Genomic DNA, 72,089 nt, shown 5'->3' on the forward strand with positions numbered 1-72,089 from the left:
CTTGACTGCTACAAACACAATATCTTCATTTTCTTCATCTTCTGATTCCTCATCAGTGACACCTTCATCAACTACTACAAAATAGTTTCTCCGGTTTCCTCCTTTGAACTTCTTGAACCTCTCCGGTTTACCCTTGTTGTCACCATTAGGGTAGTCTAGAACAATGTGTCCTATCCAGTTACAAGAAAAGCATTTCAAAGGAAGCTTACCTCTGTATTTACTGGTTCCCTTAGTAAGTCTCTTGGCAAGAAGAGCTTCAAATTCCATCAGGATCTCCTCATCATCCATTTCTCTACTTTGTCTTGGTTCACCACTAGTACTAGCCTCTTTGCCTTTTCTAGATGGTGCAGCAGATGCTTTGAAGTCTAATTCAGTCTTCTGAATACTGCCATCATAATTATTTAGCTCATAAGCTTCTAACTTTGCAATGATGGAGTCCAGAGATACCTTTGTCTTGTCTATAGACCTCAACTCCTGAATAGCAGCAACCCTTATTGCATAGACCAATAATAAGGATCTCAAAACTTTTCTAACAGTGGAATCTTCCATTTTACCACTTGCACTCTTGATATCTCCAACAACAGTTTTGATTCTTATTTCATATTGTTGAATGGTCTCTCCTTCAACCATCCACATGTCTTCAAACTTTCCCCTAAGGCTTTCTTCCTTAGCTTGTTTCACATGCTCATCATCGCCATAGATATTCTCAAGGGCATCCCATACTTCTTTGGAATTCTCTTTGTCTTGAAAATCAATAAACTCAATGTCAGATAAATTGCTAATTAGGGCTTCCATGACTTGCCCATTCTCCGGAATCTCTCTCTTTTGATCATTGATGAGAGTACCAGTAGTGATAACATAAGCATTCTCAACATAGCTCCAATGTTGAGCACCCATGCTTCTGATGTATATCTTCATTCTGTCCTTCCATATTTTAAAGTTGTCTTTGTTGAACTTTGGACCTTCCCTCTTCATCATTAGACTAGGATCTTTACCTCAAGCAGTTAAGCTTACAACATAGAGGACCTGGAGGATGCTCTCATACCAATTGATGAATCAATGATGAACAGTTAGTACCAAAATGGTATTGAGAGGGGGGGTAAATCAGTACTGAGAAAAACACTTTTCCTTGTACCGGTTTGACTGAGAACATTGCACTTGACTAGCAAGCAATAACATCAGTCTAAACTAGATTACTACTGGTTAAACATAGTGAAAGACATAAACCGGTAACTCAGCTTTCCACACAATCTAACATCTTATTTCCACTTCACCCATATGTATACACTAGTAATACTTCAACAGAAATGTAAAGACTTACTGGTTCAACATGCTTTACCACTTAACAAAGAATAACAAAGCATCAAATGAAAAATATCACACATAACACACATATTTTTCACGTGGAAACCCAACTGGGAAAAACCACGGTGGGGATGAATACCCACAAGTTGTTCTTTGAACCCTTTTGAAGTCCACTCTATTAGGAGCCTAGTCCGGTTAAGGACTTTACAATAGGTTCTGTTAGGAGCCAATCCTGCTTGGGATCACCTAGTTAAGGGATGGCTAAAATACTCGATTAAGGGTTAAACCCTATTAAAGGTTACCTTGTTAGAGGATTTTAAGAACTCAATGATTTTGACTCACCCTGTTAAAGGATTTATAGCAAGCCGGTTAAAGCTACACTGTTAAGGGATTTTCCAACTGTTGAAGTGGTTAGAGGTCAACAGGTATTACAATGATCTGGTAACAACACTCAATGCCAATGCAGATCTGCTTTAGTTCCTTCCTTCTGCACTCACACTCTGCAGGTATCTATTCTCTTATCTGGTCTGGCAAGAATCACGTATCTTTGCACTTAGATACACACACAACATTTGCAAACAACCTCAACATGAAAAACAACATCGACCTTATAGGAAATAGATAGGTTGGTAGCATAAACCCTAAACCCTAGACATTTAGTTTAAGCAATTCAGTTAGTTCAATCCTAACCGTTGATCATATTGCATTGCTTACAACAGTCTTGAATAGATCTCAAGATGTTCTCCAACGTTCGTTCTTCACCGCTTCTTGGAGGCTGATAACCCATCACACATTCTCAACCATTTACAGAGACTTTGCACATTCCCAAGGTAGATAGGATCAATCTCCTTCATGCAAGATCCTTCACATGCACAAGGCTAACGTGGCAACACAATCTATTCTTCATTATAATGCTAACTCATCACACGATGTCATCGGTTGAATCACACAGAAATAGACCACTTCAACTGAAAACCCTAAAGCTAAGACTACCAATCGGTAGTCATACCATATGAAACCTTGATACAAAACATTCCATATACCGGTTCACATTCCAACATATCGGTTCACTTGGACAAACATACCGCTTCACTTTTTCACATATACCAGTTCACATTTCAACATACCGATTCACTTGGACAAACATACCGCTTCACTTTTTCACATATACCGGTTCACAACATCATACCGGTTCTCTTGCAAGTGCTTACTTCAATATACCGGTTCACTCTTCATCATATTGACATCAATGACAACATACAATATCATCATGCCAACATACTCTGCACATATGCCAACAGGTGTGAGCATGTGGATCTAGAGGCAGGGTGCCTACTATGAAAGTGCCTTGTAGGGCATATTCCCTAGAACCAGTGCCATTGATCTTGAGTTGGGAGAAGGAGGATGACTTCTCTTTTGTAGTAAAAAGTATGGAATTGGGGTCAACATATGAGAATGATGAGGGGGATTAAGAAGCCCCAATGTTGATACTTGGGCAATGATGGGAGTATGGCAAGGAAGCTTCAAGAGCATGATAGTACTCGAAAGGTTGGGCATCACCACAGATAGTGATTTCACGGCTTTGATAGGGGAATTTGAGACACTACTGGTAAGTGGAAGGGTCGGCCTGCATGGCATGTATCCATGGGTGACCAAGGAGGATATTGAATGGCAATTCAAGATTGACGATGTGGCACAATGTGCTCTATTTTATCGAGCCTATCTGTATTGGGAGATTGATCATCCCTACTAAGGTTCTCTTAGCATTGTCATATGCCTTGATTATAATGCATTGATTATGCATATACACAACAGTGTACCCCACTTGAGGAAAAAATTAATGTACAAAGGTTTAGGGCAGAACCATTATTGATCAGTACCCATTTTACCTTATAGCATTTGATAATAGCTTCAATGTTTAGCAGATGAATATGATTAGGCATAGGAACCATGGCATCAGATTGTGTAAAACTGAGGTGGTATGTGGAGGACAAGTGCACTACCATGACTTAGAATTGCATAGGATATATACTGCTATGAATACGAGCCTCTTGCAACGTTAGGTAAGGATCTCTTGATGAGTGGGTGAGGATTTTAGCAAATCTATGATGTAGATCTATCTGGGGATTTCCCTAGATGTTCAAGGATGTTGTACTACATAGACACATACACTATTGGGGTAGTGTTAGGCGTGATGGCCCCAAGTACTGACATGCAAGCTCTCCTAGTGGTTATTGCACATTGAGTGTCATACCCTTTGATGTGAATCATGTTGACATGATCCTCTACCTATGTGATATAATCTATCATACTACCATAATCAAATTCCATGTTATTGTAATTTATGTTGTTGGTTGTACGAGCTTGACTGACATTATATGTGATAGCTTACCCCTGATGTTTAGGGAGAGTGTTCTTATACATTCCAAGATTAGAATTTGGTGACTTTCCCATGATTGGGTCGACAACAATCTTACCCTAGTCAATGAGGTCCTGAACCAGGTGTTTGAGCTTCATGCACTTATTCATATCATGACCCTTAACACAATTATAGGCATAATATTTTTTATCCTTATACCAATTAGGTTTAGGCTTGGACTCATCAATACACAACCTTGTTATACTACGCCATGTGTTTGAAAATTATGTCTAATGGTTTCGCCATGGGCGTAAATTGGCACCTTGGGCCATTTTGACTGATTTGATGAGGAGGAGCTTGAGACATGATGATTGCATTCATCCTATTAGCTTGCACATTTTGTGTTTGTGCTTGTGGATGTTGGTAAGATGGAGGTGGTGAGTTGATATGAATGGTCAGGGAAGGATTGACATACAATTGTTGTGGGAGAATGGCATATGTTTGTGGTGGTGGTGGCTTTGCAGCCACAATCATTTTCACTATCTTGGAATTAGTGACCTCATTGCCTACAACATTCTTGTTCTTGTTCCAATACCTTTTCTTGTCATGACTAGGCTTATCAGAATACTCTTTGTAGAGATTGATGATTCCTTCATCGATCAAAGCTTATTTTGTTGATGACCTTTTAGACATGATGTCCTTGGAGGTGCTCGTACAATTTAATCATATGTGATATGCAATCTTTCGGTGGAGAATTCTAATAAAATTGGGACCAATTGAGTGTCCAACATGGTGCATGGGAGGCGGCCAACGAGAGCACTCCGTCTTTGAATATAGTCTACAAGGATTTCACCTCCTTTCTGCTTGGTTTGAAATAGGTCAAGCATAGAGATATCATTCTTTATATTGTAATGATAATGGGAAACAAAACACTTTGATAAGTCTACAAACATGGTGATAGTGCCGAATGGAAACTTAGAAAACCATTCTAAAGAAGGTCCACTAAGACTTTAGGAAACAATCGCAAAAGATAGTTGTCACACCATGACACCTCCTGACAAGCCATAAAGAACTCTTCGACATGATGGTGTGGGTCACCTTTCCCCTTGTATTTATCAAATCTTGGCCTCTCAAAGTGTTTGGGGAAAGGAATTTGTTGGAAATATGGATGGAGTAACTGAGAGGGGAGGGGTGAATCAGTTACCACAAAAATAAATCCACAAGTCCCTTAGATGTCTTAAATATAAACTGCTGAAACTCGGTAAATTAACTTATCAGTGTTTATTAAACATTAACATGCATAAAACAAGTAACATGAACACAAGTAACACCAGATATAACGTGGAAACCCAATTTTGGGAAAACCACCAATGTAACTAGTTACTGATTTTCACTCTTCTGAAGTGAGCCCTGTTAGGAGCCAACCCTGTTAAAGGTTACAAAACACACTGTTAGGTGTGACCCTGTTAGAGGATTTGATCACCCTGCTAGGAGTGGCCTTGTGAAAGGTCTTAAGAACAATTCAACCGAATTGTCACCTTGTCAGAGGATTTACAAAATGGTTGTTAGACCAACTCTGTTAAGAGATTTCGGTATCACTGCTACAATGGTTAGAAAGCAATAATGAAGTGATCTGAATTAAATACAACTTATCTTGCTGATACAGATCTCTGTTCTATGCCAACAGATCCTTACTGATCACATATATCTTTTCTGCACCTCAAGGATATCACTGATCCTTCATCAGAATTCACACATTTCTGCTCCTTCACATTTCCATACTTTTCATATTTTTCCACACTTCGAAATCGCAACTTGTTCTCTCATATATACCATTCAGGTTACCAAGTCGGCCCAATTACAAGTTAAGATGAATATTACATAGGTCGGCTACATATACAAATTTCAATAAATAAATATTGCTTCGGTCGGCTGCATAAACATTTCACTGATGCTCGGTGAACACTGCTGATTCTTCGGTAACCGACTGAACTCGGTAAGTACTGCGAACTCGGTATAGACTGACTTTCCTTCACATATTCTTCAAAGACCGACTTAACTCGGTAAAGACTGTGAACTCAGTATAGCATACTGGAGTGCTAGGTAGACTCTGTAACTTGCTTCTCTTACCGTCTGAACTCGGTAGACTCTGTCTAACTGCTTTGCCGAACATTCTGAACTCGGTAGACTCTGTCTAACTGCTTTGCCGAACATTCTGAACTCGGTAGACTCTGTCTAACTGCTTTGCCGAACATTCTGAACTTGGTAGACTGATATGACATTTGTGTAACATCAAAGACAATACACAATTAAACAATTGTATCCAACAGAATTGCCATTATGGACTTGTTGAATGGGTAAGGAGAAAGCTTGTCGAATTTGAAAAATCGTTCAAAGCTATTATCTTGTAAGGCTTTAAGTGCTACCTTCATTTCTTCCTATTCAGTATTGAACAGATAAGGATCAGGAGCCAACATAGGGAATTGATAATATTGTACTTGTACTTGATATGTCACTTGATGTGAATGAAGATAATTTGATTTTTGTGGTTGGTTTTTATAGATTGTCATGTTTTGATAGACAAGAATAGATTGTTGGGAAAGCGATTGTTGTTGATATTGGGGTGGTTGTGAGTACGTGACAACATTTTCTTATGGAGCAATAGGTTGCTACTGGTACTACACATTTGGGAATTCTTGGACCTGAGGAGTGCCACCTAGAAAATAATTGCTTCCAGAGTAGCTAGGGTGCACAGTGGATTAGGAATTGTATGGAAGGGGATTCAAATTAGTGCCACCCAATAATTGATGAATATTTGCTATGATGTAGGAGGAAGGTGGCCCTTGCAAGTAGCTGAATTATGGTTGTGAAGTCACTTGTAGTTGATATTGTGGGGCACTGATGACTTGTGAAATGAGATGCATGGGTTGGGGTACAGATGATGATGATGTCATTGTGTAACTCATGCCCCCAATCATAGTTTACATGACAAATGATGACAAATAGCCTGACATTCCTATGATCCAAGTTGATTCTTGTGTGGAAGATACATTTATAGGTTGAGTGACCAAATTAACGAATGGTGTAACATGAACCACACTAGAGGTCATGGGCATCTGAGTCATTAAGGGAAGTGATATGATAAGATGTGTGGATGGCGTATTAACCGATACATTGTAGATATTACCTCCTAAGAGTGGAGATGGCACAAGTGAAGACGAATTAGCATAGAATAGTTGATAGTGTTTTTCAAGAGTACCCAAGGGTGGTAATCTGATTGATGCAGGTTGGAAACTCTATGGTGTCAGCATTGCTGGTAATTGGGTTTGTTGTTGGATTGAAAATGATGACGGGGCTTGTTGTAAGGGCACTTGTTGTTGAGGAGATTCCTATGGACTAGCAGTCATAGGTGCATCAGGTGATGGGACTATTATGCCTTGGGTGACCATGTTAGAAAAGATAAGACTCTTATGAATCTCTATGATTTCGTCTACCATTTGGGCATTGTCTGAATTCAAAAGGAATTTGTCGACAAGATAGATTTGGGAGTCTGTCTCATCATGTTGATTGACCATAGTATCGTTAGGGACAATGGGATTAAGTGGATCATAGGTGATGGGAACATTCCTTAACATGATAGGGCTGACACTTGAATTGAGATTTGATTGTGGGTCTGAGAATCCTAATCCAAACTAGGAAGGTTGTTTCTCTATAGCTTGTCAAGATTGAGATCGGGTAGTGACGGGCATGAACTGTAGAATAAAATGAAGAGGTGACGAAAATGAAACTCTAACATCAAGAATTGGATTGATTGGTTGATTAGATCCAATTGATAAAAATAAGGAATGGGGATGGAAGCGATGATTGACTTGGAGACAAAATGACTAGAAGACCAACACTCAACTTGCAATTGGATGGTGTCTAAATGAAGTAATACGATATTGAAGTTACTCAAGAGGATGCACTCAAGTAACACGATAAATCAATGTGAGTCAGACCTCTAAGTTGAGGTGATAAGATCACAATGAAAGTAAAGATAACCTTTAGACATGATATAGTCAAACATGATAAATGAATGTCGCATAAAAGATGTAGACTATAGTGCAATTTGAGATAATTGGGACCGAAGGGATTGGATAGACTCGAACAGGTGAATCAAATGCGAAAATAAGTGAGAGATGAGAAAATTGATGATCAATGGGGTTTACGAAAATGGTGGATTGATGATGCAATTTGGCTGGAAAATATAGATTGATTTTGAGTAGAAAGGTTATCCTTGACTTTAGAGAGAATATGCAATGGTGATGAAATTTAAGTGACACATGATAAATGATGACAAGGGTGCCGATAATGATGTCACAAGATGCAGAATGATGATCAAGACAAAAATTGAGAGAAATTGGGTGATGAATTGACAAACCAACAAAGTCCAACCTAAAAAACTAGGAACAAACCCGATGGACTAGAGTTCAAACCTGCCATAAATAAATTTTGGCAGCATAACAAGGCAATAAGAGAGAAGCCACTAGAGGAATAGGTGAACCCGCCATAGTAAGGATCAAACTCTCTAGACTTAGGTGCAAACCCGCTATAGTTTTAGAAAACTGAAATGACAATTGACAAGAACAATGAACCTACTGGACCAGGGCATGAACCTGCTAGAGAAAGAGGCGAACCCACCATACTAGACAACTAAGACTAGGAAAGACACATCACAAACTTGCCAGAGTAAAGAGAAAACCCACAGATTCTGGAAGCAAACTTGTGAGAGTTGGAAAGACAATGACTATGCTAAGTATGTCAATCTAGCTCAAAAACATAGGCGTTCTTTCTATACTAGGGGGTGATCCCATAATACCGGGTTACACTGTTTGGCCAACTTTGACACTAAAATCAACATTTTGCATTAAATATTTACTTTCTAAAACCTATAGCAGCCAAATGAATAAGAATTTGAAGATGGAGTAAGCTACTAATTTGTGAGATTTTTCATATAGATTCTAAATATGTTTTTATAAAATAATTAGAAATTAATTGTCCATATTCTTATGTAACTTTTAATAACTCAATATTTATAGTAATCAACATTTTTCAGAGGTGACATTTATTTGGTAATGCATAACATTTTTTATAGCAAGAAGGAAATTCTAATTTTTGGAATATAGAATTGTCACACCAATATCTAGTGAATGGATATTTTTTCAGATTTTTTTAATTAATTTTTTAAGACAAATTAATTGTAATTTTGACAGAGGTGTATATCTAGTAATAAATTTTTTTATTTTTTTTTTCAATAAAAGTGGACAAGCCACTAAACTTTTTTATTATTATATATAATAATTTTTACAATGCGCTGAAAGGGCATACCGATAGGAAAGAACCCGCAAGAAAACCTCTGATTGTTGCCTAAAATAAACCAATCTATTCTACCCTTACAAGATAGCAATTACATAGCCAATTGTTCATATAACCCACCCAAACCCAATCTTTTGAAATATACAATGAGGTCCCATAGGAATTTTCAGGATATGGGAACATCATGATTATATCCATCAAAACATAAGCTCAACTGGCTACAAAATGAAGAGTAGGATGCCAAGAAAAATCTCCTCGTGAAAATCATGCCAAGACACCAAGAAGCCCACATGCTTTAACCAATACTTCAATCTCGCTCGACAAAAAGGAATGCAGAAACAAAATTACCCATACATATTTGAATGAATATCCCATAGCTGATACCAACCGAAGGAAATAAAAAGCATTCAAAGTAGCAGAAACCAAATATCATCCTCCTTCCTACAAAAGAATATCAAAAAATCTATGGAGAAAAAACACCAATATAACATTATACCAAATGCCAAGAGCTTGAGCTCTCCTCTGGAGGAATGCTTGTAACTACACAAGGAACAATAACCTGTAGTGGAGCTACAATAAGAGGAGGGGCAAACGTAACAAAACAAAAATTAAACAAAACATTTAATTCCTTTAGCACATCAAGAGCCCTATTCACAATCTGAGAAGGAACAAACACTCTCAACCTTTTCAAAGCCTTCAATGCATCATCAATGTTGTCACAAATTAAACCCATTCTAATTTCAAAGAAAAACTCCCCACACCACTCATTATCCAATAAATCTTGCCCAGAAAGAAAACCACCATAAGGGAAAGAACCCATATCAAACATGTAATTGTCCAAAGATGACTCAATAATATCCAAATTATGAAACACAGGAGCCAAGAATTTAGCTACCAGAAGGCAGAATAATGCTTTATCCAGTAACACATCAAAACATATAGTGAGAAATCTAGACACAACTTCAAAGAAAGAGATATAAGCATGAGAACACAACCAACAATTCCCCACCACCCTACAAATTTTAGACTCCAATTCCATAGAATGCAAAACAAAAACTCTAGCAAGTTTTTCAGAACAATACCCATAATCATCCACTACTTCTACTAATGGAGACACAAAACAAATGCGATACCTAGATAATGGAGAAGACATGAATAATAATTACCTTTGTTGCAGACCAGAACCTCAAAAAGACCCCACCGATGCAGATGAAAAGCTAAGAACAAATAAAAACTATAGTCAACAAAACTATAGACCCAGAATGCACCATAAATGAATATAAATAGCCACTTCCTAATAATCATGATAAAACCACCCTTCTAGAGCACTAAATAACCAGCTCGTGTAAAAATCTGAAAACTTTTAAAAGAAGGCACCTCAAACCATGATGTAAAACATAGAATGGTGGCTGATAAAAATAGAATATTGCTAATATCCAATGCTATAATGCCAACAACATACCAACCACTGATTAAAAGTACATCAAAAATAACCCAACATCATAGTAATAAAAAAAAATCCCAAATACATACAAAGGATCCTGACCTATCAAAAAATGATAGCTCCCATCACTTACCTCAAACCAAAGCAATAATACCAAGCGTGCGAGGCAAAAATGACAAGACAATCCCCAATGACTACGACACCAAGCCACCACCCCTAATCATTGCAGATACCCATCCATACTGCCTACGGCAGGTGCAAACTGTACATCATAAAAAATGGACAAAGGCACCATTTAACATGTACACTGAGCACCTCCACGTAGGTCAGTGAACATGACTACCTACAAAGAAAGGGGAAAGCAGGATAAAAACAATAAAAATCAAAATTCCAAGACCCCCGATGGAATTTATCAAAGAATGCCTCCTATAGATTAGCATTACTATTAATGGCTAGATTAGCCAAGAAATCCGCAACTTTATTCACCTCTCTATAACAGCGAGGAATAAAAAAGTAATAAAAAAAATCTAGCTTTTGTTAAATGAGATCAAGAATATACTATAATTGCCAACAATTCGATTTCTTCTTCATGACACATTGAATTATAACCATGGAATCTCCTTCTATTACTAAATCTTTAATTCCCAGAGATATTGCCAAATCCAATCCAAAAGATAAAGCATGAAACTCTACAAAATTATTAGTCTTAAAACCAATTGCATGGCACCGAGCCTGAATAAATCTTGAGTTATGATAAAAAAATCACCATACCTATCCCATGCTGACCAGGATTCTCACGAGAGGCTCCATCAAAATTCAATTTAAAATGACCTTGTGGAGGAGGTTTCCAACAAGCCAAATTTCTCTTACATGTAGCATAGTTTTTTCTCAAAATTGAACCATGCGTAGGTAAGACCGACAACATCTACCCTACTATCCCAATGCAAAAAAGAGGTAAGATTTTCTAGATTCTTGTAAATATAAGACGATGCAACTTTAGAAATAGAAGATTCAATTCTCAATAAAACCTCTTCCATAGGAGAGCTTGTTTTTTTTTAAAATCCTATTATTTCGTTCTAACCAAATATTCCAAATTACAATAGAAGGGGAAATAACCCAAAGACATGCATAAAAAGATGAAGCAAATAGGAGTGGCCAAGATTTGAAATGGGAGATAAGATCCTTACTAATAACAAAGGATAGATTTAACTTTCCAAACAACCAATGCCAACACTCATAAGCAAAGTCACAATGAAGAAACAAGTGCGAGGAAGATTCTAAATTTTTGTTACAAAGGACACAAGGGAATACTGCCATAATACCATGCCTATCCAATCTCATGCCAGTAAGGATCCTATCCTAAATAGCCAACCAAGCAAAAGCCCTAGATTTTGGGAGACAAGACACATGATAGAATAACTTGTATGGCCAAGAAGATAGATTTTTAGCAACCGTAAGAGAGTTGTACCCCTCTCTAACTGAATATTTACTAGAGATATTCCTTGTCCAAATAAGTTCATCCTTAGAATCAAAAAGGATTACCACTCTCTCTCCCAACAACTTCTCATATTTTGACTTCACATTTTGATCAACATCTAAAAATTCAATAGACTTCCATCTAGCTATCTTAAGATGCCCACTGGACACAATCTCAAAATAATCTACCACAAATGCACCCCATAGGGAAGAAAGAATAGTAGTTAGAGGAGACTAATCCCTAATGTTCACCAAAGGAGTGTTTCCATTCCATACTTCATCCCAAAATCTAGCTTTCGTACCATTATGGACAACCCATGAAAGATGAGGCAAAATAACAAATCTACACTTACATAGGAAATTCCAAATAGCAAAACTAGAAGGCAAACTTGAAACTTTAAAAATATATTCTCTTGGTCTATTATTTAAGTATTTAGCAAACATAAAGTTGAGCCCACAGGGAACTAGGTTTGTCTTATAATTTCCAAACCAACTTAGCACCTAAGGCTAAATTCTGATTTTCCAAGCTCCTAATACCTAAACCCCCCAATTCCTTAGGCAAACATACCTTATCCCAAGCTACTAACGGGAGTTCTTTCTTTCCATCTTAATTATTATTCCAAAGGAAATCTCTAAGAGTATCCTACAAATTAACAATAGCCTTTTTTGGAGCCTTCAAAATAGACATAAGACAAATGGGAACAGTATTCAAAACAAGACTTGATTAGAACAGTTTTACCAGCCAAAGTTAACCACCTATGATTCCATGATAGAATTCTTTTAGAAATAACCGAAATAAGCTTATGCCAAAAATCAAACTTATCCTGCTTAATAAAAATGGGAATACCAAGGTAAGTACATGGAAGATTTCTAGATTCAAACCCCCTAAAAGACTATAATCTATGTTGAACCAGTGGTGATGTATTAAGGAAGAAAATCTTTGACTTATCAACATTTACTTTTTGACTAGAAAAAAAAACATAGTTCTGAATTATCCCCTTGATAACATTAGCCTCACCCATTGAAGACTGACTAAATAAGAGGGTATATGCATTTGAATTAACTTTTTTTGTGTGTTGAAATCAGGATATCAATACCTAGGGAAAATATATATTTTACAAAAAAAATTTCTCTATTTTTCAAAATTTCCACGTGTGAAACACATCCTTAATGTTTGATAAAAAACCTACACTCATAAGAAATAAAAAATAAATATATTAAAAATTATACTATTTGGAAAACTTATAATAAGGACTAAATATAAAAAAAAAAAATTCTAAATGAATTCATTTGACCCCCCAAAAGCTAATGTAAAAGTGGTTTTTTATCAGTATTTTGATAGGTGTGAAGGAGACTCCATTGCAAGTATGATTTAGAAGTAGAGAGGTTATATCCAAGAAATTTTGATCTAAGAGCCTTTTATTTGACTTTCCTTAATTAATTACTTCAAATGAGACCTCCTAAAGCTATAATAATTATATTTTTTTAAAAATGTATGATTTCAGCAAAAATCCGGATGTACCAAAAAGGGTAACCCATCATTGTGGGATCACACTAGGAAGAAAAGCCATTTTAGGACAAAAATAACTAGGACTAAGTGAAATGAGGTGTTTACCAACTTGGCTTGATTTTGGAAAAAAGATTGTTTTGTGACACAAACACATCAAGCATGAAAAACAAAATGTCTGACACAACTGAGATAAATGGGGCCTAGATTAGTCCAAGATGTTCCACTGGTATAAACGATACAAAATGCAGAATCACACATATGTCCTAGATTGGAAATGTGATACTACTTACTGAATCCCCACTTGGATTTCTCCGAATATTGAAACACAGATGATAGGTAGAGATTTCAATGGTGTTGGCTCCACCACCATAACACACACTTCTTTGGTACATCAAAATATCATACCACAAAGATATGAAGATCTTATGGACTGGGGGACATCTGTATCAACTATGAACAATATGAATTGGGGTGGCTTCAGAGGTCCGACCTCCTGCACCAACAAGAAAAAAGGATTGGGGCTACTAAAACATGGTTCATAGTGGGGGTACTTTTGGAGTAATCTGGTGGTAATGCATGCAGTGGCTAGCTCATTTAAGATATATCCCTACCTATAGAACACAAGTTTTTACACATTTGCCACACAAGCAACAAGGGATTTTGACTTTCATCAAAACTGCGAAGGTATTTGCATGTAGATATTGAGGGAAACTATCGGTATAACACACCAGTTGATTATGGCTTTCACCAAAATCATGAATATTTGTATAGTGGATCGAAAGAGTACCACTTGGGTTGTTCCCTCTCACTCGGCCTTATCGGCTACTCGAGAGGCAGGCTCTTCTACCTAAAAAGGTAAAATTGAGTGTCGCTAACACTTTTCTCTTGCACCCAGAACCATGAGAACTAGGGGAAAGGATAGCATGTGTTAGCAGTAGGTCCACTCAGCAAATGCACAAGCGTGCCAAGCACAAAAAACAAGTTGTTCTTATAGACACCTAAAATTAATATTTAATTAATTTAAGCCTGTCAACATAATTAATTGACTTAATTGTGTTGTCCTTATTCTTCTCAGTGTTAATTAGATCTAATTTAATTAATTCTATCACTATTGTCCAATAATTAATTTATCAAATAAATAAATTATTCCCCTATTCTTCTAAAGTCCCCTCCAATAATTATTTCCTCTAAACCCACTCAGTTAATTAATTCTAATTAATTAACCTAGTCATGTGATTCCTACAAATCACTTTTTCCTAATCCCACTTAACCTAATTAATCCTTCTAGAATCTCTCATAATCATGCTTATCATTATTCCTCAATTTTTAATTCCCACTCATGTCACATCAAAATTGAGCCTCTCAAAGAAATTCAAATTTGTTTGAATCCCTCGCATCCTTATTTTGGAATTTTTAATTCCTCATTTTGAATTCAAATTTCCTTTCCCCCCTCTTCTCAAGGAATTTTAGATTCATGTTTATTTTCCCAAGGCACCCTTGATCCATGCCTTCTATGTCAAATCAATCTTAACCCTTCATGATCAAATCAATCTTGGTCCTCCATTGGCCTCCTCCAATCTATAAATTGGAGCCTCTTCTCCTCACAAATCAATCATTATCTTCTATGGAATTCTTATGTTCCTCTTTTCTCCTCTCATCCTCTTCTAATCATCCCTCTATCATGTCCTCATAATCCTCCATTATCAAATTCATCTATCCATTTTAATTTAATCCAAATTAAATCCTATCCTAATCCACTTACCTTGTTGAGCATTTGGAAAGCATTCCACATCCATCAAGAAGGAGCCCATCCAATCAAGTTGAAGAGAGGAACTATTCAATTTCACCGAAGGCTCAATGCGAGGGAGAGGTAAAATAGCAAGGTATAAATGACCTTTTGATGTTTTAGTGTTTTCTTTCTCATTTCATTGTGTTTTTGATCATTTAACCTCTCATTCCATTTTCCCCTCTTCATTCTGGCACGCTTGGTGGGACCCATGTCCCAAATTTAACAAAAATATTGAGTTTTTTGTGAAGGTTTCTTGCAGGTTCATGCTTCGACACGAGCAGCGATTGCTTGCTAAATCAACGTGACTACATCAAATTTGAAAATTTTTCTGGCACCTCACTGTGCTTCAGCGTGACTGCCACAAAAATACATCTATCTCCTCTTCTTCATTCTTTCCATTCTTCTCACTTATATCTCTATTTTGTAAAATCTAAGGGAACTATTTCTTTGAATGGAAAGAGCAGTGCAAATGATGTCTACTGGGTTGAAGGTCTAAAGCACAATCTTTTGAGTGTTTCTCAACTCAATGATAAAGGATATTCATTGGAGTTTAAGGTGGTATGTGCAAAATCTATGGGAGCAAGGGTGAACTGATTGCAATCGGCAAGAACACTAAAGGTAACTTGTTTGACCTGAATCCTAAAGTCAACAACTGTTTAATTGCTAAAGTAGATGATAGTTGGCTTTTGCATACGATATTTTGTCATATAAGTTTTGATAACATTTTTAAAGTGAGTAAGTCCAAGACAATGAGAGGCTTGCCTCAGTTGGACAAACTAGTTAATGATCTATGTAAGGAATGTCAGGTGGGAAAGATGACATCCTCAACTTTCAAGTGCAAATATTTTTCAGCGAAACATCTGTTAGATTTGGTTCATACAGACCTCTGTGGACCAATAAGGACTAAAAGTATTCAAGGTGACAGATACTTTATGATCTTCACTGATGATTTCTCAAAAATGGTGTGGGTCACATTATTGAAAGGTAAAACAAAAGTATTTAGTAAGTTCAAGGCATTTAGGGCCTTAGCTGAAAAGGAGAGTGGTAAGAAGATAAAGTGTCTAAGGACTGATCAAGGTGGTGAATTTACTTCTGAGGAATTCATGAGATATCATGAAGAAAATGGTATCAAATGATAGCTTTCTGCATCGAGGACACCACAATAGATTGGTATTGTATAGAGGAACAACCAATCAGTTGTTGAAGCTACTAGAATGATGTCGATACAAGGAGGTGTAGCAAAAAAATTTAGGAGAGAAGTTGTCAGCACAACTGTCTACACTATGAACTGGATTTTGGTAAAAAGAGGTAAGGATATGACTCCTTATGAATACTTGTATGGTTGATCACCTAATGTTAATTATTTCAAGATATTTGGTAGAAAATGTTTTATTAAGAGAGGTGACTATGTTAGCAAGTTTGAGGCTAAAAGTGATGAAGGTATATTTCTTGGTTATTCCACCAAGAGTAAGGCCTATGAATGTTATAACAACCGGACATAGAGAATCATTGAGAGTGTTGATGTTCGAGTGGATAAGTATCCTGAAGTCTCAGGGGAAACCAGTATGGAGAAAAAGGATGAAGATCCTTGCATTTTGTTTTTGGAACCAGAACCTATGAAACCTGAAACTGGTAAAGAGAATGTTGTTGTACTTGTTCAATTGAAACAGGTAGATTCAAAAGAAGATGATGATAATGTAGAAGATGAACCTGAAGATAATGATCATGTTATTCCAAGGTATGTGAGACTCAATCACAATCCTGACCAGATTATTGGAGATAAGGATGGTGGAGTGCTAACCAAAAGAAGAATTAGAGAGAATTCTTGCATGATCTCCACTATTGAGCCTAGAACTACTAAGGAAGCATTTGGAGATGATCATTGGGTCAAAGCTATGGAGGAGGATCTTGATCAAACTGAGAAGAACAATGCATGGACCCTAGTACCCCGATCGGTAAATAAAAATGTGATAGGTACCAAGTGGGTATTCAGGAACAAACTGAATGAAGATGGTGTAGTAGTTCGCAACAAAGCTAGATTGGTTTGCAAAGGTTATGCACAAGAAGAAGGAGAAGATTATGGTGAGACTTTTGCACCAATGGCTAGAATGGAAGTGTCAGAACTTTACTTGCATTTGCAGCACATAAGGGTTTCAAAGTATATCAGATGGAAGTGAAGTCAACATTTTTCAATAGAATACTGGAAGAAGAAGTATACATTGAGCAACCAGATGGTTATGCTCTAACTAATGAAAAAGACATGGTATTAAAATTGCACAAAGCATTATATGGATTAAAGAAAGCACCAAGAGAATGGTATGAAAGGCTTCATTCATACCTGATGAAGATAGGTTTTTAGAGAACTAGTGAAGATAGAAACATATATCTCAAATATGAAGGAGATAAGATATTGGTTAGTGATGTGTTTTTAGATGATATCATATTTGGAGGTAATGATGACATGAGCAATGAGTTTGTAAATGAAATGAAAAGTGAGTTTGAAATGTCTCTAGTAGGAGAGAAATTTTTTTATAGGCTTGCAAATATAGAAAATGAAGAGTGGTATTTTCATCACACAGTCTAAGTATGTGAAAGATGCATTAAAGAAATTTTGTATGAGTGACTATAAACTAGTTGGGACACCAATTGTTATAGGTTGTAACTTGTCTAAGGAAGATGATGCCACATCTATTGCTGAAAAGGAGTACAAGTCAATGATTGGAAAATTGTGCTATGTTGTTCACAACATACTGGATATAGCTCATGCAATTGGTCTAGTTGCTAGATTTCAGAAGACTCTGAAGGAAACAGATTTGATAGCAACTAGGAGGATATTTAGATATTTGAAAGGCACTATTGACTATGGATTATGGTATCCATATGAAGGTAACTTTGACTTGAAGGTGTACACAGATGTAGATTGGGCAGGCAATGTTGATGATAGGAAAAGCACAATCGGTGGAGCATTCTTTCTTGGAGGAAGACTTGTTTCATATTGTAGCAAGAAGCAGAGTTGTATATCATAGTCTATTGTTGAAGTTGAGTATGTTGCAGCTTATATGAATTGTACCCAAGCTATTTGGATGAGGCACATTTTAGAAGGTTTCAAGATGCAGTTTATAGAACCTATAAAGATCTTATGTGACAATACCAGTGCCATTAATATTTTCAAGAACCCTATTTTGCATGCACGAACCAAGCATATTGAATTGAAGTATCATTTCTTGATGGAAAAAGTGAAGAGTAAAGATGTGATCTTGGAGCATGTTTCTACCAAGGAGCAACTTGCAAAATATCTTTACTAAAACTTTTCCTAAGACTACTTTTGAGTATCTTAGAAGTCGGCTAGGGGTTGTACCCCTTCATGAGGTGAATTGAGCATGATGTAGAGTACATCAGTCCTTAAGCTAATTGTAAAATTTTATAGTAGGATTGATGTGGAGTGGAGTTATTCCACAAGGGGAGCATCAAGTTGTAGATTGTTGATACTGAATAGTGAAGTTTTACATTGCATGTTTTACTTTCAATTTGGCATTGTTGTCAAAGGGGGAGAGGAACTATGTAATTATATGGGAGAAGAACTATATGATTGACAGAGAGAAGATCTACAACTAGCTTGTAGCTGAAGAAAAACTGAAGACAAGTTGATGACAAGAAGAGTACATGGTAAAATGTATACCAGGATTCCTATTCACAATCACAACAATCAATGGTATTGATATTTGTATTGCCATCAATGCCAAAGGGGGAGATTGTTGGCATTTGCATGGACATTGCATTAATGAAATGTTATGTTGTCATTGATGTCAATTAATTGGTAATGATATTATTATAATGTTGTTTTGTAACCAGTAGGAAGAGCTAGTGAAGGAAACTGTAACTGGTAGGTAAGTTTGTGGAGTGAACCGGTATTGCTAAGTATTAGAGAGTTGAACTGGTAAACCCTACCTATTAATTTGATAAACCCTAACCGATTAAGTTTGGTGAATTAGTTGTATTGGTTTATGATCTGATGATGAGCGGTAATGATTATGACATGTATGCATATTGTATGAAGAGATTTTCAAAGTGTTTTTGCTGCGTTGAAATAACAGTTTTTGTCTAGGGAATGAGCAAGTATGTTGCATGTAATGCAAAGCATGTGATGAGTTACTAAGTTTGATGAAGCGGTGATCAAGGAGCAGTCGAGGATTTCTTGAATGATGTGTAGAGATTGTTATGTAATCCAACAGTCATACTTGAACTGATTTCTTTGTAATCTCTATGAGAGAATTAGGTTTTTGTTGTGTTACCAACCTATTGATTTGTTTATAAGGTCGATGAGTTGTTTTATTTCAGAGTTGGCAAAGTTTCAGTTGAGTGTATGGTTGCCGAACCAGATGATGTATCTATAGTTTGTGTAAAGGTAGATAGGAGAATGAAAAGGATCTGAACAAGCAAGTGTAGTGCCATTCAAACCGATAAAAAAACCCATGTTGTTATCTGACAATTATAACAGTAAAATCCCCTAAATGGGTAAGCTTTAACAAGCTTGGTGTTATTTAAATCCTCTAACTAGGTGGTCCATTAGCTTGGATTTCAAATCCTTTACTAAGGTTACTCCTCACAGGGTATTACTTCTAACAAGGCATTATAGTCAATCCCTTAATTGAGTGGTCCCTAACAGGATTTGTTCTTAACAGGACTTTTTGTAAAGCTTTAACAGGCTTGGCTCCTAACAGGGAGAACTTCAGAAGAGTTTAGATAGTTATATTGTGAGTCTCATCTCACTGTGGTTTTTCCCATTTGGGTTTCCACATCAAAATATTGTGTCAAGTGGTGAATGTTTTTGTGGTTATGTTTTCTATGGTTGATTTTCTTAACTACTTAATCCAATTTGATAAGTTATGATAAATGACAACAATATGAAATGAAGTTTTACTTATGTCAGTAAAAGTATTTGGATGTTTATGAGTTTCAAGTTGTTTACTATTAATCTATTGTAATAGTCAACCGGTTTATTCTGACAGTGATATTGCATTTATAGTTCAGTGATTTAACTTGTCAGTTCTAAGTGTACTTTGAGAGGTTGATTTTGAGATTGGTGAGAGTTTATTATCAGTTTTTCTATATACTAATTTACCCTCCCTCTTAGTAGTTGACCGGATCCTTATTATTCAAACCCTTTGGACTACATAGATAGATTGCAAACCCACCACAATGCAGTACAAACCCACTATACTAGGCTTCAAACCCACTACAGTAGGCAGCAAACCCATTGTAGTTAATAATTTGACTTGACAAACCCAACAATAGAAAAAGTTAACACATACTTGACAAAGTAAATCCGCTAGAGTATATTGTGAGCCCACTATAGTAAATTGCAAACCTGCTATAGTTTATGAAATGAAACATGCAGTCTTAAATGTTTAACATAGATAAAATACCTTAGCAATGAACCCATTGTACTTACCCGCAAACCTACTATACTGATAAAATGACAGATTCATGAGCAAAAAGAGCCAAAATTATTTTTATCAATGTGAACCCATGAGAGTTACCTACAAACCCACAAGAGTACAGAAAATAATATAGATTTATACCTGCAAATGGAATGGTAGGAATGCGTTCCCGCTAAAGTAGGTAGCGAACTTGTTGCAGTTGCACACGAAGTTGTTGAACTGTAAAAAATGTTTTGATGACAAAATGACCTCTACCAAAGTAGAAGTCTACCTTTTAAAATGTGTTTTTGCCAACAAGTATAAAAAATATATAATAAAAAAACACTAAAACAACAAAAAAACATTAAAAATACCCATGGAGTGGGTCCCACTGGGAGTGCCAGAAATATGTGTGTGAAAATTGTGCACAAAATAAAAGATATTAAAATATAAAATAATTAACCAAAGAAAATACAAGATTCATTCAAACACTCAAGATAAGAACGTTAAAAAGGAAGTAAAATTTGAAATAACAAATGAATGCAAACCAAAATCCACTTCAATTTGATAGTTCTTTGATTTGATGTGTGCTCATGATATTGCAGATGCTTGATTTTGCTCCATGATGACTGATGCAAGATATGATAAATGAATGATGGATGTGCAACATGAGGAATTATCTTGACATTACGAGGGTATGAGTGTGAAAAAGTGGATGAAATGTATAGAAAATGGAGGGTTTAAATAAAATTTGGCGAGGAGAGGGAGAGGCATGAAAATGTTCCACTTGTCCCTCTCAAGGACAAATGGCAAGTGTCATGAAAGGAAATGACAAGTGTCCTCAAGGACACATGTCAAGTTTGGGAGATGGCTACCCAAATTTGGTTTTAATTTCCTAAATATTAGGAAATTAGAGGTGTGCACACACATGTGAGGGGGGAGGTTAGAAAAGATAAGGTTAGTTAGATGGATAGGATTAGTTAGAAGTGATCAACCCAATATCATACAAACTTTCTCTATGACCAGCTCTTGCTTGTATCCATAATGTATTGCATGTGTCTATACTTAAGCAATATCATCCTAATGCTACTCATATACTTGATTGACATGCTTTATAGGTTTAGGATCTAGGAGTGGTGCTATTGGAGCCTATTTGAATCTTTGAAATACACAACGCTCAATTGTATAATAGAGATATTGTTAGCATAAGGTCTAATGGGACCAATATTCTGTGGATAGTGCCACATGGGAGAATTCAAAGGAGATAGACCATTCTTGTCCTCATTTTAGGACTTAGCTTGAGAGAATTTGTTTCTTAGTGTGATACTTTATTTTCTTAGTATTATATTTTTTATTTTAGTAGTGTGATACATTATTTATTTTAGTGTGTCTAATAAGACATTGGGAGAGTATCTCTTCCTAGTGGGGAAGGATGTCACATTTTGAATTTTACTTGCTTTAATAATACAATAAATTGGTTGATTATCTTTTTTTTATTATTATGGTTAAATGTGTTTGAAATTAGTTGATATTTCCAAATGCATGAAATTGAAATTAGAATGATGATGAAATGTTATGAGCATGTTCTTTGGCTATGGTTTTATGGACTAACCTATTGACAAGAATCCAAGTGTGAATGAGTGTAGGAATATTTCAAAAACAAGAAAGTAGATGAGGTAGAAGTGTCCTAATCACTTGATAATGATTAGCATGACAGAAAATCGATGCACACACACAATTTTTTTTAAAATGTTTTAATAAGAAAAATAAAACCATCTCTCTTATTTATGTCATTATACTAAAAAATTATGTACTTGTTTGATTAGTAAACTAAAATTTCCATATTATTTTTCAAATGCAATTATCTTCTTTTCTAATAATTATGTATGTATGTATATATATTATATATATGTATACATATATATGCATATATCTACATACATGCATAAATATAAATATGTGTGTGCATGTATGTATATGCATATATGCATATACATACACACACACATACATACATACACACATACATACATACATATACATATACATATACATATACATATACATATACATATACATATAGATATACATATACATATACATATACATATAGATATAAATATAGATATACATATACATATACATCTATATATACATATACATATACATATACATATACATATACATATACACACACACATATGTATGTATGTATGCATGCATGTATTTGTATGCATACATACATACATACGTACGTACATACATATCAGATACATACATATATGCATACATATATATCTACATATACATACATACATATGTATGTACATATACATACATATATATACATATACATATACATATACATATACATATACATATGTATATATATTTACATATATACATATGTATACATACATATATATATATGTATATATGTAGATATGCATACATGTATATATATGTATATATATAATATGTAGATGTGTATATATGTATGTATGTATGTATACATGCATGTATATATGCACGTGCACACACACACACACATAAACACCTACATATGCACATACGTATGTACATACTGTAAGTTAGGAAATAGGAAATCATCACAAACAAGTAGATCAAAACACTAGACATGATAACTCAATCACAAAAGCACTCATTGCAATGAATCTATCCTAAAACACATTCAATAGAGACATAAAATGAAACATTCAAAAGCAAAGATTATGCAAACCGGATGACGATTTGAATGCTCCTTCATGCGGCTCCATTGTTCTTCTTTCTTCTCCAAATAGGTTTGTTGTGGATCTCGCCTTCAAGTGCATACACCTAATTGTGAAAGCAAGATTGACATTGACACAAGAATACTCGAAGCATAAATTCAATAGTCTGATTAAGGATTATTATTATTAGGGGATTGATTGAAGAAAATCATCCAATTAATAGAGAAATTGGAGAAATGACAAGATTAGCATGATCCAATTCAAATGGAAATTGCAAATCAATATGACAAATTATGCACTTTCTATGCACAATTTAATTGATTGATAATTGATGACAAATTATGACAACTTCTATGTCAAAATTGATTGATTGTCAATTATGACAAATTTATGACAAATTGATATGTCATTCCCATGAATTTAGGAGAGAAATAGGAGGAAATTGAAATTGGATAAATTAAGAAATTAGAAAATTGAAATTGATGAAAAATGAGGAATTTAGGAATTAGGTAAATTAGGAATTAGTGAATTAATCAATAATTTTTCATTTATTAATTAATTCACAAAGAGGAATAATTGGCCAATTAAATGAAGATTTAATTGTAATGAGAAGACTTAGGATAAATAAGTAATTTATTAATCCTAAAGGAAGAAAATGACACACAAGGTTAAATGATTAAATCATGAAACCCTAAAAGATGAATTAGCAATGCGAGAATGACAATTAGGTCTTGACAATAGATAATTAATGTCGATTCGATCATGATTTTGAATTGATAAATGACCAGTGTTGATAAATGATTTGATTGAGGTTGGTTGACAAAAAATCAATGACAAATTGACCAAATTGACATGATTGAAAAGGACAAGGATCGATGACGAATCGATCGCAATATGACAAGATTGACAAGGACAAAGATCGACCAAAATCATGACTGAAGGTTGTTGTCGACAAGACCAAATTCGAAGGCGAGATGATAGAAGAATGACTCGATGCTCGCAAATGATAAAAACCAAGTGTGTGACATAGGAGAAATGTTAATGCGACACAAAAACCTAAAATGAGGCAATGCACAAATGTTAAAGTATGACCCTGCAAGCGTTGACCATTTTTAGGTGTCTACATTTTGCCCCTCTTTGAGATAATGCGATTTTAAGCATTGTTTCAAAGAACAGTAATGAAAATGTCCCAGACAATGACAATGACATATGCATGCCCCCTTGAGGAATTGGCCGGAAACATCTAGAAAAGAGGCCAATTGATCGATAAGAATGAGAGAAAATGATAGGAGCAAACAGATTGCCAAGACTGACGGAAGAAATGTTAGTAAGAAGAAATTAGACAGAGGACAGTTAGAGATGAAGGAAAGCTTGCTTTCAGTAATGCACTTTGTAGGTGAGAACCTTTATTTTTATGTAGCAAAATGGATGCGTAGCATCATGGCATTGAAGGCCAGAGCTGAAATGCAACCCTTTTTGCAAAAGACAGACACATCGCAGACAAACAACAATCACAACAAAAAAGAAAAGGACCATGAACCATCCCGGTCACTCTAAATCAGTTAGTGACATCATCGAGCAACATAGGAACATGATCGAAGATAAATCTATAAAAAGATATGATGCAGAAATTCAACCAAGTCAAACAAACATCTTGATCTGCATTGTCAAAAGTTGAAAGTGCTAATAGGATGATCATGCTGTCTGGTTTCAGGACATGTGGTACCCCGTCTAAGACAGGACACAGTCTGGTTTCGAGTATACCACACCTTGTATAAGACCCATGATAATAGGAACAAGGAAAAATGATTTTGAAGGTGATATTCGATTGATATGAAAATTGGGATCAGTTTGAATGTCTGGTTTGATTGAAAAAGTTCATCTGTTTACGCGTGATTCCATTAAAGCACAATGTTTGATTGCGAGTCATTAGAGGAATGCTCAGCGATCCGTCGATGCATAAAGGGAATACTTTATTGCAAAATGTTTGTTTTTGTTTTTGGAGTTTTACAATTTTTTCATTTTTTTTCAGGACATTATTTGATTTTTATGAATTTTTTCAAGACATTTTTCAATTTTTATGACTTTTTTCAGGACATTTTTCAATTTTTATGATTTTTTTTAGGACATTTTTCAATTTTTAGAGATTTGGCCCCCAATGTCTAGCAAGGCAAGGAATATGACAGGTGAATAAATAGGCTTGCTAAAATGATGGTGGATAAAGGGAAGATAAAGGCCTTTTATTATGGAGACAATACGGATGCAATTTCCAAGGGCTATTGCGTGAAGGGACAAGAGACTGGATATGACAATGTAAAGTAGTGACACGGCATGAGGGACATGTCAAGAGGTTTTTGAAACCATGTTTAAATTTTACGTCCTTATGTCAGATCAAGATCAAGGAATGAAAAAGAGTGTATGGATAGTGATAAGATATGGATAGGATAAGCAAGACCAAGAATGGATAAGGGACATGGACTGAAGGTCGAGATAGAATACGGGATAGTGGCAGAAAGTTGCAATAAACTAGGGAATATGGATGAAAGGTTATAATAAGAAAATGGATAAATGACCAAAAGCTATGATAGACTAAAAGCTGCAAACAAGATGCATGATGCTCATGAAGATCGTCAGCCTTGTCAAGATCAAAGGTGGAAAGAGGAAATGGACATGAGGGACAATAGGATATGAAGGGTAATTACAGGGGTTCGATAGGATAATGGAACAATGAAGGACAAAAGGATATGATAGGATAAAACTTGCCCCCAAGTGTGGTGTGCAAGAAGTTCATAGATTATGCATGACGCCTATTTGCCAGGTTTTCATCATGGTACTTGCCCAAGGTGCCTGTTTGCTAGGTTTTCACCAGAGGATGAATTATTTTTCTTTATTTTTCTTTTTCTTTTTTTTTTTCTTTTTCACTTTTTTTTTGTATTTTAATTTTTTCAAGAGAAGATGGACACATGATAGGGGATGGAAGAAGGACTCAAGCGTCTTTTTTTTTTGGATAGTAGCCTTGAAATAAATGGACCATGACCTTTTAAAAGTATGCTCAAAGACGTTGGTAGGATAAGGACATGGAAAATGAGATGAAACTAAGGCAAGGATTTATGCAAAGGATTGGACCAAAGGGATCGAAGGATGGAAAATATACATTGGATAATGGATAGGGTATTGGAAGAATTGGGCTTCACTAGATGGAAATGAAGGCAAGATTGACATTGGCACACACCTTGAGGGGTGATGGATTGATGGAGTAAAAATAGATCTCAAATTGTGAGATTTGGATGGAGGAAAGGCTATGGATTTTGGGACATAAGGGCCCAAAATGGATGAAGAAGGTGATGGAGGAATAGATTTGGAAGGTTTGGATGGAGGAATAGCAATTGAAGATGCCAATCTAGGTTGTTCTTTTTGTGCTTCAAGGAGCTTCTTGGGGATCCACATGGTTTTTGATTTTTCATGCTTTTGTGGTTCCTTGGAGTGCATTGTTGCACAAGGGATTTAGGAACCCATATATATTTTGACTGTGCTTTATTTTGCTCAATGGGCCTTTTTGACCTTTTTGATTTTTCTTTATAGATCATATTGTTCTTTGTTTTGACATGTTGATTATATTGGACATGTTGATCCTTGAATACATGTGGATTTCTAGACTTATGACTTTTATACTTGGCATCCAAATTGCTTGGAGGAGGAAAGGAATGCATGGATGGATAGGAATGATATGGAGGCATGTGGGATGAATGGAAGGTTCTCCAAGATGTGTGCCTTTGCTGATGTTGCATAGGAGATGGAGGGATATAGGGACCTAGAATGGATGGAAGCGATGATGGGGAAGGTGGACATTTGGATTTTGACTTTGAAGGGATACCAATGCCTTGAGTGTGAGCTCTGTAGCCATGACCATTAATATACTCTTTGATATGAAGGGGTTCTTGCTTATGAAGGTCTACCCCTTTGCCTTTATCAATATTTTGACTTGTAGGATACTCTTTTCTTTGGGAAGAAGACGCGAGTCCATTATTAGGTGGATGTGATATGAGAGAAATAATGAGATCTTGAAGTGGATTGGATTGCACCAAAGTGGAAGAATCCATTATGCATGTAGGGGGTTCATGAACATCTTGTACTAACATGTTAGGATCATAAGGGGGATTAGGATCATGAGGGGGACTAGGAGTGTGTAGTGGACATGGTTCAATGACAAGCTCTTCAAGAGATGGAATGGGAGAAATAATGGGATCATCAAAAGAAATGCACTCTTGGAGTGGATATGCTAGATTAGGACGTGGAGATGGAGGGACAAGTGGATCTTGTGGAGGATCTGAAGGAATGATTTGATCTTGACAAGGAGGAAGATCATTGGAATCTTCTTTAAAGGTGCTTTGCTCTTGACTTTCAATGGGATCATCAGAAAGGATGGATGGGATATCTTGATCTTTCTTAGAGAGTGGAATGTCAATGGGATTTGAAAGGACATTGTGTTCTTGGAATGGAAGGGGATCATTTGGGACTGGATGGACTAGGATATCTTGATCTTGCTCAGGGAATGGAGTGTCAATAGGACTTTGGATAGGATGGACAAGAATAGGGGAATCATCATAAGTGTCTAGGAATATGGGGTCCTGGTCAACAATTGGATGGGATGATAAGGTTTCAGGATCTTGATCTTGATTTGCTTTAGGACTCATTTCTTCGTGCTCTAAATTATCCTCTTGACATGAGGTTGGGCTTTGGATATGCATGGAGGATTCTGACAAGGGATCAATGTTTTGGCATGAAGGAAATGCACTTTGAACATTTATGATGGATTCTGGCAAGGAATCAATGCTTGAACATGAGGAAGAGGGACTTCAAATGGAGTCCTCGAAAATAGGTAATGGCAATAAAGTGCATGGTGGCATTGGGTCTTGTATTTCTAAAACATGACAAGGATGTGCGTCACAAATTGGATTATCGTGGCAATCAATTATGGATAGCCCTTGGATAATTGCATCCTTAGGTGTATTGTTTGATGAGGACAATATGGAAGGTTCTTGTGAAACTTCTAAAGGTGTAGGGATAGATGCCACTGGAGAGTCAATTTGCTTATGGAGGGATGAGGCATTGCTAGACACAATTGTATTATCTTCATCTTCTTCAAAGAACTCACTTGGTGGTTTCCTTAAGAGCATTGCAATAAAGCCACCTTTCTTTCGAGGTTTTGACATGGTTGTATCTGGAATTTGAACTTGTTTTTGATTTGATGTCATGTTTTGATTTCAAACTAAATGTTGATCAGATTGGTTTGACATGTTCAAAATTTGGCTTGGTGTGGGCTGCAACCTTTGTTTTTGAATGTTTGGTTGGTGTTGTTGATATTGATATGTTGATTGAACTTGAACTTGTTGATATTCCACCATTGGTTGAACTATTTGTTGACATTGTATAGTTGGTTGGACATATTGTTGAAATTCGACCATTGGTTGTGTTTGTTGGAAATGTTCGAACTGTTGAACCATTGGTTGTGATGGTTGAAAATCTGATTGATAATAAACACCTTGTTCTTGTTGTGAAGGCACATAATGTTGAAATTGATGTTGTCTCTTTTCTTAAAATTGTTTCATCATCTCTATTTGGGAGAGGAGAGCTAGTATGTCTGATCGTTCAAGAAGAGACCTTACATCAATTGGCTCAATCTTTGGATTTCGACTTGGAAGTTTTCGAAACATTTTGGACATTTGTGATCTATTCTTCTCAATGTTTTTCACTCTTTGTTCCAATATCTCATTTTCTTGAGCTAGCTTCTCCTCTAGTTTTTGTATTTGGAGACTTGTTTCATCATAAAAAGTTTGATCAATGTTGCTTTGTTGTTGGGTTGGATATAATTGTGATTGCATTGTCGGTTGATATGTCAAACTTTGTTGCATCATTGGTGCTTGGAACCTTGTTTCAATAGACATGTCACTATGCAAATGCAATATTTTTGGAATTTTTGAAGGATAATGTATGATATGCAACTAAATGCAAACTAAATAGATGAAAATGAAATCTATGGCAAGAGTGAAATCTATGTTTTTGGTTGTTTTTCAAGATTTTGACAAACTTTTTGGATGCAAATCTAAAAGAGACCCTTAGGAAATTGAAATGATGTCTAGACCTCAAAGGACAAAAGGACTTAATTGACAAAGGACAAGATGACAATGTCTCCTCTATATGCTTGGATACTAAGCTAGGTTTGACGAAATGATATTGATGACAAAAGGACAAAAGGTTTGATAAGGTCTAGACTTCTTAACAATGACTTAGGGTTTATCAAAGATTTGGATTACTCAAGTATGACAAGACCTAGTTTTGACACTATATGCAAAGGGACAATTGCTATGATATGATAATGACTTAAGCTTAATGAAGAGACTTAGGGTATACAAATGCAAATGTATGACAATGATATGACTTTAATGCAAGAGGACATATGCAAGTGGATGACTCTTATTGATATGCAAAAGGAGTATGACTTAGGTGAAACCTAACCTTGGTAGTTGACAATGAACTTTGAAAAATGCAACCTAGGATGAACCTAAATGTAAGTGACATGAATGTTGAGACAAGATTTTGAACAATGTTTGACTACCATGTTTGAAGGTGTTTTAAACTTTGTTGGATGAAATGTTCTTGGGTTTAACCTTGTTTGGAATCAATTTGTCTTGCTTTTTGAAATGAGATAACATTCAACTTTTGACAATCAAAGAATACAAGATATTGCAACTTAGACTCAAGACAATCATGCTCATTTCCACATTTCTTATGGTAGGCAAAGACATTAGGTACTTGAGAGGTAGACTCATTATGAGATTCAAGGAGAATACATAGATGCTTGACCCCACGGGCTCCCCTCCATGGCACTCACTTCTCAGGGCAGCCAAGCATCAGTCCCCATGGAAATCTCCCCATGGCGAACTTAGTATCTCTTCCAAGTATTCGAACTTGTCCTTCTCAAGCAACTAGAAGGGTTTTTGGCCTCTAAAAACAAGGTATGTAGTAAGGATTTCTGTTAAGCATTACTCCTTGATGTCACGCAAGCGTGATTGAGACATTAAGCCCATCAAGATACCAAAAAAATGTAGTTGCGCAAGCATGATTTAGACCAAGAGGCCCTACTTAGATGTTGATATGAGAAAGAGCTCAAGGGTCATCACTTCCCAAGTAACTGCAATTCCCACGTAACACTTCCTTCAAAGCTTTCGCTCATCAGGTATTTTTTTATAGTGAGTTAGAATGCCAAGGAATTCTAGCCGTACTCACTTTGGGTCGTTCCCTTCTCATGATTATCACTTGCTTGCAAAAGCAAAGTGGTCGGGAAGGTAGGCCCTCTAAAGGAGACACACAATCAAAGACACGAGCATGGTATCGAAGATCTGGATTTCTGATCACCCTAAGAAGGATGAGAGCATACTCTCCTACTCCAATGCCACACTCAACAATCAAAGCACAAACACATTTATTCCAACCTATTTAGAAATCACTAAGTGCCTAATTAAAAATCTCAAACACACAGTTTGGTTGTTTCTCCAAGGCAACCTGCAAAACCCAAGTTAGAGGTTTGATTTGTTGTCTTTGACTGTCGAATCTGCATAAAACATGTTAGTAGTTTGATTTATTGTCTTTGCCATGCGTATTCCAATATTCTGCATAGATAATTAGTACCAAAATCCAAAGCATAGAAAACAGAATGCAAAAAAACAACAAATTTCAAGTAAACACTGCATTTTTTTACCTCTGTTCTGGACTTTACACAGGCGCAGAAGTCATGACACAGGCGCAAAATGTCTGACACAAGCGCAGAATGTCTTTCTTACATAGGCGCAAAAGTCATGACACAGGCACAAGAGTACTCACACAGGCGCAAGAGTACACAGGCGCAAGAGTACTCACACAGGTGCAAGAGTACACAGGCGCAAGTTGCTTAACACAGGTGCAGGTTGCTTGACACAGGCGCAAGTTGTCTCACACAGGCGCAGAAGTCCCCAGAAAGCCCTGCATTACCCTATTTTTGGGTTTTTTGACCTGCAAATCAACTTGAAAGCACTCATTGCAATGAATCTATCCTAAAACACATTCAATAGAGACATAAAATGAAACATTCAAAAGCAAAGATTATGCAAACCGAATGACGATTTGAATGCTCCTTCCATGCGGCTCCATTGTTCTTCTTTCCTCTTCAAATGGTTGGATTGTGGATCTCACCTACAAGTGCACATACAATTGAAAGCAAGATTGACATTGATGAAAAGCTCAAGAGTACTAGAAGCGTAAGTTCGATAGTCTGATTAAAGATTATTATTAGGGGATTGATTGAAGAAAATCATCCAATTTATAAAGAAATTGGAGAAATGACAAGATTAGCATGATCCAATTCAAATGGAAATTGCAAATCAATATGACAAATTATGCACTTTCTATGCACAATTTAGTTGATTGATAATTGATGACAAATTATGACAAATTTATGATAAATTGATATGTCATTCCCATGAATTTAGGAGAGAAATAGGAGGAAATTGAAATTGGATAAATTAAGAAATTAGAAAATTGAAATTGATGAAAAATGAGGAATTTAGGAATTAGGTAAATTAGGAATTAGTGAATTAATCAATAATTTTTCATTTATTAATTAATTCACAAAGAGGAATAATTGGCCAATTAAATGAAGATTTAATTGTAATGAGAAGACTTAGGATAAATAAGTAATTTATTAATCCTAAAGGAAGAAAATGACACACAAGGTTAAATGATTAAATCATGAAACCCTAAAAGATGAATTAGCAATGCGAGAATGACAATTAGGTCTTGACAATAGATAATTAATGTCGATTCGATCATGATTTTGAATTGATAAATGACCAGTGTTGATAAATGATTTGATTGAGGTTGGTTGACAAAAAATCAATGACAAATTGACCAAATTGACATGATTGAAAAGGACAAGGATCGATGACGAATAGATCGCAATATGACAAGATTGACAAGGACAAAGATCGACCAAAATCATGACTGAAGGTTGTTGTCGACAAGACCAAATTCGAAGGCGAGATGATAGAAGAATGACTCGATGCTCGCAAATGATAAAAACCAAGTGCGTGACATAGGAGAAATGTTAATGCGACACAAAAACCTAAAATGAGGCAATGCGCAAATGTTAAAGTATGACCCTGCAAGCGTTGACCATTTTTAGGTGTCTACACATACATACATACATACATACATATTTGCATACATACATGCATATATATATATATATATATATATATATATATATATATATTATTGTGAAAATCCAAAGATGATGCCTACAAATAGCATACCTAACCATAAATAATATAGCTATAGTATTGCAACACAACTTTTGCATGATCAACATGTTTAAATTTACAAGAAACATACACTTTTCCCATCCCTCTTAATGTTTCTATATTTTCCATCTCCTGTTCTCCCAATTAATCTTATGTCATTTGTACACACACACACACACACACATTATTATGAACATCCAGAGACCATGCCTACAAGTAGCATACCTGACCACAAATAATATAGGTATAGTATTACATATACATATATACATATACATATACATATACATATACATATACATATATATATACATATACATAGTAACATAGTAAGCTTGTAATTCCTATGTATCGTGCCACAAATTTCTCACACAAGGAAGCACATGCTAGGGTTTGAAGCCTGTTCCAAAATGTTCACCTTCTTTTTCCTTAAAACTGTACAATTTTCATTCTTACAACTTAAAACATGCAAGAAAAGTGGGTGTACTTTTATTCTAATTCAATAAAACATCAACTTGTCTCATTTTTATATATCCATAAAACATTATTAAGAGGGAGTAATTTTCCCAATAGATCAAAAGCCATATTGAACGAAAGAAAATGTGAGAAAACAAAGTGAATGACAAAAAACCTAAACTTTTTTGTTTTGTAACCTACACCATTTTTTCTACTCTTTGGTGCAATAGTATTTGTTGCACTAGAGAATACTTTGCACCTAGGATTTCCCAATGCTGGAGCCCACTTGGCTTTGAAGAAAAAGGCCAGTAAATTTGGTGTTTTAGAACCAAACAAAATAAAAGTGGACAAATCGATGGGCCTCGTGATTGATGATGTGGTGAATACTATGGATGTGGTTTCAAAACCATTTGGTATTCCTTCTGTGAATCTAGCTCAACCTCAGATGAATGCAGCAAAAGAAGGATGTGTCCCCCATCACCACCAAACCACTGAGACACCAAAAAATTGCTTTGAAGGTTAGAAATCTCCTTCTTTAAGTAATTTCAGATTGTAGAGAAAAAACAATCATCCTTTTCTTCCTTAAATGCATTCCAACTAAACAAGAATTTTTTAAATGGATTCACAATAACTAGAAAATAAAGGGTTGGGCCATAGAATATTTAAGAGGTCTTGGCAGGGGATATGTCTTATTGACCTTTGCAAACCTAGACAATTCCCATATTGTCTTGCAATATGGCTCTTGGATTATATGTGGCCAAACATGTTATGTTCAAGCCTAGGATCTTGGTTTCCATCTTGAAGGCATCACCAAATTAAAATATCCTATGTAGGTGGAATTCCCATTTCTCAACCTTGCATTTTCCCCTTCTAGAAAGAAATTATGTCACAACTAAGTAAGGTACTTTGGTGCAAACATCATTCTAACAAATGGGCTAGCCTACACACACATCCTAAAGTTTGTGTTGAAATGGAATTTAAACAATCTCTTGTAGACTCCATTGAGTTGGTTGGACCTAATTTTGAATTTGATTAGTGACTCACCTATCTTAACAAGAATAATGCCTATTTTTTAATTTTGTAGGGAATGCTGCCTCATTTGTGCTTGTCCTTTTCATAATCCTCGAACGTCTCAATATCCTCCTTCCAAGTCTAGTTAAATTACCCAACAATGTTATTCCCAAACCATCGCTCCTTGGTAACATCCCATCCTCATCCAATTTTCCCATTCCATCCACCATCAATTCATCCCCTTAGAAGCCACCCTCCCCCTTAGGTTCCAAATCATATAAAGAAGATATGGTTGAGTCAGCATCTAGAGCATCTAAAAGAAATAATGAGGCTCCTATCCTTGTTAAAAAATCACCCCATGTGCCTTCACCACTATCCCAACTTGGTATTCCCATTAGGTACCCAACTCGATATTCTTCTTGATATTTCCTTAACCAAGATCTCTATAGGGCGACAACTACAAAGTTATATTAATTCAAGACATAATTGAATGGGTTTTTGAAGCAAGGGTTTAGTGTGTCTTTTTGGGGTGCACTAGTCATTTTGTGAAGAAGGATGAGACTTTGTGCTTGTCCATTGACTATATGATGTTGAGAAAGGCATGGTCTATAATAGATATCCCCTACCAAGGATTGATGATATTTTTGATCAAATGAATGGAGCTACAATGTTCTTTGAGATAGACCTTAGACTCAACTACCACCAATTGAGGATCAAGGATGAGGATATTTCAAAGATAGCTTTTAGGACTTATTATGGGACCACTATGCATTCACATTTTCCATTTAGGTTGCTCCAAAATATTTAATGAATCTAATGAATAATATATTCATAGATTTCTTAGATGAATTTGTGCTAATATTCATGAATGATATCTAGATTTACTCAAAATTAATAGAGGAGCATGATAAGACTTAGAGGATAGTTTTATAGGGCTCGAGGGAGTGAATTTTTTTGGTAAACTATTCAAGTGTACCTTCTACCCCAAAAAGTGCATTATCTAGGCCATATCATTTTAGTAGAAGGGATTGTAGTTGATCTAGAGAAAATCTTGAGGCAATTGTGTAGTGCCCTACACCATAGAATGTGATGGAAGTCTACAGCTTCATGGTACTTGTGAGATACTATAGGATTTTTGTAGAAGTGTTTTCTATAATTGCAACACCAATCACTTCATTTGAAAAGAAAAAGAAAATATTTGAGTGCAATGAGAAACTTATGAGAAAGAGTTTAAACTTTTGAAGGAGAAGCACACTATAGCTCCTATTTTAACTATACCCAATATCAATGGGAAATTCATAGTGATAATATATGCATTAGGAGAGGGTGTATGTAGAGTGCTAAAACACAATGGGAAAGTGGTTTATTATAAGTATAGAAACTTGACATAATATGAGATGGACTATGCACCACATGACCTAGAGTTAGTAGATATAGTTCACACCCTTCAGATGTGGAAACATTATCTTTTGGATTACCCTTTTGAATTGAAGACACACCACCTAAGACTCAAGTATATCTTTACTCAACCCAATATAAATGCTAGACAAAGGAGATGGATACAGTTTCTAAGTGAATGTGACTTTGGGATTAAATATATTAAGGGAGAGGAAACTAGAGTAGTATATGCTCTTGGTAGAAGACATCTAGAAACCATAATTACTATAAGGTCTAATTTGAGACAAAAAGTGGTTTATAATCTACAAGGAGATGAGAATTATTTCAAAGTGAAGAAAGATTTAGAGTGAAATTTTTTGGCAAGAGACATTACACAAGTCATCTTGTGTTGTCATTCATGGCAACCCAAATTAGTGATCCCATCTGCAATGCATGATTTTCTTATACTAGAAGTCTGAGTGAAGATTTGGTTAAGTCCAGTAAGTTTGAATAGAGCATCTGACAGAGTACAATATCTTGATTGGTATTTCATTTTAGTTGAATATTTTGTGTTACAAAGCTAAGGGAAGCTTGATATATGTTTGGAGTATCTTATTCCATGATTTTATCCTCTGATGATAACTGGTGTGCAAATTAGAAGGTCCAATATATCGGTTTTTTGGGTTGAACAGTACAATATGGCCGGCATGTGTAGTTGATCATTGTGAGGATTTGGTGGAGCATTTTTGGTGATTTTTTTTGTGATCAAGGATGTTTAGCCGACAATTGGGAAGAATGTGGACAATTCTTTTTGGTCTGCATAATTATTTGAGATCAGATTCAACTGACAATTCATTCACGTTTGGTGAATATGTTAAATGTTCTTGAGCCGATACGATTTTATGTTGCAGATATATAAGTGATTGTTTTTTTTATCTTTATAGATATATGAAATATGTTAATGATTTATTGGGTATAGTTTCATGTGCGTAGGATAGAGATTGATGATTTAGATTATAGCAGAACTGTGAAACAAAGCAGTGTGAGATAAGTGTTCTTATTGTGCTTAACCAAAACTATTATTATGCATTTGTAGATGCTACTCTTTAGTTCAAATACTTAAATAATCTATTGTAATAGATTTATAAGAAGTGAGCCTTTTTTGTTTGAGCAGTGAACTTTAGGCAATGTGCCTGAATGCATGTGCATTCCCCATTGTAATATTTCTATACTTCTCTAGAGTATATTTATATTGTGGGTTCATCCCCATCATGGTTTTCTCTCTTAATCAGGTTTTCACGCATAAAAATATTGGTGTTATGGTGTTGTGGATATTTTCTTTAAGTTTTTGCATCTTTATTTTGTTCATATGTACAAAGTGGTTGAAGGGAAAATTTAATAAAGTTAAAGATTGCAGATCAGGGATTCACCCCCTCTCTCAGTGTTCCTTGATTCCAACAATTGGTATCATAGCCTATTTCCTCAAAAGAAGTTTAACAACTTGAGGAGGATCCGGGAAGGTGATTCAATGGATTTTGGTGGTCTTCAACATCAAATCCTATTTGTACTTGATTATCTTGAGCAATCCAAAGTTGAAGTTCAGGAATTGCAAGGAAACCTTAAAGATGCTGATAATTTCATTTAGTCATTGAAATATCAACTAAACAAGTCAAGGTTAAAAAGAAAGGAACTTTGTGATAAGCTAAAGCAAAAGGAAAGCAAAAGCTTGGAAGATGATCAACTAGGTCAAGCCTTGAAGGAGAAGACAAAAGAATGTGAGAGGCTTGCAAGAGAAAATGTAGCCCTAAAGCATGAGATAGAATCTATTATGATGAGACTAACCAAAGAGATTGAGGGAATGAAGAAAAGTGAACAGAATCTTGCTCAATCCTTGAAAGATAGATCTGACAAATGTTGTAGACTTAATTGTGAGAATGATCAGCTAAAGCTTGAACTGTAACATTCCAAAAACAATGAGGAATCGCTTCAAAGGTAGATTGTCATTCTTAGGGATGAAATTGCTACTGCAAATGAGTGCTAGAAGAAGTTCAAGATTAGCTTATCTAAGCTTGATGTGATGCTTGAAAGCCAGAAGGATGTGGATGACAAGAAAGGTCTTGGATTTGAGAAAGGTGAAAGTTCCGGATCTGGTCAAAGCGATTCTAAGCCAGAGAACCAAAAGAACAAAGTGTAGCCAATTGTGTGATACCTCTAGGCTCTTTTGTATTCTGTAATGTGTGTCAAAAGGTAGGATTAGGGCATGTTAACCTAGTCTCGCTTTTTCAAAATGTCAAATTTTTATTTGCAAGATGTTCATTTTTGTGATGATTATGAGTTAGATGAAGCTTTAGATGAGTTTTTGAAACCTAAATATACCAAACCTTCATTTTACCAAAAACTCATAAACCTTGTTACTATGCCATTTCGTTGTGATGAGAATGATAAGTTGAATGATTCCTCTCAAGGGTACATTCCTATCAACTCTTCCACTAAATCTAGTAACATGGTTGTTTTCAATGATCCCCTCTATGAAGAGATATCTCCTTTTGAATCAAAAGATAAACCTTTTAATAGATATGATCATGCTTTGTTGAATGATGCCCTTGATGCCTTTGTGTCTCCTAAAAAATGCTCCCTTCATGAGGATCCTTTTGTGCAAGAAGATGACATTATCCCTACATTTCCTAGTGATGGCATTTCCTTTTCCAACAAAATTCCCACTAGAGATGATGAATTAATGATAAATGCTTACCCTTCTCCTAAAGTTTGTCTTACCCATAAACATCCCTTAGAGAAAGAAGATGAAATAATAAGCAATTTCCTTAATTCTCTCTCCCCTAAAGATCATATTTTGAGGAAAGAGGATGAGTTTAACACATCTATTGATGCTCTCTGTTAGAATATTTAATCTTTACTTAGCTTAGGTTTATTTTTATTTAGTTTAGGATATTCCTTTGGAATTCCTACATGTAATTTGTCCTCTAGTACATGTGTGAGGACAAGTCATTTCTTTTATTTTCCTTTATTAAGGAATATTAGATTTCCTCCATAAGAGGATGTGGACACATGGCACACACATTTTATGAATGGTGGCATTCATAGATTTGGGAGTTACTTTGTAACTCCTCTCCTCATCTCTATTTAAGAGATGCCTCCTCTCTCATTTCTTCTTAAATGACAATATTGTAAAGAGCTTCTTGCTCTCTCTCTCTCTCTCTCATTTTTAGGCATTGCCTCATTCATAATATCACAAGGGGTTTTTCTTTGCTTTTCCCCTTTCAAAAGTTCTTGTGCCTCCTTCTTCACATTTGGGTGATGCTCTAAGGTCTTTTCTTTTCTCATGGTAACAATTACTTCATCATAAACTTTCTTGGATTAATTTTCCTTTCCATGCTCTTTTATTTCCTTACATGGTATCAGAGCAGGTTTCTAATCCTTGTTTTAAGTTAACATTGATGAAGGTTACCATTCTGTGGAGTTCACCTTGTTGGAGGCATTCTTGAGAGGAGAAGAAGTTCTTTTACTAATATTTTCTATTGTGCAGGTTTTGGTTTCAAATTTTAACCTTTTTTTCAAACTTGTTAACAAGTTTGCCTGCAGGTTTAATCTCCTATTCTAGTTAGTTTTTATTAAAAAAGGGCTTTGGAAGGCTTGCCGCCAAAGTTCCTTCTCTCTAGTTTAAATTTAATTTTTTTAAAGTTTTGGAAGGCTTGCCGCCAAAACTCTGGTGCTAACTTCTTTTCCTGCATACTTTAGATTTCATATTCATTTAGTTTGGAAGGTTTACCACCAAACTTAGTCTTCTTAATTTATTTGGTCGGCTTGCCGCCAAAACTAATTTATTATTAAATTTCATTTCTGATTCACTTGCAGATTTTAACTCTTTTTCTTGCTTACAACTATTCTGATTCAATTTGTTTAAATCTGCCATTCAGTCCTAACATCTTTATTTGCAGGTGTTATTGATAAATAAAAAGGATAATCTTTATTTAAACTTAAATTTGTTGAGGATTAAACTCAAACTTAAATTTGTTCTTCTTGTATGTTAGTATCTGTTTTGTTTTTCATAGTTCCTTCAAATTTTATATCTATATATCTAAGTCAGTTGGGTTTCTTAGTCTCAAATTCTTCAAACAATAAAAAAGATTAAAAACCACTTTAAAGGAAGTCTTGTCCATTCTCCCAACGGTCTTCAGACAAAAATTACAATCCACAGTTACAACCCTCGAATTTTGAGGAATTTTATCTCTAAGAAATCTAGAAATAGACAGAGCTGAATAGATGGTTCAGGCAATTATACAGGGGTGCTCGAAATGATTGAAAAACCATCGTTTTGACATTTACAGAGATATGAAAGCCAATTGAGCTCTCTTCAAAAATAAAATCTTTGAAAATAATCGTATGATCTTGAGATAAACAGAAACACATTGCAGCTCGATCTGTATCTGTAATAAAACAGAAAAAAAAAAAGAAAGTAAGAGGAGGACGAAATTAAGTAAATGCTGAGTGTGTTTAATCGTCTCCTTTGATAACTGCTGCAAAATAAAAACTTCTGTATTATCGAGACCAAGTCTTTCTGTATTCCTGAAAGTTACAAACTTCGCACAGTACTTCTGTATTTCCATTGTGCCTCGCACAACAGTTTTTTGAAATTTTATTTCAATTTGGCTGTCATTGAGCTCGCTTCCTCCCAGAACTTCCGCCAAATCTAAACAAATGCCTTCGAATCTGCACCTTTAGAGGTTGTGCGAGCCTACTATTCTTTGTGTTCTTTTCTGGGTGTGTTTTCTTTTGGAGCCATTTTTCTTTATTGAGGGCTTTTGATCGCATTTTGTGTCGTATTAAAAACCCATGCAACTTCTCTCACAAGTCGCCTTGGCTGCCGTCTTCTTCTCTGCAATAGGCCTCTTCTCTGCCTTAGGCGCCATAGATCCTGCAAATAAGTTACACTAACCTGCAAAAATAAACAGAAATCATCTATCACCCCGGTTTTTTTCTGCCTTTGTTGCGAGCTGCTTGCGAGGAGTCTTTCCTCCTGTGGATTTCCTTGCCGTCTACTTCGTCCTTACCATCATCTCTTTTATAAATCTCTGTAAGAAAAACACCCCATATGATAAACCGTCCATATGATAAACCCTCCTAAATAATTTTATAAATATTTTTTTTAAACTTATTTTATTTAAACCGTCCCAAGTGTCCTCCTGGTGCAAGCTTCAGCAAATTCAATAAACAACACTTCTGTGAAAAACCCAAATCATTCTCTGCAACTTCTGTGTATTCCCTGCAAATAATTATAACCTGCACGCTTCATAATTTTCTTGTCATTTAACGTCTCTGCAGTCATCTGACAAGTTTAAAAGTTTTTTTAAAACTTATTTTATTTAAATCAAGTTTAGTTTAATATTAAATTTTATTAAACTTGTATTATTTCTTTTAAAAAGTTTAAATAGTCTATATATAAACATTAATAACGTTAAAAAAATTAGTTATCAAGTTTTTTTTTACATTTAAAATAAATTAAAGTTTTTTTTGAATAAAGTTTTTTTTAATAAAGCTTTTAATATACAATAGTTTTATTTTGTTATTAAGACTTACAATTGTTTAAATCAAATTTTAAAAAAACAAAAAAATCAATTTCAATTTGTTATTAAATTTTCTTTGTTAAATATTTTTTTTTGTTTAAAAATTTGTTATTTAAGATTTGAATATAACTTTTTTTTACATAAATTTTGTTATAATTTTTACTCAAATCTGGTTTATTTTTAAATCAAGGAGGTTAATTTAATTTTTTAATCAAAGGGGTAATTTTTTTTTTTTCAAACTATTATTTTGCTATCATGTCTACATTAATTCCAGAAATTAAATTAAATAGTTCCAATTATCATTCTTGGAAAACACATATCTCATTTATTTTTCGTTTCAAACACCTTTTGGATGTTGCGACTGATAAAACATTTGAACCCGCTACATCTGCTCCTCAAGCCGACCTAGATAGATGGAAGGCTCAAAATGAGGAAGCACTTGGTTTAATTGGTATTTCAATGGTTCCTGATTTGTATGTTTTAATTGGAAATTGTACAAAAGCGCATGAAGCTTGGGAAATTTTAAAAACTACTTATGATAGCTCAAATGAATCCCGAAAAATTCAACTTCAAGATCAACTTGAAGATCTAAGGTATACGGATTTTAAAACTATGGATGAATTCTTATTAAAGTTTGATTCTGTTAATAGTCAATTAACTGGTTTAGGAGTTACTCTTGCTGATTTACGTTTAATTCATCTTATTCTTAAAAAATGTCTTCCTCGTCAATTTCAACAATTTATTACGAATATTCATGCTCAACTTGCTATTCCTAGCTTAGCTACTCAATTAACATATGATATTTTTCGTAATTTATTGCGTCAAGAGGAAGCTAAATTAATTCAATTTGGTACTCTTAAAAGTAGTGAACATGCTTTTATGTCTAAAAATCAAAATCATAATAATAATTTTAGATCTAATAATAATAAACATAATCATAATCATAATCATAATCATAATCATAATAATAATCACAAATCTTCTAATTATCAATCTCATTCTAAATCCTATCATAATAATTCTCATAATAATAATCATAATAATAATCACAATAATCAAAGGAATAATTCTCAAACAAGACCCCATTGCACATATTGTGGGAAAGATGGACATATTACTAATAATTGTTTTAAGAAACAAAGTGGTAAAAAGCCCATGAATCAAAATAATCAAAATAATCAACATAAACCTCATTATAAGAAGGGTAATAATAATGGTAATTCATCTCGTCATGCATTTACATGTACTTATAATGTTTCTCAACCACTTGAGTGGATTATTGATTCTGGTGCATCTCAACGTGTTACTTCTCATAAAGAATGTTTTGAATCTTTGCATCCCGATACTTCTAATATTCCTGTTCAATTAGCTAATAATCATAGTTGTAAAGTTGAAGCTATTGGTGATGTGAATGTTCCTAATGGGAAATTACATGATGTTCTTTATGTTCCTGAATTAAAATCAAATTTGATTTCAGTTCCTAAACTTTGTCAAGATTATAAGATTAACTTTTATAGGGGCATATGTTATATCATTGATCCAAACACTAATCAAGTTATTGCTACTGCTAAAATGGATAGTGATAACCTATTCAAGTTCTATGAATTTGCTCCTCCAAAGTATTCTTTGCTTACTACAGTTGATTTTACTATATGGCATGAAAGACTTGGCCATCTCAATTTTGATTATATTTCATTAATGCAAAAAGAAAATATGGTTGATGGATTGCCTAGTATTGTTCCTTCTCAAATTGTTTGCAATGGTTGCATGAGTGGTAAGATGCATAGGGAACCCTTTCCTCATGGTCAATCTTGGAGGGCATACACTAAATTGCACCTCGTTCATAGTGATCTCTTGGGTCCCATGGAGAATCCCTCCATCCAAGGTTCAAGGTATGCACTTACCTTTGTTGATGATTTTTCAAGGAGAACATGGATATATTTCCTTCATAGTAAGGATCAAGTGCTTGATGTGTTTATTGAATTTCATATGTTTGTAGAAAGGCAATCTGGTTCTAAAATAAAGATTCTTCGTACTGACAATGGAAGAGAATATGTCAATAATGCATTTAATGCTTATTTGAAATCGTTTGGAATTAAACATGAGCTTACCGTTCCTTATACACCACAACAAAATGGTGTGGCAGAATGGAAGCATAGGACAATTGTTGAAATGGCTAGATGTTTATTGCATGCTAAAAATATGGATTATAAATTTTGGGCTGAAGCTATGGCTTGTGCAACATATTTAATTAATAGAACACCTACCAAAGCCTTAAAGGATAAAACTCCTGAAGAAGCTTGGTCTGGTAGAAAGCCTAATTTGCAGAATTTAAGAATTTTTGGTTCCATAGCTTATGTTCACAAACCTAAGGAGAAAAGAAAAAAATTAGATGCTAAATCTTTTCCTTTTATTTTTGTTGGTTATGATGAAAATACTAAAGGTTATAGAGTTTACAATCCTATTACTAACAAGGTAAAAGTTGCAAGAGATGTTTGTATTGCAGAAAAAGGCATTCATGATTGTTCTAAAGTGAAGGATGATGACCTTGGTCAAACCAAAGTTGTTCTTGTGGAGGACCAACCTCCTTCTCTTAACCCTACTCCTAATGCATCTCTTTCTATTCCTTCTAGTGATAGTGATGATGATAATAATAACTCTACTCCTCATGACTCCTCTTCTAGTGATGAATCCATTACTTCTAAAAGAATACCTAAATGGTTTAAATCTTTAATTCAAGATAGTGATGAATACTTAGCTAGAATGGATAAACTTCAAGCTAGGAGAGTTAATTATTGTAATTATGCTTTAATGACTACTATTATGAATTCTAATGATCCTAAAACATTTGATCAAGCTAAAAATCAACCACATTGGCAAAAAGCAATGAAGGAAGAATATGATACTCTAATTTCTAACCAAACTTGGGATTTAGTTCCCTTGCCTCATGGTAAAAATCTTGTTTCTTGCAAGTGGCTTTATAAAACTAAATTGAATGCTAATAATCAAGTTAGTAAATTTAAAGCTAGATTAGTTGCTAGAGGTTTTTCTCAAATTGAAGGCTTAGATTATACTGAAACTTTCGCTCCTGTTGCTAAAATGCCTACAATTAAACTTGTGCTTGCTTTAGCTTCTAGAGTGAATTGGCCTATTCACCAAATGGATGTTAAAAGTGCTTTTCTTAATGGTGATTTACATGAAGATATTTATATGTCTCAACCTCTTGGTTTTATTAAAGAAGGTAATGCACACTTAGTTTGTAAATTAAAGAAATCAATTTATGGATTAAAGCAATCTCCTAGGGAGTGGTATTCAAAGATTAATGAATTCTTTCTTTCTCAAGGCTTTATTAGAAGTAAAAATGATCCTAACTTGTATATTAAACATAGTGAAGATGATATTATAATTATTATCTTGTATGTAGATGATTTGATTCTTACTTCAAGTTCCAATACTTTGATTTCTGATATTAAGTTTCAACTTAATCAAAAATTTCAAATGACTGATTTAGGTCCTTTACATTATTTCTTAGGAATGCAAATTTGGCAAACCTCTAAAGGAATTTTCTTATCTCAAAGTAAATATGCTCAAGATCTCATAGATAAGTTTAAAATGAATGATGCTCATCATGTTTCAATTCCCATTGAATTAGGCACTAAGTTAATGCTTGATATGCAAACTCCTCTTGTTGATGCTACTTTGTATAGACAATTAGTTGGAAGTTTAAATTATTTAACTCTTACTAGGCCAGATATTGCTTATAGTGTTGGTTTGGTTTCAAGATTCATGTCTAAACCTCAACAAACACACTTTAAAGTTGCTAAAAGAATTTTAAGATATATTAAAGGAACAATTAATGTAGGTTTGTTTTATGATGCAAATTCTAATTTTACTTTAAAAGGTTTTACTGATTCCGATCTAGGTGGAGATCCCAATGATGGGAAATCTACTTGTGGTTATTGTTTTTTTGTTGGTTCAGGCGCAATTTCTTGGAATAGTAAAAAGCAACAATCTACCTCTCTTGGATCCACTGAAGCTGAGTACAAAGGATGCACTAATGCTTCCAAAGAAGTCTTGTGGCATAGAAGATTACTTGAAGATTTGGGTCTACCTCAACACGAACCAACTCCATTGTATTGTGACAACCAAAGTGCCATTGCCTTGGCTAAAAATCCAGTTTTCCATGCAAGGACAAAACACATTGCTCTCCAACACCACTTTATTAGAGAACAAATTGAAGACAAGCAAGTTTCACTCCTCTATTGCAAGGGGGAAGACCAAATTGCAGATATTTTGACCAAGCCACTTTGTAAAGAAAAATTCCAATTTCATTGTAAAAATCTTGGATTACAACCCATTGAAGGGTTTGATGTAAGCTCCCCAAGTAAAGCTTAAGGGGGGGTGTTAGAATATTTAATCTTTACTTAGCTTAGGTTTATTTTTATTTAGTTTAGGATATTCCTTTGGAATTCCTACATGTAATTTTTCCTCTAGTACATGTGTGAGGACAAGTCATTTCTTTTATTTTCCTTTATTAAGGAATATTAGATTTCCTCCATAAGAGGATGTGGACACATGGCACACACATTTTATGAATGGTGGCATTCATAGATTTGGGAGTTACTTTGTAACTCCTCTCCTCATCTCTATTTAAGAGATGCCTCCTCTCTCATTTCTTCTTAAATGACAATATTGTAAAGAGCTTCTTGCTCTCTCTCTCTCTCTCTCATTTTTAGGCATTGCCTCATTCATAATATCACAAGGGGTTTTTCTTTGCTTTTCCCCTTTCAAAAGTTCGTGTGCCTCCTTCTTCACATTTGGGTGATGCTCTAAGGTCTTTGCTTTTCTCATGGTAACAATTACTTCATCATAAACTTTCTTGGATTAATTTTCCTTTCCATGCTCTTTTATTTCCTTACACTCTCCCTCCTAAGGATGAGGAATTAATAAACAATGTTATCTCCTCTCCCGAAATTGACAATACTTCAAACATTCCTTTCAACAACCTCACTATTTGGGATGAACCATTAGAAGAAGGTTTAGATTATTCTCTCAACCTTGATAATTTCTCACCTTCCTTGAATCTCAATTATTCTCCCTCTAAAAATAAAGTATCTCCCTCTCCTCAACTTGGTTCTACTCATAAGGAAACCCTAGTTCAAAGCAAGATGGTTAACATCTCTTTCAAAGATCTCCCTCTCAAAAGTGAGACTTTAGAGAGTAGTGTTGATCCTGCTCCTAGAGAGTTTATTCCCCATGTAGATCCTGTGATGATAAAGGATGATATGACCTTTCCTAGTATTACTCTTCCTACTAGAACATCAATGCCTATCCCTTGTCTCTCTCCTAAAATTGATTTGATCCGTGATAAGATTTTAGTGCAAGAGAAGACTATCAATAATTCTTCCAACACTTTTGTTCATTCCCCTAAACCATCCTCAATCAATTTGATACATGTGAATGAGACACCTAACAAACCTCTCTTCACTGTCCAAGGTGCTTGTCCTTCTCAAAATTCTCAACCTTTAAATAAGCCTATCTTAGTGGTTCAAGGTGGTTATGCTAATGATTCTTTTTGCTCGCCTAAGAAACCTATTATTACTATGCAAGGAGGTTATTCTACAAAGAGCCCTTATGAGTATGCTAAGCAACTAACTAGAGAGAGTTATCATGCGGTTGCCCATACTTATAACACAAGAAACAATAGGCAACCTAATCCTCCTCTAGTTATCCCAACTTCACTTCCTCCTTCCCAACCTATTCTTCCTCAAGCTCCACATATTTCACAAGTTCTTGGCAAGGAATATGATCTCATAGAACAACTTAAAGCTACCCCTGCTAAGATATCCCTTTGGGATTTGATCCAAACTTCTTCCGTTCATCATGGAATGTTACAAGATGCCTTGAAAGATTTGAATGTTCCTCCACCTAATACATCTAGTAATATACTGTCTTTGGTTAACTCTGTGATGAATCCTAAAGCTCAAATTGTGTTTACCCAAGATGAGTTGCCTACTAGTGAAATTCAACAACAATATGATCCCTTGATGATTGTGGTTATCATAAATGACACTGCTATAAGACGAACACTGGTAGATAATGGTTCTGGCCTTAATGTGTGTAGCATTAATCTATTGCATAAGATGAATGTGGATACATCCCTTATTGAGCCTGACTCTCATCCCATTCGAGGCTTTGATAATGTGGCTAAGACTTCATTAGGTATTATCACCTTACCCAACACAGTGGGACCTGTTACTTTGCCTACTCCTATCCATGTTATGTCTGGAAATCTAACATACAACTTGTTATTAGGGAGGCCTTGGATTCACAGTATGCAAGCTGTCCCCTCTACATTGCATAGACAAGTTAAATTCATTTATAACAATAAGACATATACCTTGATAGGTGATACTAATCTTCAGGCTTGTTTGCAAACATCTACTTCCAAAGGGAGTTCTTCTAAATCTTCCTCTTCTAATGATGACTCTTTAAACAAAATACCTATGGATGAATCGTCACCCTCTGATAATCAAAATTCTTTGGATGAGTCTAAAGCTCCTGAAGAAGATCCTTCTCGACTTGAATCTACACATGAAAAGGCTTTTGATCCTGAGAAGGTTCTCGCAGAAGACGATTGGGGATCTCTTGATTTTAATCCCACCTTTGTAGGTGAGTATAGGGTTCCTCCTAGAGAGCTTAAAGTTAAAAAGAAGGAAGAAACTAGAGATCAATCAGTCTTACTTGAACTTATGAGCAATAATTTTGTGGCCACTTCTCAAACTTCTTCTCCTCACACCTCTAATTCTGAAGAATTTGATTCTTTGTCTTATGAAAAACCACCTTCTCTTCCTGAAATGGCTGATCGTTATGGTCATGGTTTTCACATTTTTGCTAAGCATAGGTATCATGGAAATGGTTGTGGTGCTCATGAACAAGGGATAAAAGTTCCTCTAGAGACTAATTTTCACAATTATGCCTTTGGACTCGGCTATAATCCCTGCAAACGTACCAAAGCATCTAAAAGACCATCTCTCAATGTGAATGCTATATTTAGTAGTGATGATGATCTCACTTCAACTAAATCATCTTCTACTTCTATCAACTCTCATTCCCCTCATAAGGAAATATTGGCGATGAACAAATCTCTTTATGACTCCCCTCAAATTTCTAAATCCACTTATGAATCTTTATCTCCTATTCATCATAAAGTCCTTTCCCCCAGGGATAAGGCTCTAATAAATTACACTCATCCCTCTTCTAAGATTTCTTGTGACTTTTCTTCTTCAATTTTTATCATTTTATACATGTTTTTGATCTCACTTATAGTTGAGCATTTACCATGTCATATTCAAATACCTCATTCAATTTATCATGTCTTTAAATAACATTAATGGCTATTATGTTGCTCATCATTATGTGACATTGGTAGCTCATTTACTGGGGGCTCATTGTCATTCATGATGGTACAATTTCAAGTGCAATCATATTTTTTAAAGCAACATAATAGCCTAATTTTCTTGTTCCTATAGGGACAAGAGTGATTTCATATATCTCTTCTTTTTATGATTAAAATTTCCCTTTGGGGTAATAGTGTGGAAATATTGATCATCTTCTCTTTAGAATCCTCTTTTCCTAGATATGGGATAAGATGTATATTCTCTTTCTTATCCTACCCACTTCTTGTGAGGAGCATTTTACATACACTAATGTCTTGCTTGCATGAACTCATGTGAGTATGTAGTACATTTTTCTTATGTCTAAATCTCTCCCTAGAAGATTGTGTAAGTCCTTCTCATTGTCCTTATCCTTGGGAGGCAATGATCTTTTCTTATTTTTATCTAAGGATCCACTTTTTTCCTATTTCGTGGATGGTGTGGACTTTATTACTTGATGTTATTCCTTGTATGCATTTGTTGTTGTTTGTTCAAGGATTCTCTCTTACAAGAGGTGTAAGTCCTTGACTACAACCTCTTTTGCACTTGGTAAAATACATCAATAATGAACTCACTCTCCCAATTAGGTTAAAAGGAGCGTCATCCTTCATTAAGAATCACTTTCACCTCACAAAAGAAGGAAGTATTGCATTCTTATTCTCTTCTTTGTCTTATTCTAGAAGATGTTATATTTGTCTAAGACAGTTCCTCTTGGGGATAGGTGTCTTTTGTACAAAGATCTCTTCTCCTCTAAGGATCTCCTTTACACATACTACAAGATATCCCTTTTCAACTATCTTATCCTTGCTTAAAGAGTGTAAAACTCTCTTGCTTGGATCTATGACATTGTTGCATTTTTTGGGGTATCTTCTTTTGTGATGAAGGTAGGTATCCTTGTTCTAATTTTCTTATGACATAAACATTACACTTTTTGAGCAATGGGTCATTCTCGGAACCAGAGCACAGACTCTTAGAGCGAGATGTCACGCTTTTGTACTATACATATATAGGTTGTAGCATACTCGGGCATAGACTCCTATGAGATGCTTCTAACCTCACTTACACACACATGCACGAGGTTGAGTGGAACTAGCGGCATAAGGCTAGACTTTCTCACTCTCCTCCCCTTCATGGATCACCTAGACAGACTCTAGGGGCTAGTTTTCCATGTCCTCTTTTCCATGGATCACCTAGACAAGATCTAGGGGCGAGAAGTCCATGTTTTCTCTCTCATTATTCTTCTCATGGATCACCAATGTGTGTATTCATGCTTTTTTCCTTTCTTTTCTTCTCTTTGCATTTTGTTTCCATTTACATCCTTCATCTTGTGTTAGAGAACTCTCAAATCCTCACACTCTTTGTTGTGTTGGAATTGAGATTTAGTCCTCTTTCTTACCAAATGATTCTCCATTAGTTTTTGATCTCATATCAAATCTTCTTGTGAGCATTTGTCATCAATATTCTTTAACAATTCGAAGTGGTAAACATGATACCCTGTTTCAACTCACTAAAATTAGCAAGCCGAAACAGGGGGGGGCATATAGCTACCCTCAAATTTTCATCACCTTCCTTAGTAAGCATTAGGTGATTTTGTGATCTAACGTGTGTTTTGTAGGGTGCGGTTCCTAACTGTGTACTGCAGATACCACTGGGGGCTTCGTTCGATAGACTTATGGATATATCCTTTTTCAAATAATGTTTACTTTTCTATACTTTAGCTTGCATATGCACGTAGTGTTCATATGACCGCTAAAGTGGGGGCTAAATGTAGCGTCGTAAATTGTACGCACTCGCTAGGGTGGTACAATTTCACACCTAGTTTAGCACCCGCCTTGGTCATTTTGCATTTTGCATTGCATTTCCCCTTTAGCACTTAATTAATCAAATTAATTAGGTCTAAGGTTCTATTTCATCATCTTCCACATCATAAAGTTGGGCCCTTTCATTAAAAGTGTGCCCTTTTCATTTTATTCCTCCTATACATCATTTAATCAAAAACCCTAATTAGGTCCTATTTTGAACTTGGGGGCTTGATTTCGGGGGTCAAAACATCTTGAAATCACCTGTAACTTCGGGATTCTCTCTAAAATCATCATATCCGACGGCCCTGAAAATTTGGTGAAAAGTTGTTGGGACCGTGGCGCCCGGTGCACATGGTCCCAGACATTTTTCCCAAAATTTTAGGAGTGCGATCCAATTATAAAATAAAGCCTAACCCCAAGAAATTGGTGGGATATTCAATCTCTAGGTCAGCCAAAAGATGAAATTACGATCTAGGGTTTCCTACATAAGAGCTCTCTTTCTTCATTTGAAAGGATCTGATTTTTTGATTTCCAGGACCTCATATGCAGCGAAAGAGAAGATCTTTGAAGACTTCAACAACATTCAACATCCATCTATCAAGCATTCATCAATTTCATTCATTCATTTTGGGCTTGGAAGACATTGAAGAACAATAGGAGATTACCGACTGAAGATTGGCTTGTACCCCTCCCTTGAGGGTTGGGTATGATTTCATGTTGTTTTCATGTCTTTGCATAAGCTTCAATATATCCTTTATTCATGCTTTAGATCACTTGGAATCTTGGTTTAGAGCATTTACATTATCTTTTACAAGCAATTAGGGTTTACTTTCTAGGTTGCTCTAGTTTGCTTTCTTGCATTTAAGGACCTTGCACACACACTAGGTCTGCACACACAATACATTTTACAATACAACTTGGCTATTCGTGGAGGTGGAAATCACCGAAGTGGGGGTTTGACTAAGGCAAAACCCTATATAGCCGCCCAAACACCTTTTCAGATATAAGTGCAGGTTTCGGGACTCGGACGACGCCGCAAGTTACAGATCTGGAAGAAGCAGACGGAGACCGAACTTCACACCAAATCTCAGAGAAAAAGACCAGGACAGAGGCGTGGGGTGCCCTGGTCCCTAGGACAGGGGCGATGGGCGCCCTGGTCCTCCTAACAGACAACATTTTCAGCATTTTTGACAACTTTTCCAGAGTGCAAAATAGCAGTTTCCGGAGCAGTTTCAGGGGCAGAATCAGGACAGTGGCGCTCGCGCCCCCGTCCCAAACATTTTCAGTCAGATTTTAACTCCGGGTATGCATTTGCATTCTTGTCTTGTCCTTGTGTTTATAGCTTTCCATTGTTTAAGTTCAATTCTGCAATCTTGTTATTAGTTCATACTTGCACTTTGGGGTTAGGGATTGAACTTGCATCATTTGATCTTCCAATTTCAACAAAGGAATAGAAATCCTAATAGGTAGCCCGTGGCTCTCTCTTTCACAAGAAGAAGTAGCCAATTGTGTGATACCTCTAGGCTCTTTCGTATTCCGTAATGTGTGTCAAAAGGTAGGATTAGGGCATGTTAACCTAGTCTCGCTTTTTCCCCTACACACAAAGCTAGAAGGTCTCTGGTAAGACAACCTAATTCCCAAAAGTTCAATGGTAACTGTAGATGTCTAAAAATGGCCAACGCTTGCGAAGTCATACTTTAACATTGGTGCATTGCGTTATTTTAGGGTTTTTTGCATCGCATTAACATTTCTCCTATGTTATGCACTTGGTCTTTATCATTTGTGAGCATCGAGTCCTTCTTCTGCATTCTTCATTTGTCTCGCTTTCTAATTTGGTCTTGTCGATAACAATCTTCAGTCATGATTTTGGTCGATCTTATCCTGTCGCATCAATGTGGATGTTCATTTGTCATCATTTTGGACATCGTCAATCCTAATTAGGGTTTTTACAATCGATTTATCATCGATCATTGTCATTTTTAGTCTTATCATCTGGCGATCGATTTTTCATCGATCTTTGTCATTTTCAATCTCGTCATTTTGTGATCGATTTGTCATCGATCATTGTCATTTTCAATCTTGTCATTTTGCGATCAATTTGTCATCGATCGTCGTCCTTCTCAATCATGTCAATTTGGATCAATTAGTCATTGTTCCTCGTCAATTGGCACATTTATCAATCAAATCATTTATCAGCATTGGTCTTTTATCAAGTCAGAATCATGATCAAATCGATCCTACATCAAGACCTAATTTTTGTCCTTGCATTTCTAATTCATCTTCTAGGGTTTTTATGATTTGTTCATTTAACCTTGTTGGTCATTTTCCCTCTAGGTTAAATAATTTATTTATTTATCCTAAGTCTTCTTGTCATAATTAAATGTTTATTTAATTGGCTAACTAATTTCTCCTCTCTTTGTGAATTAATTAATCAAAGAAAAATTATTAATTAATTTACCTAATTTTCCAATTTACTAATTTCTCCTAATTCCTAATTTTCTAATTTTCATCAATGTTCTAATTTCCTAATTTCTAATTCATCTAATTTTCTATTTTCTCTAATATTTCTCCTAATTTCATGGGAATGACATAGCAAATTTGTCATAATTTGTCAATCAATCAATTTTGCATAGCAACCTTGTCAATTTGTCATAATTTGTCAATCAATCAATCTTGCATAGAAAGTGTCAATTTGTCATAATTTGTCATATTTGTCATTCTTGATTTGAAATTTCCTTTCAAATTTCTTCATGCTAATCTTGTCATCTCTCCAATTTGTCTATAAATTGGATGAATTTCTTCAATCAAAGATCCCAATTGATCACATTTTCGAATCCCCGAATCAATCATGCTTCTAGTATTCTTGCGCTACCGTCTTGTCAATCTTGCTTTCACATTATGCTTATGCACTTGAAGGTGAGATCCACAAAACAAAGCAATTTGGAGGAGAAAGAAGGACAATGGAGAATAATGGAGGAGACATCTGCATTTGAGATGGTTTGTGTTTTTATTGAATGTTTCATTTCCATATCTCTATTGAATGTTTGTAGGTTTTCTTATCATTGCAATCTAGTTTTCATGATTGAGCTAGTCTAGTTTAACATTGCTTTGATGATTTCCAAATTCCTACCTACATTAATTGGTGAACCCAACATGAAACTAACCATTTAACCATGTTTTGAGTGCCTTTTGAGCTGATTTGCAGGTGAAAAACCCGAGAAACAGGGTAATTCAGAGCTTTTTAGGCACTTCTGCGCCTGTGTAGGAGGGATCTGCACCTATGTCAAGGGATCTGCACTTGTGTCAATGCATTCTGCACCTATGTCAAAGGGATCTGCACCTGTGTCAATGCATTATGTGCCTGTGTCAGTGCATTCTGCGCCTATGTGAAGACATTATGCGCCTATGTAAGGCCAGAAACAAAGGTAAAAATCAGTGTTTTCACTTGCAAATTACTTTGTTTTGCATTTTGTTCTGGTATTTTGGTTTTCTTTGGTACTAATTCTCTGTGCAGCACCTTGGCATTACGCATGGAGAAGACAAAAATGAAACTACTAACAAATCTTATGCAGGTTCGCTAGTCAAAGACCAAACAAATCAAACTTCTAACTTAGTGATTTTGCAAGTTGCCTTATATTCCAACCGAACTTTGTGTTTGTGATTCATAATTAGGCACCTAGTATGTTTGCTAAGTAGGATGGAATGAACATGTGTTTGCTTTGATTGTCAAATTTGACATTGGAGTAGGAGAGTATGCTCTCATCCTTCTTAGGGTGATCAGAAATCCAGATCTTTGATACCATTCTCATGTCTTGGATTGTTAGTTACCTTTAGAGGGCCTGCCTTCCCAACCATTTGCCTTCTTTTGCAAGAAAGTGACAATCGTGAGAAGGGAACGACCCAAAGTGAGCACAACCAGAGTACCTTGGCATTCTAACTCACTATAAATAAATACCTGATGGGTGAAAGCTTTGAAGGAAGGGTTATGTGGGAATTGTAGTTACTTGGGAAGTGATGACCCTTGGACTCTTTCTCATATCAACATCTAAGTAGGGCCTCATGGTCTAAATCATTCTTGTGTGACTACATTTGTTTGGTATCTTGGTGGACTTATGTCTTAATCATGCTTGTGTGACACCAAGGAGTAACGCTTAACAGAAATCCTTATTAAACACCTTGTATTTAGAGGTCAAAATCCTTCTAGTTGCTTGAGAAGGAGGAGTTTGGATACTTGGAAGAGATACTAAGTTCTCCATGGGGAGATTTCCATGGGGACTGATGCTTGGCTACCCTGAGAAGTGAGTGCCATGGAGGGGAGCCCATGGGGTCAAGCATCTATGTATTCTCCTTGAATCTCATAATGAGTCTACCTCTCAAGTACCTACTGTCCTTACCTACCATAAGAAATGTGTGAATGAGCATGATTGTTTTGAGTCTAAGTTAAAATATCTTGTCTTCTTTGCTTGTCAAAATTTGAGTTGTGCCTCATTTCAAAAACAAGGTTAAACACAAGAGTATTTCATTCAACAAAGTTCAAAACACCTTCAAACATGGTTGTCAAACATTTTTCAAAATCTTGTCTCAACATTCATGTCACTTAGATTTAGGTTCATCCTAGGTTTGCATTTTCCAAATTCATTGTCAATTACCAAGGTTAAGTTTCACCTAGGTCATACTCCTTTGCATATCAATAAAAGTCATCCATTTGCATGTGTCCTCTTGCATTAGAGTAGTACCATTTCATTATTCAACCTTAGGTTTTGTCTTAGGTTGACATTGTCATACATTTGCATTTGCATCCTTGTCCTCATAACATTAGGTCACATTTGCATACCCTAGGTCTCTTCATTAAGCTTAGGTCATTATCATATCATATTAGGGTCATTTGCATAGTAATTGTCCCTTTGCATATAGTCTCAAAACTAGGTTTTGTCATACTTAAGTAATCCAAATCTTTGATAAACCCTAAGTTATTGTTAGGAAGTCTAGACCTTATCAAACTTTTGTCTTTTTGTCATCATTGTCATTTGGTCAAACCTAGCTTAGTATCCAAGCATATTAGGGGAGACATTATCATTTTGTCCTTTGTCACTTGGTCCTTTTGTCCTTTGAGGTCTAGACATCATTTCAATTTCCTAAGGGTCTCTTTTTAGATTTGCATTCCAAAAGGTTTGTCAAAATCTTGAAAAAACAACAAAAACATAGGTTGCATTCTTGCCATAGATTGCATTCTCATCTATTTTAGTTTGCATTTAGTTGCATATCATATATTATCCTTGAAAAATTCCAAAAAATATTGCATTTTCATAGTGACATGCCTGTTGAAACAAGGTCAAAATCTAAGAAGATGGGCGAACCAACATATCAACCCATTGACAACATATCAAACTCACAGTTTCAAACTAGTCAAACAGTACAAATTGAAGGTTCATCAAGCACATCATTACCACCATATGGAATGGTTCAACTTGGACCACCTCCATTATATGAACCAGTGTTTGTACCCATGAAACCAGGACATGGGAGTGTTCCACCAACACCAAGGGGAAATGCACCTTTTGATTGGAATCAACCGAACTTGCAACATGAAATTCAAACATTATATGATGAACAAACTCTTTCAAAAGGATTTGGTTCAGATCAAGACATTCAACAAGAAATAAATCCAAATGTTTTACCAGATTCTTCATCAGATTCTGATGCTTCCGATGATGTTGATATGTTCCTTAAAGATCCTAAGATGACGAAAAAGATGGATAAATTCTTGAACAAGGTCTTTAAGATGTTCCCACAAAAATATCTTGACATGATGAGTAATGTGACCTCCTCAAGTGAGCAAATCAATGTGCAAAAACAACAAGGCGATGAGCTATTACTTTTCTCTTTGCATCCAAATGAAGAAAATGTGCAACAAGAAAATCAACCTACCTTGATGAGTAAACGTGCTTCAAAGGCATTGACAGTGACTATTCCTCAAAAGTCACCATTTGAAATAATAAATAATCCATTATTTAACACAACACCTATAACACAAGATCAAATGAGGACCACACAAATATTGACAGTTGTCCCTCAACAAGAAGTGGTTCCTCGCATGCATAAAATTGGATCAAAATCTAAGATGCAAGAAAGCTTTATGACTGGAATGCCTGATCTCACCAATGTCCAAAATAATTCCACAATGCAACAAAGTTCCTATGTCCCATTAAGTTCAATATATTTGCCAAACACTCAAGTACTTGTTATGCAAACTATTGTGATAGATCCTTCGATAATGGCGACACAAAGAGCTACAGATAGTGGTTTGCACCAACAACAAATGTTGCAACAATTGAGTAATACACAAAAGGTACAATTGAATGTGCAAACAAACAATGCACAACAACAACAATACCGCATTTGACAACAAGTTGTAGTGCCCTCTGCACCATTACAAGTTAATACAAACTTGCAACTACCACAATGGATTGGACAAACAACACAACAAGTCAATGCAAGTGCCATACCCCATCTTAAGGAGAAACAACAAAAACCTCCCAAACAAAGTTTTTTGCAAATGATGGGATTTACACCGAGACAACAACAATTGGCACAAAGTCAACAAATTCCGATTTGTCAGCATCAACAACAACATGTGCCTCAATATGTGCCAAGACAAACAAGTTATCATACTTCACAACCGCAATTGATGTCTGTGCAATATCGACAACACCCTCAATTGCAATATCAACCTAGGTTACAAATGATGGTTCCACCACAAGAAGCACAGCAACAAGGTCAATATCAAGGCATGGCACAACCATAGCAGCAAGAGGTGTACCAAGAACATTATATGCCGGAGACACCAAAGATGGCAATTTCAGAACATCAACAACCGATGGAAAATAGGATGTGTCGACAAAGCATACACCCAAGAGTAAACGATGAACTTCCAAAATCTTCACTACCTAACGCATTTGCACAACAACTTGATAAGTTGCAATGACAAGTCGATGCATTGGAAACCAAAGGAAAAAAGAAGTTGTATACAGATCAAGATTTATGTCCTAATCCATTTGACAAGAGCTTGTACATGCCTCCCTTCCCTAAGCATTTTGAGGCACCTAATTTTGAGAAATATAAAGGGAATGGCAATCCAAAAGATCACATTCGAGCATTTTTCGCGGCGTGTACTGAAGTGAGTTATGAGGAAACATATTTAATGCACTTGTTCACATGAAGTCTCACTGGACAAGCCATGGATTGGTATTCGCATCTGCCAGGGAATATAAAGACTTGGTTGGAATTGGCTCAAAAGTTTATATCTCACTTCGCATTCAACATTGGTAGTGACATGACCATGTCATATTTATGCAACACCAAGCAAAAGAAAGGTGAACCATTAGTGACTTTCTTGCAACAATGGCGAAGCTTGTATAGTTGTTCTTCCCTAGATATACCTAAAGAGAAACAAGTGAACTTATTTATTCAAAATTTGGTCCCAGAAATGATGTATGAACTTAAATTGAAAAGTCCCAGTACCATTGAGAAACTCATTAAGAAAGGGATGAACATTGAAACCACTCTTATAGCTAAGGGAATCATTAAGCTCAACAAAGACAATGACAACACAAACAATTCAGGGGACAGAAATAGATTTTGGTACAAAAACAAGAATGTCACTAATGATGGAGTTGTTGATGCAAGAGCAATGAATGCAAATCAACCCCCATTCACAATCAAGAAATTGAGTGCTCCTAATATGTCAACTATGGAACAAAATCAAACACCAGCAAGCAATGTTACTGAACAATACACTCAACAATATAATCAACAACAAGGTCAGCAACAAAATCAGCAATGAAAACCTTTCCGATCAAGGGATGGACCTCCTCAACAATTTACGCCATTGGGAGAGCCTATTGAGTCAGTAATGAAACAATTAATACAAGCAAAATTTATCAAGTTACCAAATATCAAGGCAGAACCATTGGTAAAGCCGCATTGGTGGAATGATAATGCATATTGTGAATACCATCAGTCAAAAGGACATAAAACTGCATCATGTTTTCAATTGAAACATATGATTCAAGACTTGTTGGAGCAAGGGGTAATTGAGGTAGATCTACCCAATGTGACCTCTAACACTGATCATACAATTTTCAAAACTCCTTTGCTTGATCATGACAAGGGTAAAGCATCTTCTTCAAACTCTACCCAAATAGAAAATTATGCCAATACTAGTTATAACAATGTCATCAATTGTTTTTGAGTGTCAAATGAGTATGTTTCCACCCTAAGAATAAAGGGACAAGATCCTTCTTGCGCAGTCACCACTCATCGATCCAAAATAGTCCTAAAAGGAGCTCTTGCAGTTCCTCCTAAATCAACTTCTACAAGTCAATATAATCTCCTAGATCATCTGGGGAAGACACCTACACAAATATCAATTCTTGAATTGTTGAAAATGTCCCCTATGCATCGTGCAGTCCTAGATAAAGCTTTAATTGAATCCACTATCCCGACAAACATTGATGTTGACTAGTTTCAAGCCTGAATAGGACATCTAGCTGTTTCCCAACACATTGCATTTTCTAATAATGATATTTCACCTGATAAGCTCCCTCATAATGATCCTTTACATCTTGAAGTCTTTGTCCATAATTGCAAAATTCAATGAGTCTTGATAGATGGCAGAGCTGGTCTTAACATCTGTACCTTGAGAGTGGTCATTGGTCTTGGTTATACAAAAAATGATATTGATTCTTCCAGAAGAATAACAATCAAAGCATATGATGATGTTGAGTGCCCATCTAAAGGGATAATTACATTGCCTATTAGAGTCGGTCTGGTGATAGAAAACACTTTCCTACAGGTCCTAGACCTCGATCTCCCTTACAATATGATTCTTGGCCGTTCGTGGATCCACACAATGAAAGCAGTTCCATCCACTTATCATCAATGTTTAAAATATCCTTAAAATGGAACTGAGATAAAAATTCCAGGAGATCCTAATCCATTTCAATTTTGTGCTACTCTAAAGGATTCCCCGCAGCAGCAAGTCCCAGTCAATAGAGAGGCCCACTCACATAGTTATTTGGATCCTAATGAATTGTTAGAAGCTGTCAAAGGTAAATTGAAGATACAGGACCAAGGATGCAGAGAGTATTCAATGGCTCAAACATTCCTCATTGGGAATTTACCAATATCTCCAAAATCACATGGCAAACCACATTTGTTGCAAAAGGAACCTAAGATAGTCATTCAATATCAGCCCCCCACTACATTTACAAGATGGGGTGAACTTGACAAAGAAACTTTGGATGATGATGTCATAGATTGGCTTTATAAGGATCCAATTGAGACCCCACCTGTCAGGTTGCCGGTGGAGTGGTACGGAAAAGGATTTACTATGCTACAGAAGAAAGGATATGATGGTTGCAGTGGCCTAGGCCCTAACAAGAAAGGATGGCTAGAACCTATTATACCCAAGATGCGACCTCCAACTTTAGGGTTAGGTTTTGTACCATTGCGAATTGGACCCTCATCTACCAAAATGAACACATGTAGAAAGGGGCGTGACTTTGATAATGAAACAACACCTGAGGATACCCGACCCAAAACTGATTCCAATGAATGGGAGTGGAGTTCTTTTTCTTCTAGCTCCTATGCCCTTGACAATGTTTTCCTTGACCTTGATGATTTGCCCATGGAAGACAAACATGAAATAACTCCCCCTCCTAAAACATGTCCTAATGCTTGGATAGAGTCATTCTGGGATCCAAGCTCCAAATCAGATGCGAGTAGTTCGGATAGTGATACCATGGACATTTACATCTTTACCATCTCAGCCCTCTCCCTCCTTAAAACCAATGATGACATGCCCCTTGTCTATCCACAACTTATCCAACATGACCAACAAGAACCACTCACATTGGATTGTTTTCAAAATGATGAAGCAATTGCAGAATTCCTTGGACTACGGGAAGGCATACCACAAGGTGATCATAAGACAAGATTTGCTATTGATCTGGATTCCACAGCATATTTTGGGGAGTCAACTCTATCTTCCAGTCATAAAAATGAAAAAAGAAAAGAAAAAGTACAAAATCAAAAAGATAAGTCTTTGAGTGAAAACCATAAGGCACTCTCTGATCATAAAAAAGTAAAAATAAAAGACGTAATTGTGGGTGAAAACCTCTCTGAGGTGCCCAAAGGTGGAAGATTGGACATACCCTCGTCAAGTCAGGATAAATCAACATTGCTTGTGGAAATGACTAAAGAAATAAATTTGGGTACACCTGACAACCCTAAGGTCATTCATTTTGCTGCTTCTTTATCAAAATAGGAAAAGATAGATTTTGTCAATTTCTTTCTTGAGAAAAAGATTAGTTTTGCATGGTCCTATGCAGATATGCCTGGCCTTGATCCAGAATTAGTCCTTCATCACTTGCCATTAAAAGCAGATGCCAAGCCTATCAAGCAAAAACTCAGAAAGATGCATCCCCAGGTGGCTCTCTTGGTCAAGGTAGAACTAAAAAAATTACTAGACATGGGCTTTATCAAACCCATTGATTATGCAGACTGGATTTCAAATTTGGTACCAGTTAGCAAAGTAACTGGGGGCATCAGAATCTGTATAGATTTTAGGGATCTCAATAAAGCATTCCCTAAAGATGACTTTCCACTACCAAATATAGACATCATAGTTGACATGACTGCTGGATATAAGGTGCTCTCATTGATGGATGGTTTCTCCAGCTATAACAAAATTCGCATTGCTCCTAAAGATCAACATAAGACTGCATTCACATGTGCTTGGGGTACTTACTCCTAGAATGTGATGCCCTTTGGTCTTAAAAATATTGGAGCAACATATCAAAGAGCTATGATGACAATTTTCCATGATTTCATGCATACTTTGATGGAGGACTATGTTGATGACTTATTATGCAAATCTGTCACAAGAGATAGTCATCTAGCCATCCTTGGCCCAATCTTTGATCGAATGGAAACTTACAAGCTTAGACTCAATCCAAAGAAGTGTGTCTTTGGTGTCATAGCCGACAAATTACTAGGGTACATTGTTTCTCACAGAGGCATCGAAGTCGACCCTGCCAAGGTTAAAGCAATAATGGATATGCCTCCTCCTTCCAATCTCCATCAACTAAGAAGTCTGCAAGGAAAGCTATAGTCAATCCACTGGTTTATAGCTCAATTGGCAGGCAAATGTCATCCATTCCAGCATTTATTGCATAAAGGTGTCACTTTTAAATGGACTGAGAAATGTCAATCAACATTTCAAGCTCTCAAGGATTATCTGCTATTGCCACCTATTCTAATGCCTCCTATAGAAGGAAAGCCATTTATATTGTATATTTCTGCAACTGAAACAACACTAGGAGTTCTCTTGGCCCAATAGGATGAGAAAGGCAAAAAGTGGGCTATTTATTATATCAGTCGGACACTAGTGGGCTATGAGCTAAATTATTCAACTATTGAATGGGCATGTTTAGCAGTGGTCTTTGCAACACAGAAGCTTCGACACTATATGTTAAGTCATCAGACATTGCTAGTTGCAAAAATTGATCCCTTGAAATACTTGCTTAGTAGGGCAGCTTTGACGGGTCGCCTAGCAAAGTGGGTTATGATCCTTAGTGAGTTTGATATTGAGTACATGGAGTGAAAGGCAATAAAAGGACAAATCATAGCGGATCAACTTGCAGAGGCTCCTATTTATGATGATCATCCCATGTTGATAGATTTTCCAGATGAATCAGTCTTTGCTCTCACATCTTCTAATGAATGGAGGTTATATTTTGATGGATCCCATACCAAGTTCGGCTCCAGAGTAGGTATATTGTTTGTCACCCCTCAAGGTGAAGCTATTTCCAAATCCTACAGAATAACTTTCCATTGTACCAATAACATTGCAAAATATGAAGCTCTAGTCACAGGACTCTGAGTAGCGGTCCACTGGAACATCACACATTTACAAGTCTATAGAGATTCTCAGTTAGTCATCTGTCAAGTGAATGATGACTATGAAACAAAAGATGAAAAGCTTATTCCCTACAAGCATATGGTAGATTTCTTCAAGACAAAATTCACAGCTATCCATTTTAGTCAAGTTCCAAGAATTCAAAACAAGTTGGCAGATGTGATGGCTACGATTGCTTCCATGTTAAATATGCCCCACAATATGGATAAATGTGAATTTTTGGTCGAACAGTTGCTTGTCCCTTCTTTTGAAATTCTGACAGAAGATGTGATGTGTGTTCTTGTTGGTCCTAACTCTCCATGGTACAATGACATCTATCAATATTTGAAATCCCAAACTTTACCACCTAACCTTTCCGCTAACCAACGCTAAGCCTTCATTCGATAGACAGCCAAATATGTCATCATTGCCGACACCCTTTACCGTCATTCCTTTGACCATACCCTCCTCAGTTGTTTGGATTCTGACGAAGCACAAATGGGTTTACGCGAGGTTCACGATGGTATATGTGGGGGCCATTTCAATGGTCTGATCTTAGCCAAAAAGTTGATTCATGCTAGGTATTATTGGCCCACTCTGGAAAAGGATGTTCATGATTTTGTCAAGAAGTGCTACAAATGCCAAATCCATGGAAATTTTATTCATGTGCCAGCCCAAGAGCTTCATTCTATCATATCTCCGTGGCCCTTTTCTCAATGGGGATTGGATCTTATTGGCAAGATTCACCCGACATCTCCAAATGGACACAAGTTTATCATTACAGCCACATAATATTTTACAAAATGGATCGAGGCTACCCCCATGACCTATATCACTGGTGTGCAAATTTCAAAATTCCTATTGAATTATATCATATGCAGATATGGGGTTCCCCTTGCCATAGTCACGGATAATGTCTGTCCATTAGAGAATAAAGATGTCAAGGAACTCTGTGAAAAATTTCACATCCAACATCGTTTCTCCAGTCCATACTATCCACAGGGTAATGGTCAAGCCGAAGCATCAAATAAAACCATTATCAAGATCCTGAAAAAGGTTGTCAATGATGCTGGTCGAGATTGGCATGTACAGTTGAATCCAGCACTATGAGCTTATCATACTTCTATCCGCACACCTACTGACGCAACACCTTATTCCTTGGTGTATGGTGCGGAAGCCATTTTACCCTTGGAAGTGGAGATTCCTTCTTTACATGTTTCCTTGCAACATATGATTGATGATGAGACACACAGAGTCTCTTGGTTGCATCAGCTTGAGATGTTAGATGAGAAACGTCAGACAACCCTAACACATTTGTAAGCATATCAAAACCGTCTCTGTCGCTCTTATAATAAGAAGGTCAAAGGGTGACACTTCGAAGTGGGAGATCTAGTTTTAAAGGCAAACCCCAAGAATGCACAATCTATTGACATCATCAAAGGCAAGTTTGAACCTAATTGGGTTGGGCCTTTCATAGTTACCGCAGCCTATGGCTCGGGGGCATATCAGCTTGCCACCCCAAAAGGTGAACCTTTGTCAGATCCTATAAATAGTATGCACCTTCACAAGTACTGGGCATAATTTTCTATCAGCAGTTCTTCAAGTATGATCCTGAAAAAGAAAAAAATCCAAAAAAAATCAAATAATGTCCTGAAAAAATCCCTAAAAAGTCAAATAAAGTCCTGAAAAACAAACAAAAAAATTTCAAAACATCAAAATCCAAAAACAATTCCTTTGGCATTTTTCTTTTTGTCAATAAATGGTCCCCTTCATGCGTAGACAGATCGTTGAGCATACATCCAATGACAATCAATCAAACATTGTGCTTTAATGAAATCACGCATTAATAGATGAACTTTTCAATCAAACCAGACATTCAAACTGATCAAAATTGTCATATCAATCACTTAACATCAATATCATTTGTCTTTGTCAATATTATCATGGGTCTTATACAGGGTGTGGTATACTCAAAACCAGACTGTGTCCTGTCTTTGACAGGGTACCGCATTCCCTGAAACCAGACAACATGATCATTCTTGTTCTCCACTTTTGACAATGATGATCAGAATGTTTGTTTGACTTGGTTGAATTTATGCATCTTATCTTTTTACTGATTTATCTTTGTCTTCGATCATATTCCTATGTTGCTCGAGGATGTCACTGAGTGATTTAGAGTGACTGGGATGGTTCATGGTCCCTTTCCTTTTTTGTGGTGTTTGCTATTTATGGAATGTTTGTCACAAACTGGGGCAACTATATCATTGGGTGTCTGTGATAAGTACATTCACTTTGTGAACGCCACACATACCTTGACCCTTGATGTATGTACCCTAGGATGCTTCACTCATTCCTTGTGTGCGATGTGTCTGTCTTTTGCAATAGGGGTTGCGTTCCAGCTCTGGCCTTCAATTCCATGATGCTCTACATCCGCTTTGCTACAATAAATAAAGGTTCTCACCTACTTATGTGCATTTGTGAAAGCAAGTTTTCCTTCATCTCTAACTATCCTCTGTCTAATTTCTTCTTACTAACATTTCTTCCGTTAGTCTTGGCAGTTCATTTGATCCGTTCGAACATATCATCTTTTGTTATTCTTATCGATTAATTGGCCTCTTTTCTGGATGTTTCCGGCCAACTCCTCGAGGGGGCATGCATATGTCATTGTCATTGTCTGGGGCATTTTCATTATTGTTCTTTGAAACAACGCTTAGAATCGCATTGTCTCAAAGAGGGGCAAAATGTAGACATCTAAAAATGGTCAACACTTGCAGAGTCATACTTTAACATTTGCGCATTGCCTTATTTTAGGGTTTTTGTGTTGCATTAACATTTCTTCTATGTTGCGCACTTGGTCTTTATCATTTGCAAGCATCAAGTCCTTCTGCATTCCTCATTTTTATCGCTTCCGAATTAGGTCTTGTCGATAACAATTCTTCAGTCATGATTTTGGTCAATCCTTGTCCTTGCCAATTTTGTCATTTTGCAATCGATTCATCATCGATCCTTGTCTTCTTTAATCATGTCAATTGGCGCTTTTCAATTTGATCTCCTTGTCAATCTTGGTCAATTTGTCATTGATTTTTTTCAACCAATTTTAATCATTTATCAACACTGGTCCTTTGTCAATCAAAATCATGATCGAACCTACATCAATTATCTTTTGTCAAGACCTAATTGTCGTCCTTGCATTTCTAATTCATCTTCTAGGGTTTTATGATTTATTCATTTATTCTTGTTTGTCATTTTCCCTCTAGGTTAAATAATTTATTTATTTATCCTAAGTCTTCTTGTCACAATTAAATATTTATTTAATTGGCTAATTAATTCTCCCTCTTTTTGTGAATTAATTAATGAATGAAAAATTATTAATTAATCTACCTAATTTTCTAATTTTCTAATTTCCTAATTTCCAATTCATCATTTCTAACCTAATTTTCTATTTTCTCCTATTTTTCTAATATTTTCCCTAATTTCATGGGAATGACATAGCAATCTTGTCATAATTTGTCAATCAATCAATTTTGCATAGCAACCTTGTCAATTTTGTCATAATTTGTCAATCAATCAATCTTGCATAGAAAGTGTCAATTTTGTCATATTTGTCATTCTTGATTTGAAATTTCCTTTCAAATCTCTTCATGCTAATCTTGTCATCTCTCCAATTTGTCTATAAATTGGATGAATTTCTTCAATCAAAGGATCGATCAATCAATCATGCTTCTAGTATCTTTATGCTATTTTGTCAATCTTGCTTTCATCTCATGCTTATGCACTTGTAGGTGAGATTCACAAACAAAGCAATTTGAAGGAGAAAGAAGGACAATGGAGAATTCTGGAGGAGACATTCACGTTTGCAATGGTTTGCATTTGATTTGAATGTTTTGTTTTCATGTCTCTATTGAATGTTTTTAGGATTTGTCATTGCAATTTAGTTTTCATGATTGAACTAGCCTAATTTGCCACCTACTTTGATGATTTTCAAATTCCTTGTTTCATCCACAAATCAGGGTGTTTCTAATCTATTTTGACCTATCCTACCCTTATCCCCCTTTTCGGGATCATTCGCATGTTGTTTTTGATCAAATTAGGGTTGCCAGTGCACAACTACGCCTGTGTGTTGTGTCCTACACCTATGTAGCATCAACTTGGGCTTGTGTACCCAACACAAGCATAGGACATCCCACACAAGCGCAAGATGTACCTACATAGGCGCATAAGTCATTTCTTTTGTTCCTTGTGGGCACCACAATGTCCCGCAAGCAAGCAAAATTCATGAAATTGACAATATGGGTTTTTGAGATACATATCGCTGCTCCCGCATCGTCTGGTCATCTGTAGGTGCGTACACATTCCTCAAGGTGATCTGCCATTGGAATGTTTTCCATCTCTTTGCAAGCATCCTTTTCCAGAGCAACAAATCCTTCACTTTGGCTAGTGCAAATGAGCACTTTTCACTCTCTTTGTCTCATTTATAGATCTTTGTCAATGCATAGATGGATGTGCACTCTCTCCATCTTATGCTGGTCGCGGTCTTTTGCACCTTCAATTGCTTTTCATTTGTGTATCCGATCCCTGATTTTCAGTCTGTTTGATCCTATCGTCTTCTATCATTCTTATCGATCACTTGGCCTCTTTTCTGGATTTTTTCCAGCCAATTCCTTGAGGGGGCATGCATATTTTATTGTTATTTTCTGGGGCATTTTCATTATTGTTCTTTGAAACAATGCTTAGAATCGCATTGTCTCAAAGAGGGGCGAAATGTAGACATCTAAAAATGGTCAACGCTTGTGGAGTCATACTTTAACATTGGCGCATTGCTTTATTTTAGGGTTTTTTGCATCGCATTAACATTTATCCTATGTTACGCACTTGGTATTTATCATTTGCGAGCATTGAGTCCTTCTTCTACATTCTTCATTCATCTCGCTTTCGAATTTGGTCTTGTCGATAACAATCTTCAGTCATGATTTTGGTCGATCTTATCCTGTCGCATGAATGTGCGTGTTCATTTGTTATCATTTTGGACATCGTCAATCCTAATTAGGGTTTTTACGATCGATTTATTATCGATCATTGTCATCTGGCGATCAATTTGTCATCGATCATTGTCATTTTCAATCTCATCATTTTGCGATCGATTTGTCATCGATCGTTGTCATTTTCAATCTTGTCATTTTGCGATCAATTTGTCATCAATCGTCGTCCTTCTCAATCATGTCAATTTGGATCAATTAGTCATTGTTCCTCATCAATTGGCACATTTATCAATCAAATCATTTATCAGCATTGGTCTTTTATCAAGTCAAAATCATGATCAAATCGATCCTACATCAAGACCTAATTGTCATCCTTGCATTTCTAATTCATCTTCTAGGGTTTTTATGATTTGTTCATTTAACCTTGTTGGTCATTTTCCCTCTAGGTTAAATAATTTATTTATTTATCCTAAGTCTTCTTGTCACAATTAAATGTTTATTTAATTGGCTAACTAATTTCTCCTCTCTTTGTGAATTAATTAATGAATGAAAAATTATTAATTAATTTACCTAATTTTCCAATTTACTAATTTCTCCTAATTCCTAATTTTCTAATTTTCATCAATTTTCTAAATTCCTAATTTCTAATTCATCTAATTTTCTATTTTCTCTAATATTTCTCCTAATTTCATGGGAATGACATAGCAAATTTGTCATAATTTGTCAATCAATCAATTTTGCATAGCAACCTTGTCAATTTGTCATAATTTGTCAATCAATCAATCTTGCATAGAAAGTGTCAATTTGTCATAATTTGTCATATTTGTCATTCTTGATTTGAAATTTCCTTTCAAATCTCTTCATGCTAATCTTGTCATCTCTCCAATTTGTCTATAAATTGGATGAATTTCTTCAATCAAAGATCCCAATTGATCACATTTTCGAATCCCCCAATCAATCACTCTTCTAGTATTCTTGCACTACCGTCTTGTCAATCTGGCTTTCACATTATGCTTATGCACTTGAAGGTGAGATCCACAAAACAAAGCAATTTGGAGGAGAAAGAAGGACAATGGAGAATCATGGAGGAGACATCCACATTTGAGATGGTTTGTGTTTGAATTGAATGTTTCATTTCCATATCTCTATTGAATGTTTGTAGGTTTTCTTATCATTGCAATCTAGTTTTCATGATTGAGCTAGTCTAGTTTAACATTGCTTTGATAATTTCCAAATTCCTATCTACAGTAACTACTTTGTTTGCAATAAATTTGGTCATAAAGCTAGTCAATGCAAAAATAGAATGAATTAGAATGGTCCATATTTCTCCAATCAATGTTTCAAATGAATGCAAAAGTATGATGAATAAATCTTACAATAGAAATGATGTTAGATGTTATGCATGTGGTAGATTTGGGCACATTGCTAATCAGTGCAGATCAAGAGGAAATCAAGGAAATTTCAGGCCTAGACAATGAAATTTTGTATGCTACAATTGCAACAAATTTGGTCACATTGCAAGATTCTACATAAGAAAAAATGTGAATAGGAATGATCCGGTAGACAAAAAAAAGAATCTACAAGCAGATGTTAAAGCAAAAGAAAAAGTGGATGAGATCAGAGATCAAATGAAGAAGATATGGGTAAAGAAGAGTGATTCTAATGTAGGGAATGGATCCACACCTGAATCTAATGCTGAAAATTCCCTCGAGAATTGATTTAAGGCCTTTGGCCTAGGAGGATTTTTCATGAAAATCCTATGCCCCCCCTTGTGTAGAAGGTGATACTTGAATCCGGCATGTTGAAAATATGTATTAGGGCATTGCAGATGTTTTGGAAGGATCTTTGGAAGATATTGGGCAATATTGAAGATCCGTAGGTGAATTTTGTAGAGCTGTCTATGAAATCAGAGCATCTGAAAGGTTTAGGGTTATTGCATTTATTACACCCTAAAAGTTAGATATGTGAGTGATAAAATGAAACTTTGCCTTTTCATTTGTCACTTTGCTTTCAAGAGAAGAGAAGGAAAGCACTTTGCAAGAAGATTTTCTGAGAGATCAAAGCGTGAAGGAGATTCCTGTGTGAAACCCTTATCTAGCAAGTAAGGTATTTATCTACAAAACTTTTCAAGTTGAAAATTCAAAAAATGGATACATCACTAGTTGTTGATATTATCGAAAGAGGTCGTTTGAATTTCAAGAAACATCCATTCATATGTGATAATGTAGACCTACAAGGTGCATTTTTGTTGGTTCCATACGATGTTATTCATGTGGAAGATATTAGGATTTATATTCATGCCAATATTGAGGAGTTAGGAAGCTCACATTTGCTAAATTTTTACAACAAGCAATTGATAGATGAGAATTTCAGGCTCAAATCAAAATTCAAAGTGCTAGAAGAGAAACGTTTTGTGCAGTTTGTCAAGTTCCCACTGCTCGATGAAAATGAGTGGGTCTGGTATGTTCTAAGAAGGATGCATAATGATTTTATGTGGTTGAACAAGGCATTCAAGATCACCAAGAATGCCATTAGGGTTGTAACTGGTCTATGCTCAACTGGTGATCTACCCACATTTAAATTTGTAAAGAACCAAATTTTTACTGATGCAATTGGTTCTAGATTTGATAGAAGAGAAATTAATATTGATGCTTTGCAAAATGGACAATGTTAGTGTAAAACCCATGGTCGTATAACACACAAAAACACAAGAAACAAAGACAAATTTTAGTGTTAATCAACCAAAAACAAGTCTAAGAAGGCATACCAAAAGAGACACTAAAAACATGATGAAATATTTAACTATGGAAGCAAATACAACAAGGCATCTCCAAATGCCTTCTACCATGCTCTTAGCTCCTTCTCCCTTGTTCCTCTCCTCTCCAAGTTCCAAATTAGTGTAGCTCTTAGTAGATTTTTGCACTATGGATGCCTTATGAAGATTCAAGATTGAAATGATGATTAATCTAAAATGTTATGCAAATGTGAACAAGAGCTAAAATGAGAGATTTATCTAATTAGCTAGTGTTGATTTTAAACCAAAAGAGTGAATATGATTGATTTATGCTAAATGCTCTCTAAAAATGACTATAATGTAAATGCATACAAGTTTTCAGGATGTGGATTATGAAGAAATGGGATCTATTTATAGGGAAAATGGAGCAATGGATGGTTGAGATTGAGTAATCTCAACAAGGGTCAGGATTGAATGATATTTAATCCATGTGAGGAATTTCAACCCAATCCTAGGATGACAAGTGTCAACATGAGAGGGGTTGAGAGGAGAGGGAAGAAGCATTAAATGCTTTACATGACCTGAGAGTTAACTTGGGAGTTAAGGTTAAGGTTGGGTTGAGTGAATAAATTTATTATCCAAAGAATAATGCTTTTATCCAATGGATAAACTCTTGTGCAAAGGTTAAAGGGATAACCATGGTCAAAGCAATAAATGCTTGAGGAGACATAGGGGTTACATGAGGGTTGAGTTAGGGGTCAAAGTCTCTAACCATGGGTGCAAGTGGATTTAACCATAAATGGTCATGTAAGAGCCATAAGTGGTTTGGAAGACTTTAGAGGTTAAATTGTTGAACACACAAAGCATTTAATGCTTTTCAAAGACTTTGAAGTCTTTGAGAAGTGACTCCAAGTTGCTTAGGAATGTGACAATATTTAGGGGATGGATTAGGCTAATTAGGAAGGGGTTAGAAGAATCTAGAAGGGCATTAGGATTACAAGTGGATTTGGTGGGTGAGAGAAAATAGAATTTTTATTGAAATAAAATTCATTTATTTCAATAAATAGGTGCAAGTTACATTTTTAGGAGAATGCAAGTGGGGGGATTTTAATGATTTAAATAAATTTTTTATTTAATTTATTTAAAAGAGGAAAGGGGCTTAAATTGAATAAAAAGGATTTATTCATTTAATTGATTGTGATTTTGGTTTAATGAATGAATTAAAATAAATTGAATAATTTATTTAATTAATAGGAGAATGTTTGGAGATGAATTAATTAAATGTTAATTTAATTAATTGATGGCTAGTGGGTTTTAATCAAATAAATAGAAAATATTCATTTAACTAAAATGGATAGATTTATGTGACTACATTTGCCCCTCTTTGAGACGGTGTGGTTTATCGCATCGTTTCAAAGAAAGAAAAATAGGTGTGAAGAAATATGCCCCATAAAATGTTAATTTAATGGGTGGTATGCCCCTCGAGAGATGGGCCAAATTTTTTTGAAAATTCGAGCGATCTCGCAAAAAAGAACAAGAAGTGGAGGGGAGGTAGAATAGAAGAAATTAGCAATAACGGTGAAAAAATGGAAGAAATTAGAGTGAATATGGAGAAACATCAAGCTAGTGAAGTACCCTTAGGTCATGCAAGAGATACGGTGAAAATGTCATGGTTGTGCTTTTGAGTGATGCTATATAATTGATCAAAATTGGTTGAACAATCTGGTGCAATTGGTGAAATTGCCCCGGTCGAGTCAAAGCATGATAGTTGATGTTAGTTGGTGGCTTGGACAAGATAAATCTTGAGTAAGTGAATCACAGTGACCTGATGTGACTTAGACAATTGATGTAATTGCCCGATGAAGTCACGGTATAGGAAGCAAATTACTCGTTGAGACTTAGACAATTGATGTAATTGTCCATTATGATTGTGTTTAATTGGTTGATCAATTGATAGTGTGTGTGTGTGTGTGTGTGTGTGTGTGTGTGTGTGTGTGTGTGTGTGTGTGTGTGTGTGTGTGTGTGTGTGTG

Source organism: Cryptomeria japonica, chromosome 4 (assembly GCF_030272615.1).
Source record: "Cryptomeria japonica chromosome 4, Sugi_1.0, whole genome shotgun sequence".
Taxonomy (NCBI): Eukaryota; Viridiplantae; Streptophyta; class Pinopsida; order Cupressales; family Cupressaceae; genus Cryptomeria; species Cryptomeria japonica.